The sequence below is a fragment of the Somniosus microcephalus genome, chromosome 22 (genome assembly GCF_052327205.1).
Source record: "Somniosus microcephalus isolate GS21.2 chromosome 22, FLI_Smic_1.0, whole genome shotgun sequence".
Lineage (NCBI taxonomy): Eukaryota > Metazoa > Chordata > Chondrichthyes > Squaliformes > Somniosidae > Somniosus > Somniosus microcephalus.
This window is the reverse complement of record NC_141008.1, coordinates 59819986-59887026: the sequence shown is the minus strand read 5'-3', so window position 1 is coordinate 59887026 and position 67041 is coordinate 59819986. Positions and strand designations below refer to the sequence as shown.

Sequence of the window (67041 nt, the reverse complement as noted above, 5' to 3'; positions counted from 1 at the left end):
TTAAAAGGGTTATTGGATTTTTGTTAATTTATTTGTGAACTTGTTTTGGTTGTACAAAAAGAGGAACCCGCAGTCATCCAGTGAATTATTGATGGACAGGTCGTAGTAACTATGATTGACAAATAGACCTTTGCACGTTAATTCAATTCAATTCAATTCAATTCAATTTGCCATATGTAACCAGTACAAGTACAATGGAATGCTTACTCCCCGTAGGGACACGTCAGCTATTTTTACAGCGCTGTGTTCAGAAAGTCAATTCTTTGGCATCCAGTGGCAGTGGGAGCACGATGTCCCTCACCCGCTCCGTCCTCCTCGTCACCGTGGCCTCCTCCTCACTGTTGCCGGCTCGACTCCACGTGTGGTGGCCTGCTTCTCCCGCTCACCCTCTGGCCACCATGCCCGGCCCCCCTCCTCCCAGTCGGACTGCGAGTCGTCGTGGCTGCTGCTGCATCCCGATGCGCTGCGCTGCCTCCACCCGACTCGCCGAACACATCCTCCGGTCGCCGCGGCCTCCACCTCACCATCGCCGGCTCCACGGTCCGACGGTAACGAGACCTCTTTTTGCACGTTACCTTTGGAATTTGGATTTTAAATCACGCTCGCTGATAGGACCAGGGCCAATGCAAGGTTTTTTTGACATCTATTGTCAAATTATCTAAATCATAATCACAAAGGCACTGGAGAGGGTACAAAAAAATGTTACACGGATGATACCAGAAATGCGAGGGTACACCTATCAGGAAAGGATGAACAGGCTGGCTCTCTTTTCTCTTGAAAAGAGAAGGCTGAGGGGTGATCTAATAGAGGTCTTTAAAATTATGAAAGGTTTTGATAGAGTGGATAGAGAGAGAATGTTTCCACTTGTGGGGAAGAGCAAAACTAGAGGCCATCAATATAAGATAGTTACCAAGAAATCAAATAGGGAATTCAGAAGAAACTTCTTTACCGAGAGAGTGGTGAGAATGTGGAACTCGCTTCCACAGGGTGTGGTTGAAGTGAATAGTATAGATGCATTTAAGGGGAGGCTAGATAAGCATATGAGGGAGAAGGGAATAGAGGGTTATGCTGATAGATTTAGATGAGGAAAGACAGGAGGAGGCTCGAGTGGAGCATAAACGCCGGCATGGACTGGTTGGGCTGAATGGCCTGTTTCTGTGCCGTATATCCGATGTAATAATCCTCTCATCTATCTGTTCCTCAACTGTGCAGGAGCAGGGCTTCCTTACGCTGAAGGTGACGAGTGACATGAGGAAACAGAGATAACAAATTTAGGAATGCAAGAACTGTGTCCACCCGTAAATCTTATGGGTAAGGCCTGAAAAATTCAGTAACAGATGCATTGCTAGCGGGCAGGGTAATACTGATCTGGTTGGAAAATACACTGCAGTGTAGGTAGTAGGGACAAGTTTTAGATACATTCAGTCCAGTATACGGTTTTGGAGAGTCCAACATGTAGATCTCGTAATCCACATAGTAGCACAAAGGGGCAGAATGTAACACGGGCATACCGCGCAAGAAACTGCACTTCAAAAACCGGATGCAAAAATTAAAGACCAAGCTTGTGTAAGGAATGTTGTCAAATAAATATTATTCTTTAATTCTCTAACATTCTTCATCCTTTACAATAACATGGAAGAGGAAAGCCCTCGGATCAGGATCCTGCTGTCTTGCTGATGATCTGCAGTCAGTTGTTACGAACACACAAGAATGATGGACAGGAAAAGACCTACAGATCCATCCAGTTGTGAGGAGAGATCAGAACCAAGACTTGCCTGGCTCGGCTATTCACTGTTAAACTTAAGCCCATCCGTGAAGCCTCCCTTCTTGGTTGACTTGTATTGGACTAGTGTTTCATAGTTGCCAGCTGCTTTCAGTAGCTCACGGAAGGTATTATTCTTCGCGTGCAAGCCTTCATAGTGAGTACTGAGAGATTAATCAACCATTGGGCTATTACAGCCAAGGCTGATCCTGTCCCCGTGTGTCTTCGCACACACGTACATTGTCCAGATAGAGTCACTGGCCAGGGATCAGGAGCAAGAACCTTGGCCAATCTTTTATTTCCTTAGGTGCCCCCCCCCCCCCTTCTCCCATCCCACAGAGCGCAAAGGCCAATTATAGTGTCCCCACTGGATCAGCCAACAGTCCTGTCATACTTCTAGACTTTAGTGCAAAAGTATATTTAGAGAAATTAGCCAATGGACTCGAACAGGACACCCACACCCCAGCAAGGTCAAGACAAGATAAAGAGCAGCAAATTGGGGGGGGGGGGGGGGGGGAGCGTGGAGAGAAAGAACACACAAGTGAGCAACAGGCAAAAAGACAACCATATTTTGCTGGCAAAAGTTACTTTGCTTACTTTACAAGTTGGTACTTTCCCCAAGAAACAAATGACTGTGATAAACAAACAGGTCAGTCACGACGAGTTATTCAGCATTTGACTGAATTAGACTTGCTGCCTGGGTAACTGACAGGTGGGACACTATTTGACAGTCTAGTACCAAAAACCATTTGGTTGCAATTAATCAGTTTTCTCCTAAAACTGCAAATGTAATGTTGAGTCACATTGCCAGAGTTGCAGATTCATGGAAATTACTTTTGAAATGAAATGTGCTGCCTAAAAGGGCAGTGGAAGCAGATTCAATAGTAAATTGGATATATACTTGAAAAGGTAAGTTTTGCAGGGCTGTGGGCAAAGAGTAGGGGAGTGGGCACAGGCACGATGAGCCAAAGGGCCTCCTTCTGTGCTGTATGATTCTACAAAATAGCACTGTCGCTCAGTTGAATTAATGTGAAGAGAGAATTAGGGTTTAGTTTCAAGTTAGTGCAGTATCACCTTGTGTGGAGGTTAATATTTAGTGTTTGATTTCAGAATTGCACATTTCCATCGCGTGGGGGGTGGGGGGGGCAGAGTTACAGGACTGCTAGAGATTACAGTGCAAGATTCAGTAGAATCAGAGGAAGGACTATCACAGCAAGTGTTTGTTAAAAGGCAATTAGAATATCCTTATGAAAGAAATTATTGACAGTAAAGCAGCATTAGTGAAAGTCATGACTGGGCCACACCAATGCCCTCTGCAAGAGATTGGAGTAAGGAAAAGCCTCATGTATGCAGCACATCACAGTCTCACACTTGGGCTCTGTCCCAGTGCAGAGTAGAACAAATGTCAATTAATTCATGAGGGAAGGCATGCAGTTGAAGAGCACCTATATTTAATTTTAATCAGCTCCCATTCTCCAGTATGGAGGCACAATCTTTAACTGGCAGCATTTGACTATTAAAACAGACTGCATGTCTGATTTGAAACCTGGCAACACCAGTTACACAACGTAAGAAAAAAGGCAACTGCTAGCTAGACCATTCGTGTCAGGAAGGGACAGAATGTATAATGGTAAAGTAGTAAAGGGGGTAAAAGCAGGAATAAATTGTCAGAAAACATATTTGAAAGTTCTTTATCTCAATGCACGCAGCATTCGTAACAAAATAGGCAAGTTGACGGTACAAATAACTACACATGGGTATGATCTGGTGGCCATTACGGAAACATGGCTGCAAGGTGACCATGACTGGGAACTAAACATCCAGGGGTATTTGACAATTAGGAAGGACAGACAGGAAGGAAAGGGAGGTGGGGTTGCTATGTTAATCAAGGATGGAATCACTGCAATAGTCAGAAATGATATTGGGTCAAAGGATCAGGATAGTGAAACAGTTTGGGTGGAGATAAGGAATAATAAGGGGAAAAAGTCACTAGTGGGCGTAGTCTATAGGCCTCCTAACAGTTGCAACTCTGTTGGTCGGTATATAAATCAGGAAATAGTTGGGGCTTGTAATAAGGGAACAGCTATAATCATGGGGGATTTTAACTTTCACATTGACTGGACTAATCAAATTGGGCATGGCAGCCTGGAGGATGAGTTCATAGAGTGTATTAGGGATGGGTTCCTTGAGCAGTATGTAACTGAACCAACCAGGGGGCAGGCAATCTTAGATCTGGTCCTGTGTAATGAGACAGGATTAATAAAAAATGTCCTAGTAAAGGATCCCCTTGGAATGAGTGACCATAATAATGGTTGAATTCCAAATTCAGTTTGAGGGTGAGAGAGTTGGATCTCAAACCAGCGTACTGAGCTTAAATAAAGGAGACTATGAAGGTATGAGAGGAGAATTGACTAAAGTGGACTGGGAAAACAGATTAAAGTGTAAGACGGTACAAGAGCAGTGGTCTACATTCAAGGAGATATTTCCCATCTTTCAAGATAAATATATTCCACTGAGGAAAAAGGGGAGTAAAAGAAAAGACAGCCATCCGTGGCTTAGTAAAGTAATAAAGGATAGTATCCGACTGAAAACAAGGGCATATAAAGTAGCCAAATCTAGTGGGAGAATAGAAGATTGGGAAGCATTTAAAAGCCAGCAAACAATAACTAAAAGATTAATTAAGGGAAGATGGATTATGAAAGTAAACTAGCAAAAAATATAAAAACAGATAGCAAGAGTTTCTACAGCTATATAAAAAGTAAAAGGGTGGCTAAAGTGAACGTTGGTCCCTTAGAGGATGGGACCGGGAAACTAGTGGTGGGGAACATGGAGATGGCAAAGACGCTGAACAAATATTTTGTATCAGTCTTTACAGAAGAGGACACTAAAAATATCCCGACACTGGACAAACAGGGGGGGGGGGGGGGGGGGGGAGAAAGGAGGAGGAGCTAAACATGATTAAAATCACTAAGGAGATGGTACTCGGTAAAATAATGGGAATTAAGGCGGATAAATCCCCCGGACCTGATGGCCTACATCCTAGGGTCTTGAGAGAAGTGGCGGTAGGGATTGTGGATGCATTGGTGATTATATTCCAAAACTCCCTGGACTCAGGAAAGGTCCCGGCCAATTGGAAAACTGCTAATGTAACAACCTTATTTAAGAAGGGAAGTAGACAAAAAGCCAGAAACTACAGACCAGTTAGCCTAACATCTGTGGTTGGCAAAATGTTGGAGTCCATTATTAAGGAAACAGTAACAGAGCATTTGGATAAACATAATTTAATAGGACAGAGTCAGCATGGTTTCATGAAGGGGAAGTCATGTTTGACAAATTTGCTCGAATTCTTTGAGGACGTAACATGCAGGGTGGATAAAGGGGAACCAGTGGATGTAGTGTATTTGGACTTCCAAAAGGCATTTGACAAGGTTTCACACAAGATTACTGATCAAGATTTTTTTTTTAAATCACAGGATTGGGGGTAATATACTGGCATGGGTGGAAGATTGGCTATCTAACAGAAAACAAAGTTGGGATAAATGGTTCGTTCTCGAGCTGGCAATCAGTAACCACTGGTGTTCCGCAGGGGTCAGTGCTGGGACCCCAACTCTTTACAATCTAGATTAACGATTTGGAGGAAGGGACTGAGTGCAACATATCCAAGTTTGCTGACAATACAAAGATGGGAGGGAAAGCAGTGAGTGAGGAGGACATAAAAAACCTGCAAAAGGGCATAGACAGGCTAAGTGAGTGGGCAGATGCAATATAATGTTGGAAAGCGTGAGGTTATGCACTTTGGCAGAAAAAAAATCAAAGAGCAAGTTATTATCTAAATGGAGAGAAACTGCAAAGTGCTACAGTACAAAGGGATCTGGGGGTCCTGGTGCATGAAACACAAAGTTAGTATGCAGGTGATCAGGAAGGCCAATAGAATCTTGGCTTTTATTGCAAGGGGGAATGGAGTATAAAAACAGGGAAGTCTTGCTTGAGTTATACAGGGTATTGGTGAGGCCACACTTGGAATACTGCGTGCAGTTTTGGTTTCCATATTTAAGATATACTTGCTCTCGAGGTGGTTCAGAGAAGGTTCACTGTTGATTCTGGAGATGAGGGGCTTGACGTATGAGGAAATGTCGAGTAGGTTGGGACGCTACTCATTGGAGTTCAGAAGAATGAGAGGCGATCTTATCGAAACATAAGAGATTGTGAGGGGGTTTGATCAGATGGATGCGGTGAGGATGTTTCCACTGATGGGGGAGACTAGAACTAGGGGGGCATAATCTTAGTATAAGGGGCTGCCCTTTCAAAACTGAGATGAGGAGAAACTTCTACAGAGAGTAGTAAATCTATGGAATTTGCTACCGAGAGCTGTGGAAGCTGCAACATTTAATAAATTTAAAATGGAGATAGTTTCCTAGCAGATAAGGGAATAAGAGGTTACGGGGAGAGGGCAGGGAAGTGGACGCGAGTCTAGATTCAGATCAGCCATGATCCTATTGAATGGCGGAGCAGGCCTGAGGGGCCGTATGGCCTACTCCGGCTTCTTATATATCTACAGCATTTCATGGATTTCTTTAATTTGATTTAATGCCTAGTGCTAAAATTCTCACCCTCACTTCTGCCTGCCCCCAAAAGCAGACCTAGCCATCAGCTCATGGGCACTAGTCACCAATGCTCCACTTCATACAAAGTTAGCAAATACCAGAAGTGCTGAGAGATATCCTGTAAAATTCCCCCACCCCCACTGCATCTTGTGCTCCAGATTGTGAGAATGCCATTTAGTCTGACTGGAGACAGCCCAGTCTCAGAGGGAAGACATCATTCCAGAGTAGCAGCACCAATATAAAAGCCCAATTGTTCAACAGAGGTTCTGTTGAGCAGGTGCACAAGGTGGATAATAAGTGCATTTTAAAAACTTGATCCTGTACACAAAATATCACAAGTTTCTAAAATGGGCATCAATCCAACTATACCTTCCCCATCCCCTTGAAACAACAACACTACTTCAGATCATTTGCTCAAGTGTGTAAAAACCAACAATTGGGAGTGAAATTGTTCCAGCAATTTAAGTACCAACAAGAAATCCAGTTTTATATTCCTATCAACTGATGGGAAAATTGCACCCTCTAGTGTTTTAAAGCTTTACTGTTGCCACTAGGAAGGAAGAGTAAAAATTTACACTAATGTACAGTGCCACAAGATTCAAGAACAACCTTTGTCTAGCTGAAAAGCCATTTTGTACAAAATTCTGGTGTGAACAAATTATGCAAGACACTTAAATTGCTTCGTCTGCTAGTTTAACCATCATGTTAGTTTTGATGCCCCTCCAGCAATGTGCCACCTTCTAAAAAGGTGTAAAGGAACCAAATTCAGAGATTAAGTTCCACATTTTAAAAGTCAAGTTAATTACTGTTGGCAAGTTATGACCGAGCAGTTGTTTCAATGGTTGGCTTGTAACCAAATGGTTGCTTTCAAAGAAGGTTTTGGGGGGGGGGGGGGGGGTGGATTTAAAATTCCTTCCCATGTAATACTGCACAAAAAGTCAGAGAAAAGATTCACTTCACTTAGTTTAATAGAATTCTTCTGGTCTGCATAAATACAACAACATTTTATTACAAGTTTAGATTTATAAACCATTTCTGCAAGTATACTGGATTTTGGAACAAACAGGTTTTTCAATAAACATGACAAGTTAACATTTACATTGGAAGTCCCACCCTGGAGCCAAAGGTTAAAGTAGCCATCACACCAAGTCCCCAATTTGCAGGGACTAGCATTGGCAATTTAGGAGAGACAGTTTGATTTTTTATTTTTTTATTTTTTTTTTATAACTGCTATCTCCTAAAAGAATTGGCTTTGCCAAGATATGTCCAATCACATTTGGAGACAGCACAAGTGTTCCCAAGCTCAAGGGCTCTCAACTGTCAGTGACTTTGGAATAATGATTGAACAAGTTGAGAAAGCACTTGGCAATCAAGGGGGGGGGGGGGGGGGGGGGGGGGGGGGGCGGGGGGTGTGGATTGAAGGGAAAGGGTCCAGAGTGTTGAAACTTGATTTAAAGTACAGGTCCATGTTGTATGAAGAATGTATACAAACAAGTAGTCAGTTTTACCTTGAAACACTGTTGGGGTCCATTATAGATGCAGTCCACACTGAAAGGTGCACCAAGCAGCAATTATAAACTATGATATAGCTAGGGGCTTAATGACAATTACATTTTTTGCACACATTAGAATACAATGTATAATGAGACTTCAGAATTCACCATGTTGAACAGAACTCAAGACATGTGCATTTTTTGCCAGTTCCAGCATAGAACTAGTCCACAGATCAAGGCCAATGCAAGGGCGATCACAGCTGCTGTAAGTAGGATGCCATCAGCTACATTTCCTGTAAACAGAGGTTTAAAGTTTAGTGAGACTGACACTTCATACCAATGGTTACATGAACTATCCTCCCCATTCTACTGCTACAGTTCCAGGTGGCTTATACCAATAACCTTAATCTCACCCCATTAATACACCAGTGCCCAATGAATGTTTTGAAACAGGTTCTCCACTACACCCCAACCCACGATAGCCTCAAAATCCCATTTGATATCAATGCCTCCTTCAGAATTGGAGAATTCCCAATATGGTTAATACATCTTTCCAAGGTTCTGATTAACAGTTCACCACACACTTCTCAATCAGGTTAGGTGCACCAGATTTAGACCAGCAACTCTAGAAAGCACAACTGCTAGTTCCTTGTAACCCATGCTCTTCAATCTGAAGCCAGATATCATGACAAGGAATGGTCATGTTGACTTGCATCAAGTTATTATCCTATAGCAAAGGCATTAAGCCAACACTGGAATACCATAATCTAGCATGATCCATTTGGTCTACCAAACTTACTATAGCCATGAGGCAAATCCAGTTAGGAGCACAGCAGAATACCAAGTGTTACCTTCATTCTGGGCTCTTGCCAAGTGAAGCTCTTTTGGTACCCATTTGCCTATTGTCCAAAGGGATGTAATTTAACCTGGCTAACAAAAGTAAATGAAATACAAGTAACATTTCCCTAGTGCCAAAGATTGGTTTGTACCTTTTGATAAAGTCCCGCATAGGAGACTGGTCAGGAAGGCAAGAGCCCATGGGATCCAGGGTGCCTTGGCACATTGGATCCAAAACTGGCTTAGTGGCAGAAGGTGATGGTGGAAGGTTGTTTGTGACTGAAAGCCTGTGTCCAGTGGGGTACCGCAGGGATCAGTGCTGGGTCCCTTGCTGTTTGTGGTCTACATTAATGATTTAGATGTGAATGTAAAAGGTATGATCAGTAAGTTCGCAGATGACACAAAAATTGGTGGGGTGGTAAATAGCGAGGCGGGAAGCCTCAGGCTACAGGACGATATAGATGGGTTGGTCAGATGGGTGGAAGAGTAGCAAATGGGATTTAACTCTGAAAAGTGTGAGGTGATGCATTTTGGATGGACTAACAAGGCAAGGGAATACACAATGAATGTTAAGACCCTAGGAAAGAGAGGATTAGAGGGACCTTGGTGTGCATGTACATAGATCCCTGAAGGCAGCAGGACAGGTGGATAAGGTGGTTAAAAAGGCATATGGGATACTTGCCTTCATTAGCCAAGGCATAGATCATAAGAGCAGGGAGGTTATGATGGAGCTGTACAAAATGCTGGTAAGGCCACAGCTGGAATACTGTGTGCAGTTCTGGTCACCACAGTATAGGAAGGATGTGATTGCTTTGGAGAGGGTGCAGAGGAGATTTACCAGGATGTTACCTGGGCTGGAGCGCTTCAGCTATGAAGACTGGACAGGCTGGGGTTGTTTTCCTTGGAGCAGAGAAGGCTGAGGGGGGACCTGATTGAGGTATACAAAATTATGAGGGGCATAGATAGGAACTTCTCCCCTTAGTAGAGGGGTCAATAACAAGGGGGCATAGATTCAAGGCAAGGGGCAGGAGGTTTAGAGGGGATTTGAGGAAAAACTTTTTCACCCAGAGGGTGGTTGGAATCTGGAACTCACTGCCTGAAAAGGGTGGTCGAGGCAGGAACCCTCAACATTCAAGAAGCATTTGGATGAGCACTTGAAACACCATAGCATACAAGGCTATGGAGCAAATGCTGGAAAATGGGATTAGATTAGACAGGGCTTGATGGCCAGCGCAAACACGATGGGCTGAAGGGCCTCTTTCTGTGCTGTATAACTGATTTAGAGCAGGAGTTAACTTACTTAATGTTCAATTTATTCCACGTGTTAGTGAACTGGAAGCAGTTTGGGGGGGGGGGGGGGCACTGCAGTGACTACACCCATTGTCACACTAGAAGGCATTTTGCAAGGACTGGCATTTCCACTATAAAAGAAATAGAAGGGAGCGGTAGTGGAGTACTTACAAGGAGCAGGAAACAATGCTGGGGTAGAAATGAGACCACAAGGGCCTGAATGGCAATATCCCAGATTAGCCAATAGTTAGGGCAGATTTTGCAAAATCTGCAAGACTAGACACGATTATTCAATTTGCAACATCAATAAGAGGTCTGCAGGGCCTGTTCATCCAATTTTGCAAATTTACAAGTGAGCCCTTCAAAAAGCAGTTATCTATCTGCCAGTTCAGTCTTCACAATTATTACTCAGGATTATATTGCTGACATGTGTTTAGGAATAGGCATGCAATACACTTCATACCATTTGCCTGGGAAGACTCAGCAACACTATCTTCAAGAGAGAACATTATTGGCTTCTTCAGTGTTACCAGTCCTTGGTGTTGGGCTTCAATTGGAGAGAGAAAGCCTGAATTTCTGGAGATTCCTGGCAAAAGGAGAAAGTGTTAGTGATATTATACATTAGTCAGTCATCTACAACCCACTTGAAGCCTGAAATTTGCAATCATTTAAGCCTTTCCTGGTCACAAACAGTTGGTTTTCTAGTGTGAGCAAACAATGAGACTCATTGGCAGCCTGCTATTGTATTTCAGCTTCACAGGTGTGGAACACTGCTGAAAGATTCCTGCAGACTGCACAGTGCAGGTTCATGCAACTTTCCCAAAATTTGAGCTGCATGAGAGAATCAAGGCAGCAAATATGAGATGGAGAATCAGATTTAATACACAATTATTGGCCTTCCTACAATAGCTGTAGAAAAATCATCATGGCTGAAAGATGGGCAGCATGAAATATTTGAAGTCTCAGGTGCTTCTTACTTTTTCCAGCATCACAAGTTGTGCTACACTTTTCCATTTCAGACAGAAGGCACACAGCTGCACTACAATGAAAGTAGACCTACAAGAGAGAAAAGTTAGTCTTGAGCAAGTCAGTAAGAACATAAGAAATAAGAGCAGGAGTAGATCACACAGCCACTCAAGCCTGCTCTGCTATTCAGTAAGATCATGCCTGATCTTAAGGTTTTAATACAAGTGTGAAAAAGGTCTAACCTCTCCAGTCAAGAGGACTTCAACTTTTCGGCCCCAAAACCGAAAGGTCTTCACTTCAAACCGTTTGTGATGTGTTGGAAACTGCAAGCTGGAAGTGGCATCAACTGCATGCAACTGGGTTAAGTAGTTGTCCTTATAATATGGGCACCTAGGACAAAAAAACCACAAAGGCTTCGTTGTGAAGGTGTTCATCCTGGAGGGTTCAGAATGCTTACTTGCCTTCCAGTTTAGCACCTGTGAAAATCATTCTTACTACTGGAGGGGCAAGTACAAAAGGAGAGGAGAAATAAAAAAGTTCCTTTCACATCAAGTCAGTACTTTTGAAATTTAGTCATAGTTAACATGGGGAAACAGCCAATTTGCACACAGCAAAGGTCTCCCAAAAAAGCAATGAGGCAAGATAAGAGACCAAACCATCTACAAGATGCACTGCAGCAACTTCCCAAGGCTTCTTCGGCAGCACCTCCCAAACCCACGACCTCTTCCACCTAGAAGGACAAGGGCAGCAGGCGCATGGGAACACCACCACCTCCAAGTTTCACACCATCCTGATTTGGAAATATATCGCTGATCCTTCATAGTCACTGGGTCAAAATCCTGGAACTCCCTGCCCAACAGCACTGTGGGAGTACCTTCACCACATGGACTGCAGCGGTTCACCAGCACTGAGGGCAACTAGGGATGGGCAATAAATGCTGGCCTTGCCAGTGATGCCCACATCCCATAAGTGAATAAAGATTCGTGTTGCTGCTCGAGGGATAAATGTTGGCCAAGACAAAGAACTCCCTGCTCTCGGAATGGTGCCAAGAAATCTTCCCACACCCAAGAGGGTAGATGGGTCTCAGTACATCTATCTGAAAGATTAGCGTGCACTTAGTTCTGCACTGATGTCAGCTTAAATCACACGCTTAGGTCTTGGTATCTTGCCTCTGGGCAAGTCCCAAGTCTGACAGTAGGGAATACTATAAACTGGGGGAAGAAAGAAAACCTTGAAGCTAAAAAAAGTGAACTAGATCTTGGTCTTAAATACGCAATAGCTTCAAGTTTTAGTTACATGATTCAGACATTCTAAACAATTATAGCAACCCTCGTAATGAAAGGGGAAATTAAGGCCAAGAAAAACAAAGCAAGTTTCAATGCTATAGTCACATTCGAGCCATGAACCTGGCTACAAAAGCAAATATTGAAATATCGATTGGGAAATAAATTCTGCCTTTGCCACAAGCCTCAGCTGAAGGAGTTTTAATACAAGTATAAGAAAAGGGAAGTGTGGAAGTATACTTGCCCTTTCACAAGAATGCTCCACTGTATGCCATGATGAGGGTCTGGTGTTTGGGTTGCCCAGCAGTCACTCAGCACTAGTGCAATGTTGGCATCCACTCGGTGGAGAAGGCGTACTTCTGCATACACTGGCTCCCTAAGAAATTTTACTATTGGGTAGTCTTCATCAGCATACCAAGTACTGTATGACTCCTCTGTGGAAATAAACTAGATCAGCAAAATGTACAGGCCTAGTATTCTTCCAACTCACATTCAAAGTTTGTATTACCTTTTGCAATCCTCATTTCCATTTGGAGGACACCATCCTGCACGACAAAAGGCAGAGGCGAAGGAGTGTTCACCACCAGCGTCAAAGGGATCTTCCTACTGCCAGTTAAATGGCATGTCACGTGCAACCTATAAGCAATAGCATTAAAGGCTGCTCATGTAGAAAGCATCAGCAAAACTACCAGAAATGAATGAGCCAAAAAATAGTGCCAATCATAGGTGTAATACAGACCTCCCAAGCTTAACATGAAAAGTGATATGAATCAAGCTTTGCATCAGGGTGGAGGTTAGTTTGGGGGGGGGGGGGTGTAAGGAGAACTGGTGCAAGAAAAAAAGCCATTACTAATGGGGCCAGGTTTAATCTCACCCCCTGCCTATTTCACTCTCTCCATTACCACAGAAGAAACAGATTTAAACTAGAGCTCAATTAAGGAAGGGCTGGACAACTTTACCAATGTGACATGAGAATGATGTTAAGTTAGAATGTTGATAAACATGTGGAATACCCAAGGCGGCAGTGGTGGTCAGTCTCAGTGCAACTACACATTTACATACAGACAAGTCCATTGAGGGGAGCAACAGATAAAGCAAGGGAAGAACTCCAGTGACCTTTGGCACCAGCCTGATGGATGAAAGACTGTTTCCATTATTGCATTGCAGTCCCATGTTCTCAAGTAATTGGGACACAAGGTTTTTTTTGGGGGGGGGGGGGGGGGGGAAGAATGGTAGTGCACGTATGGCTTTGGATTCCATATATGGGCAGTTTTTTGGGGCTTGAGGTTGGCCATAGGCTCTTTCTCCTCTTGGATAGTGAGCACATTGATGGGTCTGGTCTTGCCAACCTTTTCAGTTTTAACCTCCCATGATCTAATTAGCTGCCACAAGTGCAATTTTTTTAATTGGAAAGCTTGGCTTTGGTCCATTGCAATAGTTGCCACCATGACCCAGTGCAGGATTCAGAAGCTTACTTGAAAGTACTGTCTCTGGTTATAGAGCCACGAGGTCCTTTGCGGATGTTCCTTTTTGCCATTACATCCACTCCATAAGTGATGTTTACTCCATCAATCTATATTAAAAAATAACACAACTTGAGAGTTTGAGGAGTTTGTGAGCTCCCACTCACTGCAAAAACACCAAACAAAAAACCTTACCGTTAGAGTGGTCCCACATGAACTTAAAGGAAATCTGAAGACTACAATTTCAGCCGTCCTGGCTACAGGGACACATTCGGAACTCTCATTATTCACCAAGGAGACAGAGTCAAGATTGAGTGGGGGGATTGTTGCCACCCTGGGGACTACAATGGTAAATAGCCCATTGCTTGTGCAGTCAATATAAGCTGGGGGAAGAAAAAGGGTCATATGCAATTAGCAAACTTCGTTTGCCACAAAAAAGGTTTACTACAGCACTTATCTGAAGGGACCAGTTGTCTAGCATTGGATTTAAATTAGAACTTGCAAATTATATTAAATTGGAGAAGCAAGAAACATCAAATTTAGACTACTTTACAACAGGCCTCAAAAGCTTTCTGCATGCACGTCAGCCAATTACAAAGCTGCCACAGACCTGTGCCAACAGCACTTGAAAGTTGCCACTTGGTAGTAAAGAACAAGGCTGACATATGTACAAGCACCAACATATTACTGAAGTCAGATATGGGACAAATTGTATGTTAGTAAGGCTCTCCCATTCATAGCCTTTTCCATAACATGAATTTAAATAAAACCAACCAGTTTTTCCATAAAAGCAAGGGGTCTGCACATTGACTGGATCATAGCAGCATCCTTTGGCACCACATGCCAGCTCACCAAGTGTGGCATTTCCACATCTTACACGGTCCTTGGCACCAACATCACAAATTTTGGCTTTGTCTGTAACAGGTAGAGGTTACAATGAATACCAAGTGGTGAACTGCAATTTAAAGAATCAAAGAAGTCAGCACAAGACACCTAGGGTTGCATTCCAATCAGGTGCACATCCAGAAATTACTGCCCATTAAAGATTTGATATTAATCCAAAGTCAACATCTATTCAATTTTGCAAGATCATCATGTTACAGGCTCTAGATCAAGTTTGCAATGTCCTATCTTGTCCATAAACTTGAAAATATAAACATAGGTAATTTACTAGTACTTTAAGCAATAAACTTCAGATGCAAATTAGGATTACCCACACTACATATTTATTGATTAGGTTTTACATTAAAGCAAATCACTTTTGTTCTACCATTTAAAAAAAAAAAAAATTCCACTAACTTGATTGAGTTGTTTGATAAGGTAAGAGGGTGGATGAGGGCAGAGCAGTTGATGTATATGGACTTCAACAAGGTGTTTGATAAAGTACCACATACTAGGCTAGTTAGCAAAATGGAAGCCCATGGGATATAAAATTGGCTAAGGGGTAGAAGACAGTTGTGGTGAATGGCCGTTTCCCCAGACTGGAGGTATACTGTGGTATTCTAAAGTTCAGTACTAGGACCACTGCTGCTTTTGATGGTCTTGTGGGTAAAGGGCACAATTTTGATACTTGCAGATTACACAACTTGGAAGTTTAATAAACAGCGAGGAAGATAGCAAGACTTCAAGACAGACTTGTGGAATGGGCAGACACATGCAAATGAAATTTAATGCAGAGAAGAGACCACACACTAAAAACCATGGGAAATCTTTGAAGGCAGCAGGACAAGTTAACAAAGCAGTTTATAAAGTATATTGGACCCTGGGCTTTATAAAGAGGCATAGAGCACAAAAGCCAGGAAGTTATGCTAAACCTATATAAAACACTAGTTCAGCCCCAGCTAGAGTATTGTCCATTTCTAGGCACCACACTACAGGAAATGTGAAGGCTTGAGGGTACAGAAAAGAGCAACTAGAATCGTTCCAGGGATGAGGGATTACAGTTATAAGGACAGACTGGAGAAGCTGAGGGTTGCTCTCTTTGGAGCAGAGATGGCAACGAAGATTTGGCAGGTGTTTAAAATCATGAAGGGTTTAGATAGTACTGTTTCCAATGGCTGAAGAGTTGATAACAAGAGCGCAGCACAGAAGGTGATTGGCAAGAGAACTAGAGGTGACATGAGGAACAGTTCTCTTAAAAAATGGTTAGGATTTGGAATGCACTGCCCAATAGGAGTGGTAGATATAGATTCAATAGTAGCTTCAAAAAGGGAATGGGCTAGATATGAAGCAGGGGAGTGGGAACTAACTGGATTGCTAAGAGCCAACAGACTCAATGGGCTGAATGGCCTCTTGCGCTGTACTATGAACACTAGACACTACGCAAACTAACATCTTTAAAACTAGTTGGCCTTTCTGGAGAATGATTCTCCACCTGCATTTCTACAAGCAGTCAGACTGGGACCTGCATGGGAGAAATAGCACTCTTACTGCACTAGGAAATTCCAGGGTGCTTTCCAGCCTTACTTTTAAAGCACTTGGGTGCATAAACATGCAAGAATTAGATGCTGGCAAATATTTCTTCCCAGGTGGAGAGATTTAAAGAATTATACTACCTGGAACATTAAATTGCATTTCAAAGCCAACCTTCACCTGTCACCAATACAATTTCCACCACTATTAGTGGTGCAAGAGGAAACATCAAGTGGCTTTCACACTTCAAGCCTTCTGGTCCAGCCCTACTAGCAAACTGGCACCAGCTTAGTTGTTGACATGCATATCATACCTCCATTAAGACTATGATCCACTGGAATGATTACTGGTGTTGCATTAACTGGCTTCAGTCCTGCTGGGATGGTTCCAAGTGTTGCATTAACTGGCTTCAGTCCAGCTGGTGTTGCATTAACTGGCTTCAATCCTGCTGGGATGGTTACTGGTGTTGCATTAACTGGCTTCAATCCTGCTGGGATGGTTCCAAGTGTTGCATTAACTGGCTTCAATCCTGCTGGTGTTGCATTAACTGGCTTCAATCCTGCTGGGATGGTTACTGGTGTTGCATTAACTGGCTTCAATCCTGCTGGGATGGTTCCAAGTGTTGCATTAACTGGCTTCAGTCTGGCTGGGATGGTTCCAAGTGTTGCATTAACTGGCTTCAATCCTGCTGGTGTTGCATTAACTGGCTTCAATCCTGCTGGGAGGGTTACTGGTGTTGCATTAACTGGCTTCAACCCTGCTGGGATGGTGCCTCGTGTTGCATTAACTGGCTTCAATCCTGCTGGGATGGTTCCAAGTGTTGCATTAACTGGCTTCAATCCTGCTGGTGTTGCATTAACTGGCTTCAATCCTGCTGGGATGGTTACTGGTGTTGCATTAACTGGCTTCAACCCTGCTGGGATGGTGCCTCGTGTTGCATTAACTGGCTTCAATCCTGCTGGGATGGTTCCAAGTGTTGCATTAACTGGCTTCAATCCTGCTGGGATGGTTCCAAGTGTTGCATTAACTGGCTTCAATCCTGCTGGTGTTGCATTAACTGGCTTCAATCCTGCTGGGATGGTTACTGGTGTTGCATTAACTGGCTTCAACCCTGCTGGGATGGTGCCTCGTGTTGCATTAACTGGCTTCAATCCTGCTGGGATGGTTCCAAGTGTTGCATTAACTGGCTTCAATCCTGCTGGTGTTGCATTAACTGGCTTCAACCCTGCTGGGATGGTTACTGGTGTTGCATTAACTGGCTTCAATCCTGCTGGGATGGTGCCTCGTGTTGCATTAACTGGCTTCAATCCTGCTGGGATGGTTCCAAGTGTTGCATTAACTGGCTTCAATCCTGCTGGTGTTGCATTAACTGGCTTCAATCCTGCTGGGAGGGTTACTGGTGTTGCATTAACTGGCTTCAATCCTGCTGGGATGGTTCCAAGTGTTGCATTAACTGGCTTCAATCCTGCTGGTGTTGCATTAACTGGCTTCAATCCTGCTGGGAGGGTTACTGGTGTTGCATTAACTGGCTTCAATCCTGCTGGGATGGTTCCAAGTGTTGCATTAACTGGCTTCAATCCTGCTGGTGTTGCATTAACTGGCTTCAATCCTGCTGGGATGGTTACTGGTGTTGCATTAACTGGCTTCAACCCTGCTGGGATGGTGCCTCGTGTTGCATTAACTGGCTTCAATCCTGCTGGGATGGTTCCAAGTGTTGCATTAACTGGCTTCAATCCTGCTGGTGTTGCATTAACTGGCTTCAATCCTGCTGGGATGGTTACTGGTGTTGCATTAACTGGCTTCAACCCTGCTGGGATGGTGCCTCGTGTTGCATTAACTGGCTTCAATCCTGCTGGGATGGTTCCAAGTGTTGCATTAACTGGCTTCAATCCTGCTGGTGTTGCATTAACTGGCTTCAATCCTGCTGGGATGGTTACTGGTGTTGCATTAACTGGCTTCAACCCTGCTGGGATGGTGCCTCGTGTTGCATTAACTGGCTTCAATCCTGCTGGGATGGTTCCAAGTGTTGCATTAACTGGCTTCAATCCTGCTGGTGTTGCATTAACTGGCTTAAATCCTGCTGGGATGGTTACTGGTGTTGCATTAACTGGCTTCAATCCTGCTGGGATAGTGCCTGGTGTTGCATTAACTGGCTTCAATCCTGCTGGTGTTGCATTAACTGGCTTCAATCCTGCTGGGAGGGTTACTGGTGTTGCATTAACTGGCTTCAATCCTGCTGGGATGGTTCCAAGTGTTGCATTAACTGGCTTCAATCCTGCTGGTGTTGCATTAACTGGCTTCAATCCTGCTGGGAGGGTTACTGGTGTTGCATTAACTGGCTTCAATCCTGCTGGGATGGTTCCAAGTGTTGCATTAACTGGCTTCAATCCTGCTGGTGTTGCATTAACTGGCTTCAATCCTGCTGGGATGGTTACTGGTGTTGCATCAACTGGCTTCAATCCTGCTGGGATGGTGCCTCGTGTTGCATTAACTGGCTTCAATCCTGCTGGGATGGTTCCAAGTGTTGCATTAACTGGCTTCAGTCTGGCTGGGATGGTTACTGGTGTTGCATTAACTGGCTTCAATCCTGCTGGGATGGTGCCTGGTGTTGCATTAACTGGCTTCAGTCTGGCTGGGATGGTTACTGGTGTTGCATTAACTGGCTTCAATCTGGCTGGGATGGTGCCTGGTGTTGCATTAACTGGCTTCTGATCCAAGTGAATGTATCCTATTGTGTGGCTCAACATTGTTGAAGAGTCATCTGTTGAAATTAAACAGACTGTTACAAAAAGGAGCAAGAGTAGATTTAGAAAACAGCAATATAGCAGAAACATGGGTGGGGAAAAAGACATGTGGGTGCAAGGCTTTCAAATGCACATGGAATTTAACAGTGCAGTTGCAAAGGTCAGAGTTCGAGGAGGGCATTTCTGAACTAGAGATTTATTGGCAGAGGAAAGGAGTACCAGCACTTACATGCAACAAGGACTTTCCAAAGCACCCTACAATTAGTGGGTTTATTTTGTAGTCACTTGTGCACATCTTGACAGCCAAGTTATGCACAGTAAGGTCAAACAGTAACTGAATAACTAAATATTTATGGTCTTACTGGATTGCAGAATGCTGGCCAGAAGATCTGGAGAACTGAAATGCCTTTTAAGTAGGGCCACAGGGTCTCGTACAGTCAAGACTGCTTCATTTAATATCACATTGGACTATCAGCACCTCCAACAGTGCAGATTGCATACTGGAGTCCATATTGGGGAAATGACAAATCAGATCCATTAAAAAACCATGCATTACCAACTGGGTAAGCAGCAACTGATCCAGGACACTGAAATTTCAAATCAATAGGATTTGACCACTGCAGGGCAGCAGATTGGTCAACTTACTGTCCTGGAGGAAAGTGGCTTTTGTTGCAAATTAAATAAAAGCCCAAGTGTTTAAGACATACCAGTCACTTGAGCCGATGGCAGTGTACAGTTTACAGGAATGCGCTCTATAACAATGATCCTTTTAGATGCATCAATTCCATCAATTCTCAATTCCATGCTTACTGTTGTATTCTAGAGGGGAGGAACAGCAATAGCATCCAATAAATTGATAGCAAGCAAGCTTAATACAGTAGAACATTCCACCAAGATACAGCAGCAAAAAAAATTACACCAATCCAGCAGAGGAATATTTCTACCCATCGCCAACCCATGCAAGGACAGTTAAGTGACAATTAGCAATATTATTTGACAGAAACAAAGTCTACACTTACCATTAAATGAACATAGCATCCATTGTATGGAGTACTGAAAAGCAGTGACCCATCCAACTGTGGAAGAGTTGTAAATTTACAGCTGCTGGGCAATGAACGCAAATCTCTTGGTATACCATAGTTATCTGTTCAACAAAAAGCAGTTTATTGTATGGTCACTTACAGCCACTGCAACAGTTAAAAAAAGGGGGGGGGAAACCCAAGTGTTATCAAAACACTCAATTTAGATATTAACAGCACATAATTAACCACCCAGTAGAAATAGCTACAAGAGCAAGACACGTCAGCCCATCTCCCAACTCTGATCTTGTGGCAAGTAGTTTCTACACCAAGCACACATGGCCTATGAACCAATTATACATGGAAGAAGTGAGGTGGCTGGGATAGTGTACCCCACCATTATCCACCCATCCTTGTACCATTGATCTATAGTTAATAGTACAGGCTGCCCACCAACTTCAAAAATAGACTATTTTAGGCTAAAGCTAAAAAGTTATCCATTGCAGAACACATTTGTACAGAAGCCAAAGTAATACCACCCTTAACTTCCACATATCTTTAAAGTGGTCATCAAAACAACAATTCTCAAATCAACTAGTGTATGCCTTTAATTGATCCATAAAGATGGCAGAGTTGACCCAGTGTCATCAACAGAGAAACAAATTTGCTCAGGCCCTAAAGGATGCACATTCAATTAAAGAACTGAAACAAAGTTAGATTCAAACAGAATCAAAAAAAAAGGAAACTTGTAAAGCTAGTAAGTGTGTGTCTCAGACTCTATTCCCATGACTTTGGTCATGTGATGTGCTTCAGGCCTTCCATGTTCCCTCTTCAGGAGGGACCCAAGCAAGGACAAGACTGTGGGCAAGGCAGGCAGGCAGGCAGGCAGCCCGAGCAACCCTCCCAGTTGATGACCTACAACACCAGCATAGCTGAGGGAATTAGAGACATGGTGTAATGTCACACTTGCATATTCCAACCTTGCACAAGTTGGCCACATTTGTCTGTACGCCACCACTTCAAAAGCAATCCAGTCACAAGTGCTTTGGCACATTCAGGCAACACAATAAAGGCACTATATAAAAAGTGTTGATCCTTTAAATAAGCTCTAGGTATAGAATGTTTGATTTTTTAATATAAAAAAAGGGGCAAGGAGATGCTCACATCCACATTGATCAGATAAAGGCAACACCTGCATTACTCAACTGGTATCAGTGGTAGAGCTAATGACATGCCCAATGGCTTATATTCTTCAATACCCATCAGACAGACACAGATCTGTCCTTCAGGAGAATCCAATTTGGTCAGGTATACAAGAACTAAATGGATATTGAATCTCCTAGCCAGAGAACCTTTATATAAACCTGCAATTTTATTGCTTCAGACAGAAATTCTATATTTATAGAAAAACCATTCCACCACCCCCCCCAAATAAAGATAACATTTCAAATTGCCATACTTAGCCTAGCTAAGACTTGAGAATAGAAATCACAATAGGACATCAGGTTAGCAAGTTCCATTTTATATAGTGCCTCTGGGAGAATTCTCCCAATGCCCTGGCCAATATTTATCCCTCAACCGTCACAAAAAAAAACTAGTCTTTTACCTCATCATTTGAGAGACTTCATTGTGCTTAAATTGGCTGCCACATTCCCTTACATTAAGTGACCACTCAAAATTACGTTGTGAAAGGCACTACATAAAAAAGATATTTTTCTTTCTATAGGCCAACGTTTGAAGTCACTTCATAGACAAAAACCCCATCAGAGGAAGGTGATCAAAAGTATGCTCAACAAAGTAGATTGAGGCTTTCGAACATTGGGCAAGTACACCAAATTTATGGCAAGAATGAGGGGCCAAAACAGTTGACGGTCAAGCCAGCAGAGGAACTGGAGAGAGATAGAAAGCTTTGCTTCAGCGAGGAATATCACTGACTGATAGCTTGACTATAGCAAGCAGCATGGGCAGCTATTTGGAAGATATTCTAGAGTAGGGATCACACCAATAGAATTGGACCACCATCTGTGATGAGGTTTTACAAGAGATTCCGTGTTAAGTTACCATCCTGGAAAGGAGTGACTTTTCCCCCTCACTGAGATAAAACCTCTCCCGATGTAGATACAACATCCTTGTTCAAAGGGGACGGAAACAGGTATAGTTGGAGGGAAATACAACTGAAGTTTGGTTTGGTTTGGTTACAAGTAACTTAGACTACTTGGAGCAAGAGGAATAGAGATTGTGCCAAACCGCCCTTATTATTTGAACCTTTCACGGCTCATGACTTACCCACGATTGAAAGCCGAATGAACATCCCCTGAAACGAATCATTGCGAATTCGCACCACGACCCCCAGCGGCGAGCAAGTAATCTCCTCGGGATAGTCAACGTATTGCACCGATACAGGGCTTCGAAATCGGGGGGGATGAGCCCAGAGCCCGCACCCTTAAGCAGCTACCCCAGAGAAACAAAAATATCATCAATAGCCCCATCTCGAACTGCTAGTGTACCCTCAGCCAGCACCAGAGTGCTTTTCAAGGGAGCTTGTCTGCCCTGTTAACCAGGTCTCAACTGCAAGTTAAGCCTCCCTGCATTCGATTGGGTGCGGTTAACCAGCAAGTCAAATAAAATACACTTCGTGGTAACTTGTGTGCTATGCTTAATTGATGCTACCCAGTTTTCCTACTAAACTGATTACCAATATCTTGTAATTATTTATCTATCGGCAACCCGCAGTCATCACTGGAGTGCATAATTAATTTAGACAACCAAATTTTAATTTGATTGGTGGAGGGTTATTTAAAAGGGTTATTGGTTTTTTGTTAGTTTATTTGTGAACTTGTTTTGGTTGGAAAAAAAGAGGAACCCGCAGTCATCCAGTGAATTATTGATGGACAGGTCGTCGTAACTATGATTGACAAATAGACCTTTGCACGTTAATTCAATTCAATTCAATTCAATTTTATTTGCCATATGTAACCAGTACAAGTACAATGGAATGCTTACTCCCCGTAGGGACACGTCAGCTATTTTTACAGCGCTGTGTTCAGAAAGTCAATTCTTTGGCATCCAGTGGCAGTGGGAGCACGATGTCCCTCACCCGCTCCGTCCTCCTCGTCACCGTGGCCTCCTCCTCACTGTTGCCGGCTCGGCTCCACGTGTGGTGGCCTGCTTCTCCCGTTCACCCTCTGGCCACCATGCCCGGCCCCCCTCCTCCCAGTCGGACTGCGAGTCGTCGTGGCTGCTGCTGCATCCCGATGCGCTGCGCTGCCTCCACCCGACTCGCCGAACACATCCTCCGGTCGCCGCGGCCTCCACCTCACCATCGCCGGCTCCACGGTCCGACAGTAACGAGACCTCTTTTTGCACGTTACCTTTGGAATTTGGATTTAAAATCATGCTCGCTGATAGGACCAGGGCCAATGCAAGGTTTTTTTGACATCTATTGTCAAATTACCTAAATCATAATCACAAAGGCACTGGAGAGGGTACAAAGAAATGTTACAAGGATGATACCAGAACTGCGAGGGTACACCTATCAGGAAAGGATGAACAGGCTGGCTCTCTTTTCTCTTGAAAAGAGAAGGCTGAGGGGTGACCTAATAGAGGTCTTTAAAATATGAAAGGCTTTGATAGAGTGGATACAGAGAGAGTGTTTCCACTTGTGGGGAAGAGCATAACTAGAGGCCATCAATATAAGATAGTCACCAAGAAATCCAATAGGGAATTCAGAAGAAACTTCTTTACCGAGAGAGTGGTGAGAATGTGGAACTCGCTACCACAGGGAGTGGCTGAAGCGAATAGTATAGATGCATTTAAGGGGAGGCTAGATAAGCATATGAGGGAGAAGGGAATAGAGGGTTATGCTGATAGATTTAGATGAGGAAAGACGGGAGGAGGCTCGAGTGGAGCATAAACGCTGGCATGGACTGGTTGGGCCGAATGGCCTGTTTCTGTGCCGTAAATCCTATGTAATAATCCTCTCATCTATCTGTTCCTCAACTGTGCAGGAGCAGGGCTTCCTTATGCTAAGGGTGACGAGTGACACGAGGAAACAGAGATAACAAATTTAGGAATGCAAGAACTGTGTCGACCCTTAAATCTTATGGGTAAGGCATGAAAAATTCAGTAACAGATGCATTGCTAGCGGGCAGGGTAATACTGATCTGGTTGGAAAATACACTGCAGTGTAGGTAGTAGGGACAAGTTTTAGATACATTCAGTCCATTATACGGTTTTGGAGAGTCCAACATGTAGATCTTGCAATCCACATAGCAACACAAAGGGGCAGAATGTAACCAGATCAAAAATTAGAGAAAGACCAAGCTTGTGTAAACATAAAAACATAGAACATCGAAGATAGGAGCAGGAGTAGGCCATTCGGCCCCTCGAGCCTGCTCCACCATTCAATGAGATCATGGCTGATCATCCAAATTCAGTACCCTGTCCCTGCCTTCTCCCCATATCCCTTGATCCCTTTAGCCTCAAGAAATATATCCAACTCTTTCTTGAATATATTTAATGAACTGGCCTCCACCGCCCTCTGTGGCAGAGAATTCCACAGGTTCACCACTCTCTGGGTGAAGAAATTCCTCCTCATTTCAGTCCTAAATGGCTTACCCCTTATCCTTAGACTATGACCCCTGGTTCTGGACTCCCCGGCCATCAGAAACATCCTTTCTGCATCTAGTCTGTCCAGACCTGACAGAATTTTATAGGTTTCGATGAGATCCCCTCTCAATCTTCTAAACTCCAGTGAGTATAAGCCCAATTGACACAATCTCTCCTCGTACGTCATTCCTGCCATCCCACGTATCAGCCTGGTGAATCTTCGCTGCACTCCCTCCATGGCAAGAACGTCCTTCCTCAGGTAAGCTGACCAAAACTGCACACAATACTCAAGGTGCGGTCTCACCAAGGCCCTGTACAACTTCAGCAAGACATCCTTGTTCTTGTACTCGAACCCTCTTGCTACGAAGGCCAACATACCATTTGCCTTCTTAACCGCCTGCTGCACCTGCATGCTCACCTTCAGCGACTGGTGCACAAGAACACCCAGGTCTCTTTGCACTTCCCCTTCTCCCAATCTATTGCCATTCAAATAATAATCTGCCTTCCTGTTTTTGCCACCAAAGTGGATAACCTCACATTTATCCACATTATAGTGCATTTGCCATGTTTCTGCCCAATCACCCAACCTGTCCAAATCGTACTGGAGTTTCATGACATCCTCCACACAGCATACCCTCCTACCCAGCTTTGTGTCAACTGCAAATTTGGAGATATTACATCCAATTCCCTCGTCCAGATCATTAATATATATATTGTGAACAGCTGGGGTCCTAGGACCGATCCTTGCGGTACCCCACTAGTCACGGCCTGCCACTTGGAAAATGACCCGTTTATTCCAACTCTTTGCTTTCTGTCCACCAACCAGTTCTCTATCCAAGTCAATACCTTGCCCCCAATCCCATGTGCCTTAATTTTACACGCTAACCTCTTATGCGGGACCTTATCGAAAGCCTTCTGAAAGTCCAAATACACCACATCCACTGGTTCTCCCTTATCTATTTTACCAGTTACATCCTCAAAAAATTCCAGTAGATTAGTCAAGCACGATTTACCTTTTGTAAATCCATGTTGACTTTGTCCGATCCTGTCACTGCTTTCCAAGTGCTCTGCTATTACATCTTTTATAATGGACTCTAGCATTTTCCCCACTACCGATGTCAGGCTTACCGGTCTATAATTCCCCGCTTTTTCTCTGCCACCTTTTTTGAATAGTGGGGTAACATTAGCTACCCTCCAATCCATGGGTACTGTTCCAGAGTCTATCGAGTTCTGGAAGATGACCAGCAATGCATCTACTATTTCTAGGGCCACTTCCTTAAGTACCCTGGGATGTAGATTATCAGGCCCTGGGGATTTATCGGCCTTCAGTCCCATCAATTTTCCTAACACCATTTCCCTACAAATACTGTTTTCTTTCAGTTCCACCCAATCATCAAACCCTATGTTCCGCAGTATTTCTGAGAGGTTATTTATGTCCTCCTTTGTGAAGACAGAACCAAAATATGTATTTAGTTGGTCTGCCATTTCTTTGCTCCCCATTATAAATTCCCCTGATTCTGACTGCAAGGAATGTTGTCAAATAAATATTATTCTTTAATTCTCTAACATTCTTCATCCTTTACAATAACATGGAAGAGGAAAGCCCTCGGGTCAGGATCCTACTGTCTTGCTGATGATCTGCAGTCAGTTTTTATGAACACACAAGAATGATGGACAGGAAAAGACCTACAGATCCATCCAGTTATGAGATCAGAACCAAGACTTGCCTGGCTCGGCTATTCACTGTTAAACTTAAGCCCATCCGTGGAGCCTCCCTTCTTGGTTGACTTGTATTGGACTAGTGTTTCATAGTTGCCAGCTGCTTTCAGTAGCTCACAGAAGGTATTATTCTTCGCGTGCAAGCCTTCATAGTGAGTACTGAGAGATTAATCAACCATTGGGCTATTACATCCAAGGCTGATCCTGTCCCCGTGTGTCTTCACACACACGTACATTGTCCAGATAGAGTCACTGGCCAGGGATCAGGAGCAAGAACCTTGGCCAATCTTTTATTTCCTTAGGTGCCCCCCCTTCTCCCATCCCAGAGAGCGCAATGGCCAATTATAGTGTCCCCACTGGATCAGCCAACAGTCCTATCATATTTCTAGACTTTAGTGCAAAAGTATATTTAGAGAAATTAGCCAATGGACTCGTACAGGACACCCACTCCCCAGCAGGGTCAAGACAAGATAAAGAGCAGCAAATTGGGGGGGGGGGGGGGGGGGGAAGGGGCGTGGAGAGAAAGAACACAAGTGAGCAACAGGCAAAAAGACAACCATATTTTGCTGGCAAAAGGTTACTTTGCTTACTTTACAAGTTGGTATTTTCCCCAAGAAACAAATGACTAGTTGTGATAAACAAACAGGTCAGTCACAATGAGTTATTCAGCATTTGACAATTAGACTTGCTGCCTGGGTAACTAACAGGAGGGACACTATTTGACAGTCTAGTACTAAAAACAATTTTGTTTTCTCCTAAAACTGCAAATGTAATGTTGTCACATTGCCAGAGTTGCAGATTCATGGAAATTAGTTTGAAAATGAAATGTGCTGCCTAAAAAGGGCAGTGGAAGCAGATTCAATAGTAAATTGGACATATACTTGAAAAGGTAAATTTTGCAGGGCTGTGGGCAGAGAGTAGGCACAGGCACGATGAGCCAAAGGACCTCCTTCTGTGCTGTATGATTCTACAAAATAGGACTCTTGCTCAGTTGAATTAATGTGAAATGAGAATTAGGGTTTAGTTTCAAGTTAGTGCAGTATCACCTTGTGTGGAGGTTAATATTTAGTGTTTGATTTCAGAATTGCACATTTCCAGTGTATGGGGGCAGAGTTACAGGACTGCTAGAGATTAGTGCAAGATTCAGTAGAATCAGAGGAAGGATTGTCACAGCAAGTGTTTGTTAAAAGGCAATTAATAATTTCTTTCATAAAGAATGAAAGTACTGACAGTAAAGCAGCATTAGTGAAAGTCATGACTGGGCCACACCAATGCCCTCTGCAACAGAGGGGAGTAAGGAAAGCTTCATGTATGCAGCACATCACAGTCTCACACTTGGGCTCTGTCCCAGTGCAGAGTAGAACAAATGTCAATTAATTCATCAGGGAAGGCATACAGTTGAAGAGCACCTATATTCAATTTTAATCAGCTCCCATTCTTCCGTATGGAGGCACAATCTTTAACTGGCAGCATTTGACTATTAAAACAGACTGCATGTATTTGAAACCTAGCAACACCAGTTACACAATGTAAAAAGAAAAAAGGCAACTGCTAGCTAGACCATTCTATGTATCAACAGCATTTGATGGATTTCTTGAATTTAATGCCTAGTGCTAAATTTCTCACCCTCACTTCTGCCTGCCCCCTAAAAGCAGATCCAGCCATCAGCTCATGGGCACTAGTCACCAATGCTCCACTTTATACAAAGTTGGCAAATACCAGAAGTGCTGAGATATCTTGTAAAAGTTCCCCCACCCCCACTGCATCTTGTGCTCCTGATTGAGAGACTGCCATTTCGTCTGGCTGGAGACAGCCCAGTCTCAGAGGGGAGATATCATTCCAGAGTAGCAGCACCAATATAAAAACCCAATTGTTCAACAGAGGTTCTGTTGAGCAGGTGCACAAGGTGGATAATAAGTGCATTTTTAAAACTGGATCCTGTACACAAAATATCACAAGTTTCTAAAATGGGCATCAATCCAACTATACCTTCCCCATCCCCTTGAAACAAGACTACTTCAGATCATTTGCTCAGGTGTGTAAAAAACAACAATTGGGAGTGAAATTGTTCCAGCAATTTAAGTACCAACAGGAAATCCAGCTTTATATTCCCATCAACTGATGGAAAATTGCACCCTCTAGTGTTTTAAAGCTTTACTGATGCCACTGGGAATGAAGAGTAAAAATTTACACTAATGTACAGTGCCACAAGATTCAAGAACAACCTTTGTCTAGCTGAAAAGCCATTTGGTACAAAATTCTGACGTGAACAAATTATGCAAGACACTTAAATTGCTTCGTCTGCTAGTTTAACCATGATGTTTGTTTTGATGCCCCTCCAGCAATGTGGCACCTTCTAAAAAGGTCTGAGGAACCAAATTCAGAGATTAAGTTCCACATTTTAAAAAGTCAAGTTAATTACTGTTGGCAAGTTATGACCGAGCAGTTGTTTCAATGGTTGAAAGCAACCATTTGGTTACAAGCCAAAGAGGGGGGTAGATTTAAAATTCCTTCCCATGTAATATTGCACAAAGAGTCAGAGAAAAGATTCACTTCACTCAGTTTAATAGAATTCTTCTGGTCTGCATAAATTCAACATTTTATTACAAGTTTAGATTTATAAACCATTTCTGCAAGTATACTGGATTTTGGAACAAACAGGTTAAACAATAAACATGACAAGTTAACATTTACATTGGAAGTCCCACCCTGGAGCCAAAGGTTAAAGTAGCCATCACACCAAGTCCCCAATTTGCAGGGACTAGCATTGGCAATTTAGGAGAGACAGTTTGATTTTTTTTTTTACTGCTATCTCCTAAAAGAATTGGCTTTGCCAAGATATGTCCAATCACATGGAGACAACACAAGTGTTCCCAACTCAAGGGCTCTCAACTGTCAGTGACTTTGGAATAATGATTGAACAAGTTGAGAAAGCACTTGGCAATTTGGGGGTGGGGGGTGGATGGAAGGGAAAGGGTCCAGAGTGTTGAAACTTGATTTAAAGTACAGGTCCATGTTGTATGAAGAATGTATACAAACAAGTAGTCAGTGTTATCTTGAAACCCTGTTGGGGTCCATTTTAGATGCAGTCCACACAAAAGGTGCACCAAGCAGCAATTATAAAATGTATTATATAGCTAGGGGCTTATGAAAAGTACATTTTTTGCACACATTAGGCTACAATGTATAAGACGACTTCAGAATTCACTATGTTGAACAGAACTCAAGACATGTGCATTTGTTGACAGTTCCAGCATAGAACTAGTCCACAGATCAAGGCCAATGCAAGGGCGATCACAGCTGCTGCAAGTAGGATGCCATCAGCTACATTTCCTGTAAACAGAGGTTTAAAGTTTAGTGAGACTGACACTTCATACCAATGGTTACATGAACTATCCTCCCCATTCTACTGCTACAGTTCCAGGTGGCTTATACCAATAACCTTAATCTCACCCCATTAATACACCAGTGCCCAATGAATGTTTTGAAACAGGTTCTCCACTACACCCCAACCCACAATAGCCTCAAAATCCCATTGGATATCAATGCCTCCTTCAGAATTGGAGAATTCCCAATATGGTTAATACATCTTTCCAAGGTTCTGATTAACAGTTCACCACACACTTCTCAATCAGGTTAGGTGCACCAGATTTAGACCAGCAACTCTAGAAAGCACAACTGCTAGTTCCTTGTAACCCATGCTCTTCAATCTGAAGCCAGATATCATGACAAGGAATGTCATGTTGACTTGCATCAAATTATCCTGTAGCAAAGGCATTAAGCCAACACTGCAATACCATAATCTAGCATGATCCATTTGGTCTACCAAATTTACTATAGTCATGAGGCAAATCCAGTTAGGAGCACAGCAGAATACCAAGTGTTACCTTCATTCTGGGCTTTGCCAAGTGAAGCACTTGGTACCCATTTGCCTATTGTCCAAAGGGGTGTCATTTAACCTGGCTAACAAAAGTAAATGAAATACAAGTAACATTTCCCTAGTGCCAAAGATTGGTTTGTACCTTTTGATAAAGTCCCACATAGGAGACTGGTCAGGAAGGTAAGAGCCCATGGGATCCAGGGTGCCTTGGCACATTGGATCCAAAACTGGCTTAGTGGCAGGTGGTGATGGTGGAAGGTTGTTTGTGACTGAAAGCTTGTGTCCAGTGGGGTACCGCAGGGATCGGTGCTGGGTCCATTGCTGTTTGTGGTCTACATTAATGATTTGGATGTGAATGTAAAAAGGTATGATTAGTAAGTTCGCAGACGACATGAAAATTGGTGGGGTGGTAAATAGCGAGGCGGGAAGCCTCAGGCTACAGGACGATATAGATGGGTTGGTCAGATGGGTGGAACATTAGCAAATGGAATTTAACCCTGGAAAGTGTGAGGTGATGCATTTTGGGCAGACTAACAAGGCAAGGGAATACACAATAAATGGTAAGACCCTAGGAAAGAAAGACAGAGGATCAGAGGGACCTTGGTGTGCATGTACATAGATCCCTGAAGGCAGCAGGACAGGTGGATAAGGTGGTTAAAAAGGCATATGGGATACTTGCCTTCATTAGCAGAGGCAGAGATCATAAGAGCAGGGAGGTTATGATGGAGCTGTACAAAACACTGGTAAGGCCACAGCTTGAGTAGTGTGTGCAGTTCTGGTCGCCACACTATAGGAAGGATGTGATTGCTTTGGAGAGGGTGCAGAGGAGATTTACCAGGATGTTACTTGGGCTGGAGCGCTTCAGCTATGAAGAAAGACTGGGGTTGTGTTCCTTGGAGCGGAGAAGGCTGAGGGGGGGTACCTGATTGAGGTATACAAAATTATGAGGGGCATAGAAAAGAACTTTTCCCCTTAGTAGAGGGGTCAATAGCAAGGGGGCATAGATTCAAGGCAAGGGGCAGGAGGTTTAGAGGGGATTTGAGGAAAAACTTTTTCACCCAGAGGGTGGTTGGAATCTGGAACTCTCTGCCTGAAAAGGGTGGTCGAGGCAGGAACCCTCAACATTCAAGAAGCATTTGGATAAGCACTTGAGACGCCATAGCATACAAGGCTACGGACCAAATGCTGGAAAATGGGATTAGATTAGACAGGGCTTGATGGCCCGTGTGGACACGATGGGCTGAAGGGCCTCTTTCTGTGCTGTATAACTATGATTTAGAGCAGGAGTTAACTTAATGTTCAATTTATTCCACATTTGTTAGAGAACCGGAAGCAGTTTGGGGGGCACTGCAGTGACTACACCCATTGTCACACTGGAAGGCATTTTGCAAGGACTGGCATTTCCACTATAAAAGAAATGGAAGGGAGCTGTAGTGGAGTACTTACAAGGAGCAGGAAACAATGCTGTGGTAGAATGAGAGCACAAGGGCCTGAATGGCAATATCCCAGATTAGCTAATAAAATAGTTAGGGCAGATTTTGCAAAACTAGACATGATTATTCAATTTGCAACAAAAGGTCTGCAGGGCCTGTTCACCCAATTTTACAAGTGAGAGCTTCAAAAAGCAGTTATCTGCCAGTTCAGTCTTCACATTACAAAGGATTATATTGCAGACATGTGTTTAGGAATAGGCATGCAATACACTTCATACCATTTGCCTGGGAAGACTCAGCAACACTATCTTCAAGAGAGAAAATTATTGGCTTCTTCAGTGTTACCAGTCCTTGGTGTTGGGCTTCAATTGAAGAGAGAAAGCCTGAATTTCTGGAGATTCCTGGCAAAAGGAGAAAGTGTTAGTGATATTATACATTAGTCAGTCAGTCATCTACAACCCACTTGAAGCCTGAAATTTGCAATCATTTAAGCCTTCTAGTCAGTTGGTTTTCTAGTGTGAGCAAACAATGAGACTCATTGGCAGCCTGCTATTGTATTTCAGCTTCACAGGTGTGGAACACTGCTGAAAGATTCCTGCAGACTGCAGTGCAGGTTCATGCAGCTCAAATTTTGGGAAAGTTGCATGAGAGAATCAAGGCAGCAAATGAGATGGAGAATCAGATTTAATACACAATTATTGGCCTTCCTACAATAGCTGTAGAAAAATCATCATGGCTGAAAGATGGGCAGCATGAAATATTTGAAGTCTCAGGTGCTTCTTACTTTTTCCAGCATCACAAGTTGTGCTACACTTTTCCATTTCAGACAGAAGGCACACAGCTGCACTACAATGAAAGTAGACCTACAAGAGAGAGAAAAGTTAGTCTTGAGCAAGTCAGTAAGAACATAAGAAATAAGAGCAGGAGTAGATCACACAGCCACTCAAGCCTGCTCTGCTATTCAATAAGACCATGCCTGATCTTAAGGTTTTAATACAAGTGTATAAAAAGGTCTAACCTCTCCAGTCAAGAGGACTTCAACTTTTCGGCCCCAAAACCGAAAGGTCTTCACTTCAAACCGTTTGTGATGTGTTGGAAACTGCAAGCTGGAAGTGGCATCAACTGCATGCAACTGGGTTAAGTAGTTGTCCTTATAATATGGGCACCTAGGACAAAAAACCACAAAGGCTTTGTTGTGAAGGTGTTCATCCTGGAGGGTTCAGAATGCTTACTTGCCTTCCAGTTTAGCACCTGTGAAAATCATTCTTACTACTGGAGGGGCAAGTACAAAAGGAGATGAGAAATAAAAAAGTTCCTTTCACATCAAGTCAGTACTTTTGAAATTTAGTCATACTTAACATGGGGAAACAGCCAATTTGCACACAGCAAAGGTCTCCCAAAAAAAAATCAATGAGGCAAGATAAGAGACCAAACCATCTACAAGATGCACTGCAGCAACTTCCCAAGGCTTCTTCGGCAGCACCTCCCAAACCCACAACCTCTACCACCTAGAAGGACAAGGGCAGCAGGCGCATGGGAACACCACCACCTCCAAGTTTCACACCATCCTGATTTGGAAATATATCGCTGATCCTGCATAGTCACTGGGTCAAAATCCTAGAACTCCCTACCTAACAGCACTGTGGGAGTACCTTCACCACACGGACTGCAGCGGTTCACCAGCACCGAGGGCAACTAGGGATGGGCAATAAATGCTGGCCTTGCCAGTGATGCCCACATCCCATAAGTGAATAAAAAGATTAGTGTTGCTGCTCGAGAGATAAATGTTGGCCAAGACAAAGAACTCCCTGCTCTCGGAATGGTGCCAAGAAATCTTCCCACACCCAAGAGGGTAGATGGGTCTCAGTACATCTATCTGAAACATTAGCGTGCAACACTTAGTTCTGCACTGATGTCAGCTTAAATCACACGCTTAGGTCTTGGTATCTTGCCTCTGGGCAAGTCCCAAGTCTGACAGTAGGGAATACTATAAACTCCCAGGAGGGGGGGGGGTGGAGGGGGGAGGGGGGAGGGGGAAGGGAAGAAGGGGATCTTAAAGCTAAAAAAGTGAACTGGATCTTGGTCTTAAATACTCAATAGCTTCAAGTTTTAGTTGCAAGATTCAGACATTCTAAATAATTAGTATTGCACAACTATAGCAACCCTTGTAATGAAGGGGAAATTAAGAAAAAACAAAGCAAGTTTCAATGCTATAGTCACATTCGAGCCATGAACCTGGCTACAAAAGCAAATATTGAATTATCTATTGGGAAATAAATTCTGCCTTGGCCACAAGCCTCAGCTGAAGGGGTTTTAATACAAGTATAAGAAAAGGGAAGTGTGGAAGTATACTTGCCCTTTCACAAGAATGCTCCACTGTATGCCATGATGAGGGTCTGGTGTTTGGGTTGCCCAGCAGTCATTCAGCACTAGTGCAATGTTGGCATCCACACGGTGGAGAAGGCGTACTTCTGCATACACTGGCTCCCTAAGAAATTTTACTATTGGGTAGTCTTCATCAGCATACCAAGTACTGTATGATTCCTCTGTGGAAATAAACTAGATCAGCAAAATGTACAGGCCTAGTATTCTTCCAACTCACATTCAAAGTTTGTATTACCTTTTGCAATCCTCATTTCCATTTGGAGGACACCATCCTGCACGACAAAAGGCAGAGGCGAAGGAGTGTTCACCACCAGCGTCAAAGGGATCTTCCTACTGCCAGTTAAATGGCATGTCACGTGCAACCTATAAGCAATAGCATTAAAGGCTTTTCTCCTGTAGAAAGCATCAGCAAAACTACCAGAAATGGGTGAGCCAAAAAATAGTGCCAATCATAGGTGTAATACAGACCTCCCAAGCTTAACATGAAAAGTGATATGAATCAAGCTTTGCATCAGGGTGGAGGTTAGTTGGGGGGGGGGGGGGGGGGGTAGGAGAACTGGTGCAAGAAAAAAAAGCCAGGGGTAGCTTACTAATGGGCCAGGTTTAATCTCACCCCCTGCCTATTTCACTCTCTCCATTACCACAGAAGAAACTGATTTAAACTAGAGCCCAATTAAGGAAGGGCTGGACAACTTTACCAATGTGACAAAGTATATTACATGAGAATGATGTTTTAAGTTAGAATGCTGATAAACATGTGGAATACCCAAGGCGGCAGTGGTGGTCAGTCTCAGTGCAATTATACATTTACATAAAACAGACAAGTCCATTGAGGGGAGCATCAGATAAAGCAAGGGAAGAACTCCAGTGACCTTTGGCACCAGCCTGATGGATGAAAGACTGTTTCCATTATTGCATTGCAGTCCCATGTTCTCAAGTAATTGGGACACAAGGTTTTGGTGAGGAAGGTAGTGCAGGTATGGCTTGGGATTCCATATGGGCAGTCTCCTGAAGCTTTGTAGAGAAAAAAAAAAGGGGGGGGAAGGACAACGTGTCCAAGGTATTTTGGGGCTTGAGGTTGGCCATAGGCTCTTTCTCCTCTTGGATACTGAGCACATTGATGGGTCTGGTCTTGCCAACCTTTTCAGTTTTAACCTCCCATGATCTCAGTAGCTGCCACAAGTGCAATTTGTTAATTGGAAAGTTAGTTAGAAAGCTTGGCTTGGTCCATTGCAATAGTTGCCACCATGACCCAGTGCAGGATTCAGAAGCTTACTTGAAAGTACTGTCTCTGGTTATAGAGCCACGAGGTCCTTTGCGGATGTTCCTTTTTGCCATTACATCCACTCCATAAGTGATGTTTACTCCATCAATCTATATTAAAAAATAACACAACTTGAGAGTTTGAGGAGTTTGTGAGCTCCCACTCACTGCAAAAACACCAAACAAAAATAACTTACCGTTAGAGTAGTCCCACATGAACTTAAAGGAAATCTGAAGACAACAATTTCAGCCGTCCTGGCTACAGGGACACATTCGGAACTCTCATTATTCACCAAGGAGACAGAGTCAAGATTGAGTGGGGGGATTGTTGCCACCCTGGGGACTACAATGGTAAATAGCCCATTGCTTGTGCAGTCAATATAAGCTGGGGGAAGAAAAAGGGTCATATGCAATTAGCAAACTTTGTTTGCCACAAAAAAGGTTTACTACAGCACTTATCTGAAGGGACCAGTTGTCTAGCATTGGATTTAAATTAGAACTTGCAAATTATATTAAATTGGAGAAGCAAGAAACATCAAATTTAGACTACTTTACAACAGGCCTCAAAAGCTTTCTGCATGCACGTCAGCCAATTACAAAGCTGCCACAGACTTGTGCCAACAGCACTTGAAAGTTGCCACTTGGTAGTAAAGAACAAGGCTGACATATGTACAAGCACCAACATATTACTGAAGTCAGATATGGGACAAATTGTATGTTAGTAAGGCTCTCCCATTCATAGCCTTTTCCATAACATGAATTTAAATAAAACCAACCAGTTTTTCCATAAAAGCAAGGGGTCTGCACATTGACTGGATCATAGCAGCATCCTTTGGCACCACATGCCAGCTCACCAAGTGTGGCATTTCCACATGTGACATGGTCCTTGCCACCAACATCACAAACTTTGGCTTTGTCTGTAACAGGTAGAGGTTACAATGATTCTTTAAATTGCAGTTCACCACTTGGTATTCAAAGAAGTCAACACAAGACACCTAGGGTTGCATTCCAATCAGGTGCACATCCAGAAATTACTGCCCATTAAAGATTTATTAATCCAAAGTCAACATCTATTCAATTTTGCAAGATCATAATCATGTTTGCAATGTCCTATCTTGTACATAAACATAGGTAATTTACTAGTACTTTAAGCAACAAACTTCAGATGCAAAACACAGGATTACCCACACTACATATTTATTGATCAGGTTTTACATTAAAGCAAATCACTTTTGTTCTACCATTTAAAAAATAATTATTTCCACTAACTTGATTGAGTTGTTTGATAAGGTAAGAGGGTGGATGAGGGCAGAGCAGTTGATGTATATGGACTTCAACAAGGTGTTTGATAAAGTACCACATACTAGGCTAGTTAGCAAAATGGAAGCCCATGGGATATAAAATTGGTTAAGGGGTAGAAACTAGTTGTGGTGAATGGCAGTTTCCCCAGACTGGAGGTATACCGTGGCATTCTAAAGTTCCGTACTTGGACCACTGCTGCTTTTGATGGTCTTGTGGGTAAAGGGCACAATTTTGATACTTGCAGATTACACAACTTGGAAGTGTAATAAACAGCGAGGAAGATAGCAAGACTTCAAGACAGACTTGTGGAATGGGCAGACACATGCAAATGAAATTTAATGCAAAGAGACCACACACTAAAAACCATGGGAAATCTTTGAAGGCAGCAGGACAAGTTAACAAAGCAGTTTATAAAGTATATTGGACCCTGGGCTTTATAAAGAGGCATAGAGCACAAAAGCCAGGAAGTTATGCTAAACCTATATAAAACACTAGTTCAGCCCCAGCTAGAGTATTGTCCATTTCTAGGCACACTATAGGAAATGTGAAGGCTTGAGGGTACAGAAAAGAGTTACTACAATGGTTCCAGGGATGAGGGACTACAGTTATAAGGACAGAATGGAGAAGCTGAGGGTTGCTCTCTTTGGAGCAGAGATGGCAAAGGAGATTTGGCAGGTGTTTAAAATCATGAAGGGTTTAGATAGTACTGTTTCCAATGGCTGAAGAGTTGATAACAAGGGGGCAGCACAGAAGGTGATTGGCAAGAGAACTAGAGGTGACATGAGGAAACGTTCTCTTTAAAAAATGGTTAGGATTTGGAATGCACTGCCCAATAGGACTGGTCGATATAGATTCAATACTAGCCTTCAAAAAGGGAATGGGCTAGATACTTGAAGCAGGGGAGTGGGAACTAACTGGATTGCTAAGAGCCAACAGACTCAATGGGCTGAATGGCCTCCTGTGCTGTACTATGAACACTAGACACTAAGACACAACACAAACTAACATCTTTAAAACTAGTTGGCCTTTCTGGAGAATGATTCTCCACCTGCATTTCTACAAGCAGTCAGACTGGGACCTGCATGGGAAAAATAGCACTCTTACTGCACTAGGAAATTCCAGGGTATTTTCCAGCCTTACTTTAAAAGCACTTGGGTGCATAAGCATGCAAGAATTAGATGCTGGCAAATATTTCTTCCCAGGTGGAGAGATTTGAAGGATTATACTACCTGGAGCATTAAATTGCATTTCAAAGCCAACCTTCACCGGTCACCAATACAAGTTCCACCACTATTAGTGGTGCAAGAGGAAACATCAAGTAGCTTTTACACTTCAAGCCTTCTGGCCTAGCCCTACTAGCAAACTGGCACCAGCTTAGTTGTTGACATGCATATATCATACCTCCATTAAGACTATGATCCACTGGAATGATTACTGGTGTTGCATTAACTGGCCTCAGTCCTGCTGGGATAGAGGCTGGTGTTGCATTAACTGGCTTCAATCCTGCTGGTGTTGCATTAACTGGCTTCAGTCCTGCTGGGATGGTTACTGGTGTTGCATTAACTGGCTTCAATCTGGCTGGGATGGTTACTGGTGTTGCATTAACTGGCTTCAGTCCTGCTGGTGTTGCATTAACTGGCTTCAGTCCTGCTGGGATGGTTACTGGCGTTGCATTAACTGGCTTCAATCCTGCTGGGATGGTTACTGGTGTTGCATTAACTGGCTTCAGTCCTGCTGGGATGGTTACTGGTGTTGCATTAACTGGCTTCAATCTGGCTGGGATGGTTACTGGTGTTGCATTAACTGGCTTCAATCCTGCTGGTGTTGCATTAACTGGCTTCAATCCTGCTGGGATGGTTACTGGTGTTGCATTAACTGGCTTCAGTCCTGCTGGTGTTGCATTAACTGGCTTCAGTCCTGCTGGGATGGTTACTGGTGTTGCATTAACTGGCTTCAATCCTGCTGGGATGGTTACTGGTGTTGCATTAACTGGCTTCAGTCCTGCTGGGATGGTTACTGGTGTTGCATTAACTGGCTTCAATCTGGCTGGGATGGTTACTGGTGTTGCATTAACTGGCTTCAATCCTGCTGGTGTTGCATTAACTGGCTTCAATCCTGCTGGGATGGTTACTGGTGTTGCATTAACTGGCTTCAGTCCAGCTGGGATGGTTACTGGTGTTGCATTAACTGGCTTCAATCCTGCTGGGATGGTTACTGGTGTTGCATTAACTGGCTTCAATCCTGCTGGTGTTGCATTAACTGGCTTCAATCCTGCTGGGATGGTTACTGGTGTTGCATTAACTGGCTTCAGTCCTGCTGGGATGGTTACTGGTGTTGCATTAACTGGCTTCAATCCTGCTGGGATGGTTACTGGTGTTGCATTAACTGGCTTCAGTCCTGCTGGGATGGTTACTGGTGTTGCATTAACTGGCTTCAATCTGGCTGGGATGGTTACTGGTGTTGCATTAACTGGCTTCAATCCTGCTGGTGTTGCATTAACTGGCTTCAATCCTGCTGGGATGGTTACTGGTGTTGCATTAACTGGCTTCAGTCCAGCTGGGATGGTTACTGGTGTTGCATTAACTGGCTTCAATCCTGCTGGGATGGTTACTGGTGTTGCATTAACTGGCTTCAATCTGGCTGGGATGGTTACTGGTGTTGCATTAACTGGCTTCAATCCTGCTGGTGTTGCATTAACTGGCTTCAATCCTGCTGGGATGGTTACTGGTGTTGCATTAACTGGCTTCAATCTGGCTGGGATGGTTACTGGTGTTGCATTAACTGGCTTCAGTCCTGCTGGTGTTGCATTCATTGGCTTCAATCCAGCTGGGATGGTTACCGGTGTTGCATTCACTGGCTTTTGGTCCAAGGGAGTGTATCCTACTGTGGGGCCCACCATTGTTGAAGAGTCATCTGTTGAAATTAAACAGACTGTTACAAAAAGGAGCAAGAGTAGATTTAGAAAACAGCAATATAGCAGAAACATGGGTGGGGAAAGAGAAGACATGTGGGTGCAAGGCTTTCAAATGCACATGGAATTTAAAGGGCAGAGCTCGAGGAGGGCATTTCTGAACTAGAGATTTATTGGCAGAGGAAAGGAGTACCAGCACTTACATGCAACAAGGACTTTCCAAAGCACCCTACAATTAGTGGGTTTATTTTGTAGTCACTTGTGCACATCTTGACAGCCAAGTTGCACACAGTAAGGTCAAACAGTAACTGAATAACTAAATATTTATGGTCTTACTGAATTGCAGAATGCTGGCCAGAAGATCTGGAGAACTGAATGCCTTTTAAGTAGGGCCACAGGGTCTTGTACAGTCAAGACCGCCTCATTTAATATCACATTAGACTATCAGCACCTCCAACAGTGCAGTACAGATTGCATACTGGAGTCCATATTGGGGAAATGACAAATCAGATCCATTAAAAAACCACGCATTACCAACTGGGTAAGCAGCAACTGATCCAGGACACAAATCTTCAAAATCAATAGGATTTGACCACTGCAGGGCAGCAGATTGCTCAACTTACTGTACTGAGGAAAGTGGCTTTTGTTGCAAATTAAATAAAACACCAAGTGTTTAAGACATACCAGTCACTTGAGCCGACGGCAGTGTACAGTTTACAGGAATGCGCTCTATAACAATGATCCTTTTAGATGCATCAATTCCATCAATTCTCAACTCCATGCTTACTGTTGTATTCTAGAGGGGAGGAACAGCAATAGCATTCAATAAATTGATAGCAAGCAAGCTTAATACAATAGAACATTCCACCAAGATACAGCAGCAAAAAAAATTACACCAATCCAGCAGAGGAATATTTCTACCCATCGCCAACCCATGCAAGGAGAGTTAAGTGACAATTAGCAATATTATTGACAGAAACAAAGTCTACACTTACCATTAAATGAACATAGCATCCATTGTATGGAGTACTGAAAAGCAGTGACCCATCCAACTGTGGAATAGTTGTAAATTTACAGCTGCTGGGCAATGAACGCAAATCTCTTGGTATACCATAGTTATCTGTTAAACAAAAAGCAGTTTAGTGTATGGTCACTTACAGCCACTGCAACAGCAAGGGTGGGGGCAGGGAGAGAAGAAACCCAAGTGTTATCAAAACACTCAATTTAGATATTAACAGCACATAATTAACCACCCAGTAGAAATAGCTACAAGAGCAAGACACGTCAGCCCATCTCCCAACTCTGATCTTGTGGCAAGTAGTTTCTACACCAAGCACACATGGCCTATGAACCAATTATACAGGGAACTGGTGAGGTGGCTGGGATAGTGTACCCCACCATTATCCACCCATCCTTGTACCATTGATCTATACTGCATAATAGTACAGGCTGCCCACCAACTGCAAAAATAGACAATATTTTAGGCTAAAGCTAAAAAGTTATCCATTGCAGAAGCCAAAGTAATACCACCCTTAACTTCCACGTATCTTTAAAGTGGTCATCAAAACAACAATTCTCAAATCAACTAGTGTATGCCTTTAATTGATCCATAAAGATGGCAGAGTTGACCCAGTGTCATCAACAGAGAAACAAATTTGCTCAGACCCTAAAGGATGCACATCCAATTAAAGAACTGAAACAAAGTTAGATTCAAACAAACAAAAAAAGGAAACTGAAAGCTAGTCAGTGGGTGTCTCAGACACTATTCCCATGACTTGGTCATGGAAGGCCTCAAACACATCACATGTTCCCTCTTCAGGAGGGACCCAAGCAAGGACAAGACTGTGGGCAAGGCAGGCAGGCAGAGCAACCCTCCTAGCTGAATACCTACAACACCAGCACAGCTGAGGGAATTAGAGACATGGTGTAATGTCACACTTGCATATTCCAACCTAGCACAAGTTGGCCACATTTGTCTGTACACCACCACTTCAAAAGCAATCCAGTCACAAGTGCTTTGGCACATTCAGGCAACACAATAAAGGCACTATATAAAGTGTTTGTCCTTTAAATAAGCTCTAGGTATAGAATGTTTGATTTTTTAATATAAAAAAAAGGGGCGAGGAGATGCTCACATCCACATTGATCAGATAAAGCCAACACCTGCATTACTCAACTGGTTTCAGTGGTAGAGCGAATGACATTTCCAATGGCTTATATTCTTCAATACCCATCAGACAGACAGATCTGTCCTTCAGGAGAATCCAATTTGGTCAGGTATACATCAAGAACTAAAGGGATATTGAATCTCCTAGCCAGAGAACCTTTATATAAACCTGCAATTTTATTGCTTCAGACAAAAATGCTATATTTATAGAAAAACCCATTCCCCCCCATAAAGGTAACATTTAAAATTGCCATATTTAGCCTAGCTAAGACTTGAGAGAGAGAGAGAGAGAGAGAGAGAGAGAGAATAGAAATCACAATAGGACATCAGGTTAGCAAGTTCCATTTTATATCGTGCCTCTGGTATAATTCTCAGTGTCCCGGCCAATATTTATCCCTCAACTGTCACAAAAAAACATCTGGTCTTTTATCCCATGATTTGAGAGGCTTCACTGTGCTTAAATTGGCTGCCACATTCCCTTACGTTAAGTGACCACTCAAAATTACGTTGTGAAAGGCACTACATAAAAAAGTTATTTTTCTTTCTATAGGCCAACGTTTGAAGTCACTTCATAGGCAAAAACCCCATCAAAGGAAGGTGACCAAAAGTATGCTCAAAGTAGATTGAGGCTTTCGAACATTGGGCAAGTACACCAAATTTATGGCAAGAATGAGGGGCCAAAACAGTTGACGGTCAAGCCAGCAGAGGAACTGGAGAGAGATAGAAAGCTTTGCTCCAACGAGGAATATCACTGACTGATAGCTTGACTATAGCAAGCAGCATGGGCAGCTATTTGGAAGATATTCTATTGGTGTGATCCCTACTCTAGAATTGGACCACCATCTGTGAAGAGGTTTTACAAGAGATTCCGTGTTAAGTTACCATCCTGGAAAGGAGTGACTTTTCCCCCTCACTGAGATAAAACCTCTCCCGATGTAGATTCAACATCCTTGTTCAAAGGGAACGGAAACAGGTATAGTTGGAGGGAAATACAACTGAAGTTTGGTTAGGTTTGGTTGCAAGTAACTTAGACTACTTGGAGCAAGAGGAATAGAGATTGCGCCAACCCGCCCTTATTATTTGAACCTTTCACGGCTCATGACTTACCCACGATTGAAAGCCGAATGAACATCCCCTGAAACGAATCATTGCGAATTCGCACCACGACCCCCAGCGGCGAGCAAGTAATCTCCTCGGGATAGTCAAAGTATTGCACCGATACAGGGCTTCGAAATCGGGGTGATGAGCCCAAAGCCCGCACCCTTAAGCAGCTACCCCAGAGAAACAAAAATATCATCAAGAACCCCATCTCGAACTACTAGTGTACCCTCAGCCAGCACCAGAGTGCTTTTCAAGGGAGCTTGTCTGCCCTGTTAACCAGGTCTCAACTGCAAGTTAAGCCTCCCTGCATTCGATTGGGTGCGGTTAACCAGCAAGCCAAATAAAATACACTTCGTGGTAACTTGTGTGCTATGCTTAATTGATGCTACCCAGTTTTCCTACTAAACTGATTACCAATATCTTGTAATTATTTATCTATCGGAAACCCGCAGTCATCTTTTAATTTGATTGGTGAAGGGTTATTTAAAAGGGTTATTGGTTTTTTGTTAGTTTATTTGTGAACTTGTTTTGGTTGTACAAAAAGAGGAACCCGCAGTCTGGCCCTAGAGATGGAGCACGCGGTGTCTGCCGGCGCGCTCGAGCTTTTTCGTGACCGGTGGGCGCCGCGGGGACTGGAGTGCATAATTAATTTAGACAACCAAATTTTAATTTGATTGGTGAAGGGTTATTTAAAAGGGTTATTGTTTTTTTTGTTAGTTTATTTGTGAACTTGTTTTGGTTGGAAAAAAAGAGGAACCCGCAGTCTGGCCCTAGAGATGGAGCACGCGGTGTCCGCCGGCGCGCTCGAGCTTTTTCGTGATCGGTGGGCGCCGCGGGGACTGGAGTGCATAATTAGTTTAAACAACCAAATTTTAATTTGATTGGTTAAGGTTTATTTAAAGGGTTATTGGATTTTAGTTACAGTTTATTTGTTAACTTGTTTTGGTTGCACGCAAAGAGGAACCCGCAGTCATCCAGTGAATTATTGATGGACAGGTCGTCATAACTATGATTGACAAATAGACCTTTGCACGTTAATTCAATTCAATTCAATTTTATTTGCCATATGTAACCAGTACAAGTACAATGGAATGCTTACTCCCCGTGGGGACACGTCAGCTATTTTTACAGCGCCGTGTTCAGAAAGTCAATTCTTTGGCATCCAGTGGCAGTGGGAGCACGATGTCCCTCAGCCGCTCCGTCCTCCTCATCACCGCGGCCTCCTCCTCACTGTTGCCGGCTCGACTCCACGTGTGGTGGCCTGCTTCTCCCGCTCACCCTCTGGCCACCAGGCCCGGCCCCCCTCCTCCCAGTCGGACTGCGAGTCGTCGTGGCTGCTGCTGCATCCCGATGCGCTGCGCTGCCTCCGCCCGACTTGCTGAACACATCCTCCGGTCGCCGCGGCCTCCACCTCACCATCGCCGGCTCCACGGTCCGACGGTAACGAGACCTCTTTTTGCACGTTACCTTTGGAATTTGGATTTTAAATCACGCTCGCTGATAGGACCAGGGCCAATGCAAGGTTTTTTTGACATCTATTGTCAAATTATCTAAATCATAATCACAAAGGCACTGGAGAGGGTACAAAGAAATGTTACAAGGATGATACCAGAACTGCGAGGGTATACCTATCAGGAAAGGATGAACAGGCTGAAAAGAGAAGGCTGAGGGGTGACCTAATAGAGGTCTTTAAAATATGAAAGGGTTTGATAGAGTGGATACAGAGAGAGTGTTTCCACTTGTGGGGAAGAGCAAAACAATATAAGATAGTCACCAAGAAATCCAATAGGGAATTCAGAAGAAACTTCTTTACCGAGAAAGTGGTGAGAATGTGGAACTCGCTACCACAGGGCGTGGTTGAAGTGAATAGTATAGATGCATTTAAGGGGAGGCTAGATAAGCATATGAGGGAGAAGGGAATAGAGGGTTATGCTGATAGATTTAGATGAGGAAAGACGGGAGGAGGCTCAAGTGGAGCATAAACGCCGGCATGGACTGGTTGGGCTGAATGGCCTGTTTCTGTGCCGTATATCCGATGTAATAATCCTCTCATCTATCTGTTCCTCAACTGTGCAGGAGCAGGGCTTCCTTACGCTGAGGGTGACGAGCGACACGAGGAAACAGAGATAACAAATTTTGGAGTGCAAGAACTGTGTCGACCGTTAAATCTTATGGGTAAGGCCTGAAAAATTCAGTAACAGATGCATTGCTAGCGGGCAGGGTAATACTGATCTGGTTGGAAAATACACTGCAGTGTAGGTAGCAGGGACAAGTTTTAGATACATTCAGTCCAGTATACGGTTTTGGAGAGTCCAACATGCAGATCTCGCAATCCACATAGCAACACAAAGCGGCAGAATGTAACCGGATCAAAAATTAGAGAAAGACCAAGCTTGTGTAAACATAAAAACATAGAACATAGAAGATAGGAGCAGGAGTAGGCCATTCGGCCCCTCGAGCCTGCTCCGCCATTCAATGAGATCATGGCTGATCATCCAAATTCAGTACCCTGTCCCTGCCTTCTCCCCATATCCCTTGATCCCTTTAGCCTCAAGAAATATATCCAACTCTTTCTTGAATATATTTAATGAAGTGGCCTCCACCGCTCTCTGTGGCAGAGAATTCCACAGGTTCACCACTCTCTGGGTGAAGAAATTCCTCCTCATTTCAGTCCTAAATGGCTTACCCCTTATCCTTAGACTATGACCCCTGGTTCTGGACTCCCCGGCCATCAGAAACATCCTTTCTGCATCTAGTCTGTCCAGACCTGACAGAATTTTATAGGTTTCGATGAGATCCCCTCTCAATCTTCTAAACTCCAGTGAGTATAAGCCCAATTGACACAATCTCTCCTCGTACGTCATTCTTGCCATCCCAGGTATCAGCCTGGTGAATCTTCGCTGCACTCCCTCCATGGCAAGAATGTCCTTCCTCAGGTAAGGTGACCAAAACTGCACACAATACTCAAGGTGCGGTCTCGCCAAGGCCCTGTACAACTTCAGCAAGACATCCTTGTTCTTGTACTCGAACCCTCTTGCTACGAAGGCCAACATACCATTTGCCTTCTTAACCGCCTGCTGCACCTGCATGCTTACCTTCAGCGACTGGTGCACAAGAACACCCAGGACTCTTTGCACTTCCTTCTCCCAATCTATTGCCATTCAAATAATAATCTGCCTTCCTGTTTTTGCCACCAAAGTGGATAACCTCACATTTATCCGCATTATAGTGCATTTGCCATGTTTCTGCCCAATCACCCAACCTGTCCAAATCGTACTGGAGTTTCATGACATCCTCCTCACAGCATACCCTCCTACCCAGCTTTGTGTCAACTGCAAATTTGGAGATATTACATCCAATTCCCTCGTCCAGATCATTAATATATATATTGTGAACAGCTGGGGTCCTAGGACCGATCCTTGCGGTACCCCACGAGTCACTGCCTGCCACTCGGAAAACGACCCGTTTATTCCAACTCTTTGCTTTCTGTCCGCCAACCAGTTCTCTATCCAAGTCAATACCTTGCCCCCAATCCCATGTGCCTTAATTTTACACGCTAACCTCTTATGCGGGACCTTATCGAAAGCCTTCTGAAAGTCCAAATACACCACATCCACTGGTACTCCCTTATCTATTTTACAGTTACATCCTCAAAAAATTCCAGTAGATTAGTCAAGCATGATTTACCTTTTGTAAATCCATGTTGACTTTGTCCGATCCTGTCACTGCTTTCCAAGTGCTCTGCTATTACATCTTTTATAATGGACTCTAGCATTTTCCCCACTACCGATGTCAGGCTTACCGGTCTATAATTCCCCACTTTTTCTCTGCCACCTTTTTTGAATAGTGGGGTAACATTAGCTACCCTACAATCCATGGGTACTGTTCCAGAGTCTATCAAGTTCTGGAAGATGACCAGCAATGCATCTACTATTTCTAGGGCCACTTCCTTAAGTACCCTGGGATGTAGATTATCAGGCCCTGGGGATTTATCGGCCTTCAGTCCCATCAATTTTCCTAACACCATTTCCCTACAAATACTGATTTCTTTCAGTTCCACCCTTTCATCAGACCCTATGTTCCGCAGTATTTCTGGGAGGTTATTTATGTCCTCTGTGAAGACAGAACCAAAATATGTATTTAGTTGGTCAGCCATTTCTTTGCTCCCCATTATAAATCCCCCCGATTCTGACTGCAAGGAATGTTGTCAAATAAATATTATTCTTTAATTCTCTAACGTTCTTCATCCTTTACAATAACATGGAAGAGGAAAGCCCTCAGGTCAGGATCCTACTGTCTTGCTGATGATCTGCAGTCAGTTGTTATGAACACACAAGAATGATGGACAGGAAAAGACCTACAGATCCATCCAGTTGTGAGGAGAGATCAGAACCAAGACTTGCCTGGCTCGGCTATTCACTGTTAAACTTAAGCCCATCCGTGGAGCTTCCCTTCTTGGTTGACTCGTATTGAACTAGTGTTTCATAGTTGCCAGCTGCTTTCAGTAGCTCATGGAAGGTATTATTCTTCGCATGCAAGCCTTCTTAGTGAGTACTGAGAGATTAATCAACCATTGGGCCATTACAGCCAAGGCTGATCCTGTCCCCATGTGTCTTCACACACACACATTGTCCAGATAGAGTCACTGGCCAGGGATCAGGAGCAAGAACCTTGGCCAATCTTTTATTTCCTTAGGTGCCCCCCCCCTTCTCCCATCCCACAGAGCACAAAGGCCAATTAGAGTATCCCCACTGGATCAGCCAACAGTCCTGTCATACTTCTAGACTTTAGTGCAAAAGTATATTGAGAAATTAGCCAATGGACTCGTACAGGACACCCACTCCCCAGCAGGGTCAAGACAAGATAAAGAGCAGCAAATTGGTGGTGGGTGTGGAGAGAAAGAACACACAAGTGAGCAACAGGCAAAAAGACAACCATATTTTGCTGGCAAAAGGTTACTTTGCTTACTTTACAAGTTGGTATTTTCCCCAAGAAACAAATGACTAGTTGTGATAAACAAACAGGTCAGTCACGACGAGTTATTCAGCATTGGACTGAATTAGACTTGCTGCCTGGGTAACTGACGGGAGGGACACTATTTGACAGTCTAGTACCAAAAACCATTTGGTTGCAATTAATTTGGTTTTCTCCTAAAACTGCAAATGTAATGTTGAGTCACATTGCCAGAGTTGCAGATTCATGGAAATTAATTTGAAAATGAAATGTGCTACCTAAAAACGGCAGTGGAAGCAGATTCAATAGTAAATTGGACATATACTTGAAAAGGTAAATTTTGCAGGGCTGTGGGCAGAGTAGGGGAGTGGGCACAGGCACGATGAGCGAAAGGGCCTCCTTCTGTGCTGTATGATTCTACAAAATAGCACTGTCGCTCAGTTGAATTAATGCAAAATGAGAATTAGGGTTTAGTTTCAAGTTAGTGCAGTATCACCTTGTGTGGAGGTTAATATTTAGTGTTTGATTTCAGAATTGCACATTTCCAGTGTATGGGGGCAGAGTTACAGGACTGCTAGAGATTAGTGCAAGATTCAATAGAATCAGGAAGGACTGTCGCAGCAAGTGTTTGTTAAAAGGCAATTAATTTCTTTCATAAAGGATATTCTGACAGTAAAGCAGCATTAGTGAAAGTCATGACTGGGCCACACCAATGCCCTCTGCAAGAGAGGGGAAGTAAGGAAAAGCCTCATGTATGCAGCACATCACAGTCTCACACTTGGGCTCTGTCCCAGTGCAGAGTAGAACAAATGTCAATTAATTCATCAGGGAAGGCATACAGTTGAAGAGCACCTATATTCAATTTTAATCAGCTCCCATTCTTCCATATGGAGGCACAATCTTTAACTGGCAGCATTTGACTATTAAAACAGACTGCATGTATCTGAAACCTAGCAACACCAGTTACACAATGTAAAAAGAAAAAAAGGCAACTGCTAGCTAGACCATTCTATGTATCTACAGCATTTCATGGATTTCTTTAATTTGATTTAATGCCTAGTGCTAAAATTTCTCACCCTCACTTCTGCCTGCCCCCAAAAGCAGATCCAGCCCTCAGCTCATGGGCACCAGTCACCAATGCTCCACTTTATACAAAGTTAGCAAATACCAGAAGTGCTGAGAGATATCCTGTAAAAGTTAAGAATATCCCCCCACCCCCACTGCATCTTGTGCTCCTGATTGGGAGAATGCCATTTAGTCTGACTGGAGACAGCCCAGTCTCAGGAGAGATATCATTCCAGAGTAGCAGCACCAATATAAAAACCCAGTGTTCAACAGAAGTTCTGTTGAGCAGGTGCACAAGGTGGATAATAAGTGCATTTTTAAAACTTGATCCTGTACACAAAATATCACAAGTTTCTAAAATGGGCATCAATCCAACTATACCTTCCCCATCCCCTTGAAACAACAGAGGCTACTTCAGATCATTTGCTCAAAAAAGTGTATAAAAAAATTGGGAGTGAAATTGTTCCAGCAATTTCACTCCCAACAGGAAATCCAGTTTTATATTCCTATCAACTGATGGGAAAATTGCACCCTCTAGTGTTTTAAAGCTTTACTGATGCCACTGGGAATGAAGGGTAAAAATTTACACTAATGTACAGTGCCACAAGATTCAAGAACAACCTTTGCCTAGCTGAAAAGCCATTTGGTACAAAATTCTGGTGTGAACAAATTATGCAAGACACTTAAATTGCTTAGTCTGCTAGTTTAACCATGATGTTAGTTTTGATGCCCCTCCAGCAATGTGCCACCTTCTAAAAAAAAAGGTGTGAGAAACCAAATTCAGAGATTAAGTTCCACATTTTAAAAAGTCAAGTTAATTACTGTTGGCAAGTTATGACCGAGCAGTTGTTTCAATGGTTGAAAGCAACCATTTGGTTACAAGCCAAAGAGGGGGGTAGATTTAAAATTCCTTCCCATGTAATATTGCACAAAGAGTCAGAGAAAAGATTCACTTCACTCAGTTTAATAGAATTCTTCTGGTCTGCATAAATTCAACATTTTATTGCAAAAATGGTTTATAAATCTAAACTTGTAAGTATACTGGATTTTGGAACAAACACTAGTTAAACTGAAACAAGGTTTTTCAATAAACAAATGACAAGTTAACATTTACATTGGAAGTCCCACCCTGGAGCCAAAGGTTAAAGTAGCCATCACACCAAGTCCCCAATTTGCAGGGACTAGCATTGGCAATTTAGGAGAGACAGTTTGATTTTTATTTTTACTGCTATCTCCTAAAAGAATTGGCTTTGCCAAGATATGTCCAATCACATTTGGAGACAGCACAAGTGTTCCCAGCTCAAGAGCTCTAAACTGTCAGTGACTTTGGAATAATGATTGAACAAGTTGAGAAAGCACTTGGCAATCAAGGGGGGGGGGGTGGGGTGGTGGTGTGGTGGTGGATGGATGGGAAAGGGTCCAGTGTTGAAACTTGATTTAAAGTACAGGTCCATGTTGTATGAAGAATGTAATGTATAGAAACAAGTAGAGTCAGTGTTACCTTGAAACCCTGTTGGGTCCATTTTAGATGCAGGCCACACTGAAAGGTGCACCAAGCAGCAATTATAAAATGTATTATATAGCTAGGGGCTTATGACAAGTACATTTTTTTTTACACACATTAGAATACAATGTATAAGGAGACTTCAGAATTCACTATGTTGAACAGAACTCAAGACATGTGCATTTGTTGAAAGTTCCAGCATAGAACTAGTCCACAGATCAAGGCCAATGCAAGGGCAATCACAGCTGCTGCAAGTAGGATGCCATCAGCTACATTTCCTGTAAACAGAGGTTTAAAGTTTAGTGAGACTGACACTTCATACCAATGGTTACATGCACCATCCTCCCCATTCTACTGCTACAGTTCCAGGTGGCTTATACCAATATCCTTAATTTCACCCCATTAATACACCAGTGCCCAATGAATGTTTTGAAACAGGTTCTCCACTACACCAGCCCACAATAGCCTCAAAATCCCATTTGATATCAATGCCTCCTTCAGAATTGGAGAACTCCCAATACATCTTTCCAAGGTTCTGATCACCAGTTCAGCACACACTTCTCAATCAGGTCAGGCGCACCAGATTTAGACCAGCAACTCTAGAAAGCACAACTGCTAGTTCCTTGTAACCCATGCTCTTCAATCTGAAGCCAGATATCATGACAAGGAATGGTCATGTTGACTTGCATCATAAGAACATAATAGGAGTAGGCCAATTGGCCCCTCGAGCCTGCTCCGCCATTCAATAAGATCATGGCTGATCTGATCCTAACCGCCAATCCACTATGACAGGACTATCTCCTGAATCTAACAGAATTAGACACACAAAACAGGAGCAGGATCAGGCTACACGGCCCTTGGGCCTGCTCCGCTACCCACAGGGCCATGACCAATCCAAACCTAGACTCATGTCCAAATTCCTGCCCGCTCCCCGTAACCCTTAATTCCCTTTACTTCTAGGAAACTATTTCTGTTTTAAATTTATGTAATGTAGCTTCAACAGTTTTTGGGGCAGCATATTCCATGGACCTACCACCCTCTGAGTGAAGTAGTTCCTCCTCATCTCAGTTTGGAAAGAGCAGCCCCTTATTCCAAGACTATGCCCCCTAGTTCTAGTTTCACCCATCATCGGGAACATCCTCCTCGTATCCACCCGATCCAACCCCTTCACAATCTTATATGTTTCAATAAGATCGCCTCTCATTCTTCTGAACTCCAATGAGTAGAGTCCCAATCTACTCAACCTCTCATATGTCCATCCCCTCATCTTTGTACTGACTCGAGTGTATGGACACCAAAACTGTATGCAGTATTCCAGGTGCGGTCTCACCAATACCTTGTACAACTGAAACAATACCTCCCTATTTTTATATTCTATCCCCCTAGCAATGAAAGCCAACATTCCATTGGCCTTCTTAATCAATTGCTGCACCTGCATACTAACCTTTTGAGTTTCGTGCACCAGGACCCCCAGATCCATTTGTACTACAGTACTTTCCAGTTTCTTGCCATTAAGATAATAACTTGCTCTACGATTTTTCCTGCCAAAGTGCATAACCTCACTTTCCAGTATTGTATTCCATCTGCCAAATCTCTGCCCACTTACTTAGCCTGTCTATGTCCCCTTGCAGGTTTTTTAATGTCCTTCTCACTCACTACTTTCCCTCCCATCTTAGTATCATCTGCAAACTTTGATATCCCTCCTCCAAATCGTTAATATAGATTGTAAAGAGTTGGGGACCCAGCACCGACCCCTAGTTACTGATTGCCAGTCTGAGAATGAACCATTTATCCCAACTCTCTGCCTTGTTAGATAGCCAATCCTCTATCCATGCCAAAATATTACCCCCATCCCATGATTTTTTATCTTCAGAAATAATCTTGTGTGGCACCTTGTCAAATGCCTTTTGGAAGTCTAAATACACTACGTCCACTGGTTCCCCTTTATCCACCCTATATGTTACTTCCTCAAAGAACTCCAGCAAATTTGTCAAACATGACTTCCCCTTCATAAAACCATGCTGACTTTGTCCTATTAAATTATGATTATCCAAATGTCCTGTTACTGTCTCCTTAATAATGGACTCCAAAATTTTACCTACCACAGATATTAGGCTATAGTTTCCAGCCTTCTGTCTACTGCCCTTTTTAAATAAGGGTGTTACATTAGCAGTTTTCCAGTCTGCCGGGACCTTTGCCGAGTCCAGGGAGTTTTGGAAGATTACCAATGCAGCCACAATCCCTACCGCCACTTCCCTCAAGATCCTAGGATGTAAGCCATCAGGTCCAGGTGATTTATCCGCCTTGAGTCCCATTATTTTACCGAGTACCACTTCCTTAGTGATTTTGATCGTGTTTAGCTCCTCCCCCGTTTGTCCAGTGTTGGGATATTCTTGGTGTCCTCTACTGTAAAGGCTGATACAAAATATTCAGTGTTTTTGCCATCTCCATATTTCCCACCATTAATTTCCTGGTCTCATCCTCTAAGGGACCAACATTTACTTTAGCCACCCTTTTTCTTTTTATATAACTATAAAAACTCTTACTATCTGTTTTTATATTTTTTGCTAATTTACTTTCATAATCTATCTTCCCTTTCTTAATCAATCTTTTTGCTGTCTTTTAAAGTTTTCCCAATCCTCTATCCTCCCACTAGATTTGGCTACCTTATATGCCCTTGTTTAGTTGAATACTATCCTTCATTTCTTTACTTAGCCACGGATGGCTGTCTTTTCTACCCTTTTCCCCCCTCCCTCAGTGGAATATACTTATTTTGGAAGTTGTAAAATAACTCCTTAAATGTACACCACTGATCATGTATCGTCTTACCCTTTAATCTGTTTTCCCAATCCACTCTACTCAATTCCGCTCTCATACCTTCATAGCCTCCTTTATTCAAGCTTAGCATGCTGCTTTGAGATCCAACCTTCTCACCCTCTAATTGAATATGGAATTCAACCATGTTATGGTCACTCATTCCAAGGGGATCCTTTACTAGGACATTTTGAATTAATCCTGTCTCGTTACACAGGACCAGATCCAAGGTTGCTTGCCCCCTGGTCGGTTCAGTTACATACTGCTCAAGAAATCCATCCCTAATACACTCAATGAACTCATCCTCAAGGCAGCCCTGCCCAATTTGATTTGTCCAATTAATATGTGTGTTAAAATCCCCCATAATTATAGATGTTCCCTTATTACAAGCCACAACTATTTCCTGATTGATACTCCGTCCAACCGAGTTGCGACTGTTCGGAAGCCTATAGACTACGCCCACTAGTTTTTTTCCCCCCATTATTCCTTGTCTCTACCCAAACTGTTTCATTATCCTGATCTTTTGACCCAATATCATTTCTCCATTAGTGATTCCTTCCTTTATTAACATAGCCACCCCACCTCCCCTTCCTTCCTGATTGTTAAATAACCTGGTATGTTTAATTCCCAGGCATGGTCACCCTGCAGCCATGTTTCTGTAATGGCCACAAGATCATACCCATATGTAGCTATTTGTGCCATTAACTCATCTATTTTGTTACAAATGCTATGTGCATTCAAGTTATTATCCTGTAGCAAAGGCATTAAGCCAACACTGCAATACCATAATCTAGCATGATCCATTTGGTCTACCAAATTTACTATAGCCATGAGGCAAATCCAGTTAGGAGCACAGCAGAATACCAAGTGTTACCTTCATTCTGGGCTCTTGCCAAGTGACGCTCTTTTGGTACCCATTTGCCTATTTTCCAAAGGGGTGTCATTTAACCTGGCTAACAAAAGTAAATGAAATACAAGTAACATTTCCCTAGTGCCAAAGATTGGTTTGTACCTTTTGATAAAGTCCCACATAGGAGACTGGTCAGGAAGGTAAGAGCCCATGGGATCCAGGGTGCCTTGGCACATTGGATCCAAAACTAGCTTAGTGGCAGAAGGTGATGGTGGAAGGTTGTTTGTGACTGAAAGCTTGTGTCCAGTGGGGTACCACAGGGATCAGTGCTGGGTCCCTTGCTGTTTGTGGTCTACATTAATGATTTAGATGTGAATGTAAAAGGTATGATCAGTAAGTTCGCAGATGACATGAAAATTGGTGGGGTGGTAAATAGCAAGGCAGGAAACCTCAGGTTACAGGATGATAGATGGGTTGGTCAGATGGGCGGAACAGTAGCAAATGGAATTTAACCCTGAAAAAAAAAAAAAGTGTGAGGTGATGCATTTGGGAGGGACTAACAAGGCATGGGAATACACAATGAATGTTAAGACCGTAGGAAAGACAGAGGAACCTTGGTGTGCATGTACATAGATCCCTGAAGGCAGCAGAACAGGTGGATAAAAAGGCATATGGGATACTTTCCTTCATTAGCCGAGGCATGGAATAGGAGCAGGGAGGTTATGATGGAGCTGTACAAAACGCTGGTAAGGCCACAGCTGGAGTACTGTGTGCAGTTCTGGTTGCCACACTATAGGAAGGATGTGATTGCTTTGGAGAGGGTGCAGAGGAGATTTACCAGGATGTTACCTGGGCTGGAGCACTTCAGCTAATGAAGACTAGACAGGCTGGGGTTGTGTTCCTTGGAGCAGAGAAGGCTGAGGGGGGACCTGATTGAGGTATACAAAATTATGAGGGGCAGAGATAGGGTGGATAGAAAGGAACTTTTCCCCTTAGTAGAGGGGTCAATAACAAAGGGGGCATAGTTTCAAGGTAAGGGGCAGGAGGTTTAGAGGGGGATGTGAGGAAAATCTTTTTCACCCAGAGGGTGGTTGGAATCTGGAACTCACTGCCTGAAAGGGTGGTAGAGGCAGGAACCCTCAACATTCAAGCAGCATTTGGAGGAGCACTTGAAATGCCATAGCATACAAGGCTATGGACCAAATGCTGGAAAATGGGATTAGATTAGACAGGGCTTGATGGCCGGCGCAGACACGATGGGCCAAAGGGCCTCTTTCTGTGCTGTATAACTATGACTGATTTAGAGCAGGAGTTAACTTATGTTCGATTTATTCCAAATTTTTAGTGAACCGGAAGCAGTTTGGGGGGCACTGCAGTGACTACACCCATTGTCACACTGGAAGGCATTTTGCAAGGACTGGCATTTCCAATATCAAAGAAATGGAAGGGAGCTGTAGTGGAGTATTTACAAGGAGCAGGAAACAATGCTGGGGTAGAATGAGAGCACAAGGGCCTGAATGGCAATATCCCAGATTAGCTAATAAAATAGTTAGGGCAGATTTTGCAAAATCTGCAAGACTAGCCAGGATTATTCAATTTGCAACATCAATAAGAGGTCTGCAGGGCCTGTTCATCCAATTTTGCAAATTCACAAGCAAGCCCTTCAAAAAGCAGTTAGATAACTGCCAGCTCAGTCTTCACATTACAATTATTACTCAGGATTATATTGCTGACATATGGTTAGGAATAGGCATGCAATACACTTCATACCATTTGCCTGGGAAGACTCAGCAACACTATCTTCAAGAGAGAACATTATTGGCTTCTTCAGTGTTACCAGTCCTTGGTGTTGGGCTTCAATTGGAGAGAGAAAGCCTGAATTTCTGGAGATTCCTGGCAAAAGGAGAAAGTGTTAGTGATATTATACATTAGTCAGTCATCTACAACCCACTTGAAGCCTGAAATTTGCAATCATTTAAGCCTTTCCTGGTCACAAACAGTTGGTTTTCTAGTGTGAGCAAACAATGAGACTCATTGGCAGCCTGCTATTGTATTTCAGCTTCACAGGTGTGGAACACTGCTGAAAGATTCCTGCAGACTGCAGTGCAGGTTCATGCAGCTCAAATTTTGGGAAAGTTGCATGAGAGAATCAAGGCAGCAAATGAGATGGAGAATCAGATTTAATACACAATTATTGGCCTTCCTACAATAGCTGTAGAAAAATCATCATGGCTGAAAGATGGGCAGCATGAAATATTTGAAGTCTCAGGTGCTTCTTACTTTTTCCAGCATCACAAGTTGTGCTACACTTTTCCATTTCAGACAGAAGGCACACAGCTGCACTACAATGAAAGTAGACCTACAAGAGAGAAAAGTTAGTCTTGAGCAAGTCAGTAAGAACATAAGAAATAAGAGCAGGAGTAGACCGTACAGCCCCTCAAGCCTGCTCTGCTATTCAGTAAGATCATGCCCGATCTTAAGGTTTTAATACAAGTGTGAAAAAGGTCTAACCTCTCCAGTCAAGCGGACTTCAACTTTTCGGCCCCAAAACCTAAAGGTCTTCACTTCAAACCGTTTGTGATGTGTTGGAAACTGCAAGCTGGAAGTGGCATCAACTGCATGCAACTGGGTTAAGTAGTTGTCCTTATAATATGGGCACCTAGGACAAAAAAAACCACAGGCTTCGTTGTGAAGGTGTTCATCCTGGAGGGTTCAGAATGCTTACTTGCCTTCCAGTTTAGCACCTGCGAAAATCATTCTTACTACTGGAGGGGCAAGTACAAAAGGAGAGGAGAAATAAAAAAGTTCCTTTCACATCAAGTCAGTACTTTTGAAATTTAGTCATAGTTAACATGGGGAAACAGCCAATTTGCACACAGCAAAGGTCTCCCAAAAAAGCAATGAGGCAAGATAAGAGACCAAACCATCTACAAGATGCACTGCAGCAACTTCCCAAGGCTTCTTTGGCAGCACCTCCCAAACCCACAACCTCTTCCACCTAGAAGGACAAGGGCAGCAGGTGCATGGGAACACCACCACCTCCAAGTTTCACACCATCCTGATTTGGAAATATATCGCTGATCCTTCATAGTCACTGGGTCAAAATCCTGGAACTCCCTACCTAACAGCATTGTGGGAGTACCTTCACCATGCAGACTGCAGCAGTTCACCAGCACCGAGGGCAACTAGGGACGGGCAATAAATGCTGGCCTTGCCAGTGATGCCCACATCCCATAAGTGAATAAAGATTAGTGTTGCTGCTCGACAGATAAATGTTGGCCAAGACAAAGAACTCCCTGCTCTCGGAATGGTGCCAAGAAATCTTCCCACACCCAAGAGGGTAGATGGGCCTCAGTACATCTATCTGAAAAAGAGTAGCATGCAACACTTAGTTCTGCACTGATGTCAGCTTAAATTACATGCTTAGGTCTTGGTATCTTGCCTCTGGGTAAGTCCCAAGTCTGACAGTAGGGAACACCATAAACTGGTAAGGGGGTGGAGGAAATAGAAGGAGGAGCTCTAAGGGGAAAAAAAAAAAAAAACCACAACAACACTACATCTTGGTCTTACTTAAATACTCAATAGCTTCAAGCTTTAGTTGCAAGATTCAGACATTCTAAACAATTAGTATTGCACAATTATAGCAACCCTCGTAATGAAGGGGAAATTAAGGCCAAGAAAAACAAAGCAAGTTTCAATGCTATAGTCACATTCGAGCCATGAACCTGGCTACAAAAGCAAATATTGAATTATCTATTGGGAAATAAATTCTGCCTTGGCCACAAGCCTCAGCTGAAGGAGTTTTAATACAAGTATAAGAAAAGGGAAGTGTGGAAGTATACTTGCCCTTTCACAAGAATGCTCCACTGTATGCCATGATGAGGGTCCGGTGTTTGGGTTGCCCAGCAGTCACTCAGCACTAGTGCAATGTTGGCATCCACTCGGTGGAGAAGGCGTACTTCTGCATACACTGGCTCCCTAAGAAATTTTACTATTGGGTAGTCTTCATCAGCATACCAAGTACTGTATGACTCCTCTGTGGAAATAAACTAGATCAGCAAAATGTACAGGCCTAGTATTCTTCCAACTCACATTCAAAGTTTGTATTACCTTTTGCAATCCTCATTTCCATTTGGAGGACACCATCCTGCACGACAAAAGGCAGAGGCGAAGGAGTGTTCACCACCAGCGTCAAAGGGATGTTCCTACTGCCAGTTAAATGGCATGTCACGTGCAACCTGTAAGCAATAGCATTAAAGGCTTTTCTCATGTAGAAAGAATCAGCAAAACTACCAGAAATGAACGAACCAAAAAATAGTGCCATAGGTGTAATACAGACCTCCCAAGCTTAACATGAAAAGTGATATGAATCAAGCTTTGCATCAGGGTGGAGGGGGTAGGAGAACTGGTGCAAGAAAAAAAAAGGGGTAGCTTACTAATGGGGCCAGGTTTAATCTCACCCCCTGCCTATTTCACTCTCCATTACCGAAGAAACTGATTTAAATTGGAGCTCAATTAAGGAAGGGCTTGACAACTTTACCAGTGTGACAAAGTATATTACATGAGAATGATGTTTTAAGTTAGAATGTTGATAAACATGTGGAATACCCAAGGCGGCAGTGGTGGTCAGTCTCAGTGCAACTACACATTTACATAAACAGACAAGTCCATTGAGGGGAGCATCAGAAAGCAAGGGAAGAACTCCAGTGACCTTTGGCACCAGCCTGATGGATGAAAGACTGTTTCCATTATTGCATTGCAGTCCCATGTTCTCAAGTAATTGGGACACAAGGTTTTGGTGAGGAAGGTAGTGCAGGTATGGCTTGGGATTCCATATGGGCAGTCTCCTAAAGCTTTGTAGGGGGGAAAAAAAAAAAGGGGGGGGGGGAAAAAGGACAAAGTGTCCAAGGTATTTTGGGGCTTGAGGTTGGCCATAGGCTCTTTCTCCTCTTGGATACTGAGCACATTGATGGGTCTGGTCTTGCCAACCTTTTCAGTTTTAACCTCCCATGATCTCAGTAGCTGCCACAAGTGCAATTTTTTTAATTGGAAAGTTAGTTAGAAAGCTTGGCTTGGTCCATTGCAATAGTTGCCACCATGACCCAGTGCAGGATTCAGAAGCTTACTTGAAAGTACTGTCTCTGGTTATAGAGCCATGAGGTCCTTTGCGGATGTTCCTTTTTGCCATTACATCCACTCCATAAGTGATGTTTACTCCATCAATCTATTTATTAAAAAAAAAACATGAGAGTTTGAGAAGTTTGTGAACTCCCACTCACTGCAAAAAAAAAAAAAAAACCTTACCGTTAGAGTAGTCCCGCATGAACTTAAAGGAAATCTGAAGACAACAATTTCAGCCGTCCTGGCTACAGGGACACATTCGGAACTCTCGTTATTCACCAAGGAGACAGAGTCAAGATTGAGTGGGGGGATTGTTGCCACCCTGGGGACTACAATGGTAAATAGCCCATTGCTTGTGCAGTCAATATAAGCTGGGGGAAGAAAAAGGGTCATATGCAATTAGCAAACTTTGTTTGCCACAAAAAAGGTTTACTACAGCACTTAATCTGAAGGGACCAGTTGTCTAGCATTGGATTTAAATTAGAACTTGCAAATTATATTAAATTGGAGAAGCAAGAAACACATCAAATTTAGACTACTTTACAACAGGCCTCAAAAGCTTCCTGCATGCACGTCAGCCAATTACAAAGCTGCCACAGACTTGTGCCAACAGCACTTGAAAGTTGCCACTTGGTAGTAAAGAACAAGGCTGACATATGTACAAGCACCAACATATTACTGAAGTCAGATATGGGACAAATTGTATGTTAGTAAGGCTCTCCCATTCATAGCCTTTTCCATAACATGAATTTAAATAAAACCAACCAGTTTTTCCATAAAAGCAAGGGGTCTGCACATTGACTGGATCATAGCAGCATCCTTTGGCACCACATGCCAGCTCACCAAGTGTGGCATTTCCACATCTTACACGGTCCTTGGCACCAACATCACAAATTTTGGCTTTGTCTGTAACAGGTAGAGGTTACAATGAATACCAAGTGGTGAACTGCAATTTAAAGAATCAAAGAAGTCAGCACAAGACACCTAGGGTTGCATTCCAATCAGGTGCACATCCAGAAATTACTGCCCATTAAAGATTTGATATTAATCCAAAGTCAACATCTATTCAATTTTGCAAGATCATCATCATGTTACAGGCTCTAGATCAAGTTTGCAATGTCCTATCTTGTACATAAACTTGAAAATATAGACATATGTAATTTACTACTACTTTAAGCAACAAACTTCAGATGCAAAACACATCAGGATTACCCACACTACATATTTATTGATTAGGTTTTATATTAAGGCAAATCACTTTTGTTCTAGCATTTAAAAAATAATTTCCACTTGATTGAGTTGTTTGATAAGGTAAGAGGGTGGATGAGGGCAGAGCAGTTGATGTATATGGACTTCAACAAGGTGTTTGATAAAGTACCACATACTAGGCTAGTTAGCAAAATGGAAGCCCATGGGATATAAAATTGGCTATGAGGTAGAAACCAGTTGTGGTGAATGGCCGTTTCCCCAGACTGGAGGTATACCGTGGCATTCTAAAGTTCAGTACTAGGACCACTGCTGCTTTTGATGGTCTTGTGGGTAAAGGGCACAATTTTGATACTTGCAGATTACACAACTTGGAAGTTTAATAAACAGCAAGGAAGATAGCAAGACTTCAAGACAGACTTGTGGAATGGGCAGACACATGCAAATGAAATTTAATGCAGAGAAGAGACCACACACTAAAAACCATGGGAAATCTTTGAAGGCAGCAGGACAAGTTAACAAAGCAGTTTATAAAGTATATTGGACCCTGGGCTTTATAAAGAGGCATAGAGCACAAAAGCCAGGAAGTTATGCTAAACCTATATAAAACACTAGTTCAGCCCCAGCTAGAGTATTGTCCATTTCTAGGCACCACACTACAGGAATTGTGAAGGCTTGAGGGTACAGAAAAGAGTTACTACAATGGTTCCAGGGATGAGGGATTACAGTTATAAAGGACAGACTGGAGAAGCTGAGGGTTGCTCTCTTCGGAGCAGAGATGGCAATGGAGATTTGGCAGGTGTTTAAAATCATGAAGGGTTTAGATAGTACTGTTTCCAATGGCTGAAGAGTTGATAACAAGAGGGCAGCACAGAAGGTGATTGGCAAGAGAACTAGAGGCGACATGAGGAAACGTTCTCTTAAAAAATGGTTAGGATTTGGAATGCACTGCCCAATAGGAGTGGTAGATATAGATTCAATACTAGCCTTCAAAAAGGGAATGGGCTAGATACTTGAAGCAGGGGAGTGGGAACTAACTGGATTGCTAAGAGCCAACAGACTCAATGGGCTGAATGGCCTCCTGTGCTGTACTATGAACACTAGACACCAAGACAATGCAAACCAACATCTTTAAAACTAGTTGGCCTTTCTGGAGAAAGATTCTCCACCTGCATTTCTACAAGCAGTCAGACTGGGACCTGCATGGGAGAAATAGCACTCTTACTGCACCAGGAAATTCCAGGGTACTTTCCAGCCTTACTTTTAAAAGCACTTGGGTGCATCAACATGCAAGAATTAGATGGTGGCAAATATTTCTTCCTAGCTGGAGAGATTTGAAGAATTATACTACCTGGAACATTCAATTGCATTTCAAAGCCAACCTTCACCTGTCACCAATACAAGTTCCACCACTATTAGTGGTGCAAGAGGAAACATCAAGTAGCTTTTACACTTCAAGCCTTCTGGCCTAGCCCTACTAGCAAACTGGCACCAGCTTAGTTGTTGACATGCATATCATACCTCCATTAAGACTATGATCCACTGGGATGATTACTGGTGTTGCATTAACTGGCTTCAATCCTGCTGGTGTTGCATTAACTGGCTTCAATCCTGCTGGGATGGTGCCTGGTGTTGCATTAACTGGCTTCAATCCTGCTGGGATAGAGGCTGGTGTTGCATTAACTGGCTTCAATCCTGCTGGTGTTGCATTAACTGGCTTCAATCCTGCTGGGATGGTGCCTGGTGTTGCATTAACTGGCTTCAATCCTGCTGGGATGGTTACTGGTGTTGCATTAACTGGCTTCAATCGTGCTGGGATGGTGCCTGGTGTTGCATTAACTGGCTTCAATCCTGCTGGGATGGTGCCTGGTGTTGCATTAACTGGCTTCAATCCTGCTGGGATGGTACCTGGTGTTGCATTAACTGGCTTCAATCCTGCTGGGATGGTGCCATGTGTTGCATTAACTGGCTTCAGCCCTGCTGGTGTTGCATTAACTGGCTTCAATCCTGCTGGGATGGTGCCTGGTGTTGCATTAACTGGCTTCAATCCTGCTGGGATGGTTACTGGTGTTGCATTAACTGGCTTCAATCCTGCTGGGATGGTGCCTGGTGTTGCATTAACTGGCTTCAATCCTGCTGGTATGGTGCCTGGTGTTGCATTAACTGGCTTCAATCCTGCTGGGATGGTTACTGGTGTTGCATTAACTGGCTTCAATCCTGCTGGGATGGTGCCTGGTGTTGCATTAACTGGCTTCAATCCTGCTGGGATGGTACCTGGTGTTGCATTAACTGGCTTCAATCCTGCTGGGATGGTGCCTGGTGTTGCATTAACTGGCTTCAATCCTGCTGGGATGGTGCCTGGTGTTGCATTAACTGGCTTCAATCCTGCTGGGATGGTTACTGGTGTTGCATTAACTGGCTTCAATCCTGCTGGGATGGTGCCATGTGTTGCATTAACTGGCTTCAGCCCTGCTGGTGTTGCATTAACTGGCTTCAATCCTGCTGGGATGGTGCCTGGTGTTGCATTAACTGGCTTCAATCCTGCTGGGATGGTGCCTGGTGTTGCATTAACTGGCTTCAATCCTGCTGGGATGGTTACTGGTGTTGCATTAACTGGCTTCAATCCTGCTGGGATGGTGCCTGGTGTTGCATTAACTGGCTTCAATCCTGCTGGGATGGTGCCTGGTGTTGCATTAACTGGCTTCAATCCTGCTGGGATGGTGCCATGTGTTGCATTAACTGGCTTCAGCCCTGCTGGTGTTGCATTAACTGGCTTCTGATCCAAGGGAATGTATCCTACTGTGGGGCCCACCAGTGTTGAAGAGTCATCTGTTGAAATTAAACAGACTGTTACAAAAAGGAGCAAGAGTAGATTTAGAAAACAGCAATATAGCAGAAACACAGGTGGGGGAAGAGAGGACATGTGGGTGCAAGGCTTTCAAATGCACATGGAATTTAAAGGGCAGTTACAAAAGTCAGAGCTCGAGGGCGGCATTTCTGAACTAGAGATTTATTGGCAGAGGAAAGGAGTACCAGCACTTACATGCAACAAGGACTTTCCAAAGCACCCTACAATTAGTGGGTTTATTTTGTAGTCACTTGTGCACATCTTGACAGCCAAGTTATGCACAGTAAGGTCAAACAGTAACTGAATAACTAAATATTTATGGTCTTACTGGATTGCAGAATGCTGGCCAGAAGGTCTGGAGAACTGAATGCCTTTTAAGTAGGGCCACAGGGTCTCGTACAGTCAAGACTGCCTCATTTAATATCACATTGGACTATCAGCACCTCCAACAGTGGAGTCCATATTGGGGAAATGACAAATCAGATCCATTAAAAAACCATGCATTACCAACTGGGTAAGCAGCAACTGAAATTTCAAATCAATAGGATTTGACCACTGCAGGGCAGCAGATTGGTCAACTTACTGTACTGAGGAAAGTGGCTTTTGTTGCAAATTAAATAAAACACCAAGTGTTTAAGACATACCAGTCACTTGAGCCGACAGCAGTGTACAGTTTACAGGAATGCGCTCTATAACAATGATCCTTTTAGATGCATCAATTCCATCAATTCTCAACTCCATGCTTACTGTTGTATTCTAGAGGGGAGGAACAGCAATAGCATTCAATAAATTGATAGCAAGCAAGCTTAATACAATAGAACATTCCACCAAGATACAGCAGCAAAAAAATTACTCTGATCCAGCAGAGGCATATTTCTACCCATCGCCAACCCATGCAAGGACAGTTAAGTGACAATTAGCAGTATTATTGACAGAAACAAAGTCTACACTTACCAATAAATGAACATAGCATCCATTGTATGGAGTACTGAAAAGCAGTGACCCATCCAACTGTGGAATAGTTGTAAATTTACAGCTGCTGGGCAATGAACGCAAATCTCTTGGTATACCATAGTTATCTGTTCAACAAAAAGCAGTTTAGTGTATGGTCACTTACAGCCACTGCAACAGGGGGGGGGGGGGGGGGGGAAAGAAACCCAAGTGTTATCAACACTCAATTTAGATATTAACAGCACAGAATTAACCACCCAGTAGAAATGGCTACAAGAGCAAGACAAGTCAGCCCATCTCCCAACTCTGATCTTCTGGCAAGTAGTTGCTACACCAAGCACACATGGCCTATGAACCAATTATACATGGAAGTAGGGGGAGGTGGCTGGGATAGCATACCCCACCATTATCCACCCATCCTTGTACCATTGATTTATACTCAGTACAGGCTGCCCACCAACTTCAAAAAGAGAATATTTTAGGCTAAAGCTAAAAAGTTATCCTTGCAGAACACATTTATACAGAAGCCAAAGTAATACCACCCTTAACTTTCACTTATCTTTAAAGTGGTCATCAAAACAACAATTCTCAAAAATCAACTAGTGTATGCCTTTAATTGATCCATAAAGATGGCAGAGTTCACCCAGTGTCATCAACAGAGAAACAAATTTGCTCAGGCCCTAAAAGATGCACATCCAATTAAAGAACTGAAACAAAGTTAGATTCAAACAGAATCAAAAAAAGGAAACTTGTAAAGCTAGTAAGTGTGTGTCTCAGACTCTATTCCCATGACTTGGTCATGGAAGGCCTCAAGCACATCACATGCTCCCTCTTCAGGAGGGACCCAAGCAAGGACAAGACTGTGGGCAAGGCAGGCAGGCAGCCAGAGCAACCCTCCCACTTGATGACCTACAACACCAGCAGAGCAGAGGGAATTAGAGACATGGTGTAATGTCACACTTGCACATTCCAACCTTGCTCAAGTTGGCCACATTTGTCTGTACACCACTTCAAAAGCAATCTAGTCACAAGTGCTTTGGCACATTCAGGCAACACAATAAAGGCACTATAAAGTGTTTGTCCTTTAAATAAGCTCTAGGTATAGAATGTTTGATTTTTTTAATATAAAAAAAGGGACAAGGAGATACTCACATCCACATTGATCAGATAAAGCCAACAGCTGCATTACTCAACTGGTTTCAGTGGTAGAGCTAATGACATTCCCAATGGCTTATACTCTTCAATACCCATCAGACAGAGATCTGTCCTTCAGGAGAATCCAATTTGTTCAGGTATACATCAAGAACTAAATAGATATTGAATCTCCTAGCCAGAAGATTATATAAACCTGCAATTTTATTGCTTCAGATAGAAATTCTATATTTATGGAATAACCATCCCCCCCATAAAAAGGTAACATTTAAAATTGCCACACTTAGCCTAGCTAAGACTGGAGAGAGAAAATAGAAATCACAATAGGACGACATCAGGTTAGCAAGTTCCATTTTATATCGTGCCTCTGGTATAATTCTCCTAGTGTCCCAGCCAATATTTATCCCTCAACTGTCACAAAAAAATCTGGTCTTTTATCCCATGATTTCAGAGACTTCATGGTGCTTAAATTGGCTGCCACATTCCCTTACATTAAGTGACCACTCAAAATTACAAAAGGCACTACATAAGTTATTTTTCTTTCTATAGGCCAACGTTTGAAGTCACTTCATTTAGGTGAAAAACCCCATCAGAGGAAGGTGATCAAAAGTATGCTCAACAAAGTAGACTGAGGCTTTCGAACATTGGGCAAGTACACCAAATTTATGGCAAGAATGAGGGGCCAAAACAGTTGACGGTCAAGCCAGCAGAGGAACTGGAGAGAGATAGAAAGCTTTGCTCCAGCGAGGAATATCACTGACTGATAGCTTGACTATAACAAGCAGCATGGGCAGCTATTTGGAAGATATTCTAGAGTAGGGATCACACCAATACAATTGGACCACCATCTCTGATGAGGTTTTACAAGAGATTCCGTGTTAAGTTACTATCCTGAGAAAGGAGTGACTTTTTTCCCCTCAATGAGATAAAACCTCTCCCGATGTAGATTCAACATCCTTGTTCAAAGGGGACGGAAACAGGTATAGTTGGAGGGAAATACAACTGAAGTTTGGTTAGGTTGGGTTTGGTTACAAGTAACTTAGACTACTTGGAGCAAGAGGAATAGAGATTGCGCCAAACCGCCCTTATTATTTGAACCTTTCACGGCTCATGACTTACCCACGATTGAAAGTCGAATGAACATCCCCTGAAACGAATCATTGCGAATTCGCACCACGACCCCCAGCGGCGAGCAAGTAATCTCCTCGGGATAGTCAACGTATTGCACCGATACAGGGTTTCGAAATCGGGGGGATGAGCCCAGAGCCCGCACCCTTAAGCAGCTACCCCAGAGAAACAAAAATATCATCAATAGCCCCATCTCGAACTGCTAGTGTACCCTCAGCCAGCAACAGAGTGCTTTTCAAGGGAGCTTGTCTGCCCTGTTAACCGGGTCTCAACTGCAGATTAAGCCTCCCTGCATTCGATTGGGTGCGGTTAACCAGCAAGCCAAATAAAATACACTTCGTGGTAACTTGTGTGCTATGCTTAATTGATGCTACCCAGTTTTCCTACTAAACTGATTACCAATATCTTGTAATTATTTATCTATAGGCAACCCGCAGTCATAGGCCTGGCCAAGAAAGCCATTAATTGGTCCAGGCAGCGGGCGGTCGAGGGGGTCGTCCGACCGGATTGCCTCCCGCGCTTCCGCGGCCATGTTCGCGCCCGGGTGGCCCTGGAGATGGAGCACGCGGTCTCCGCCGGCACGCTCGAGCAATTTCGTGACCGGTGGGCGCCGCGGGGACTGGAGTGCATAATCGGTCCAAATGACCAAATTTTAATTTGATTTCTGAATTGGTTTATTTAAAAAGTTACTAGATTTTTAGTTGCACTTGTTTGTTTTTGATTTAACACAAGAGGAACCCGCAGTCTGGCCCTGGAGATGGAGCACGCGGTCTCCGCCGGCACGCTCGAGCAATTTCGTGACCGGTG

General features: G+C 43.3%; 3 protein-coding genes across 4 annotated transcripts; all 3 read right to left on the bottom strand.

Moving 5' to 3' along the window:
* Positions 1-7776: 7776 nt before the first annotated feature.
* Positions 7777-22377, bottom strand: LOC147102433 (uncharacterized). Its single transcript, XM_085964870.1, is given in 14 exon segments — positions 7777-8152; positions 10450-10572; positions 10964-11042; positions 11195-11342; positions 12480-12669; positions 12744-12871; positions 13711-13808; positions 13894-14081; positions 14473-14613; positions 16424-18871; positions 19562-19673; positions 19874-19998; positions 22160-22296; positions 22298-22377. Coding segments are annotated over 14 exon segments (4092 nt in total). The 5' UTR covers positions 22363-22377; the 3' UTR covers positions 7777-8042.
* A 6611-nt stretch (positions 22378-28988) lies between these two features.
* LOC147102432 (uncharacterized) lies at positions 28989-42884 on the bottom strand. 2 transcript variants are annotated; one of them, XM_085964868.1, is made up of 13 exons: positions 42649-42883; positions 40370-40494; positions 40059-40170; positions 37865-39376; positions 35938-36078; positions 35359-35546; positions 35175-35272; positions 34134-34261; positions 33870-34059; positions 32532-32679; positions 32298-32376; positions 31792-31914; positions 28989-29533 (listed from the first exon to the last, which is right to left on the bottom strand). In XM_085964868.1, the coding sequence occupies exons 1-13, from the start codon at positions 42848-42850 to the stop codon at positions 29424-29426; spliced, it is 3156 nt and encodes a 1051-aa protein (XP_085820994.1). In that variant the 5' UTR covers positions 42851-42883; the 3' UTR covers positions 28989-29423. The 2 variants fall into 2 exon arrangements, with proteins under 2 accessions (XP_085820994.1, XP_085820995.1); XM_085964869.1 differs by lacking the exon at positions 35938-36078 and having other exon boundaries at positions 42649-42884.
* Positions 42885-49608: 6724 nt separating this feature from the next.
* On the bottom strand, positions 49609-66464 carry LOC147102431 (uncharacterized). The gene is made up of 13 exons (XM_085964867.1): positions 66226-66464; positions 63958-64082; positions 63648-63759; positions 61677-62984; positions 59715-59855; positions 59133-59320; positions 58955-59052; positions 57939-58066; positions 57675-57864; positions 56340-56487; positions 56109-56187; positions 55599-55721; positions 49609-50442 (listed from the first exon to the last, which is right to left on the bottom strand). Exons 1-13 carry the CDS (start codon positions 66425-66427, stop codon positions 50333-50335), a joined length of 2952 nt encoding a protein of 983 aa, XP_085820993.1. The 5' UTR covers positions 66428-66464; the 3' UTR covers positions 49609-50332.
* Between the last annotated feature and the right edge of the window lie 577 nt (positions 66465-67041).

Excerpts from the sequence above, each read along its gene's own strand:
- LOC147102432 (XM_085964868.1), bottom strand. The coding sequence starts at position 42,850 with ATGGGGTTCTTGATGATATTTTTGTTTCTCTGGGGTAGCTGCTTAAGG. Across the intron at positions 40,495-42,648 it reads CATTCGGCTTTCAATCGTGG|ATAACTATGGTATACCAAGA; the intron begins GTAAGTCATGAG and ends TTTGTTTAACAG. Across the intron at positions 34,262-35,174 it reads ACCAGAGACAGTACTTTCAA|GTTGCACGTGACATGCCATT; the intron begins GTAAGCTTCTGA and ends TATTGCTTATAG.
- LOC147102431 (XM_085964867.1), bottom strand. The coding sequence starts at position 66,427 with ATGGGGCTATTGATGATATTTTTGTTTCTCTGGGGTAGCTGCTTAAGG. Across the intron at positions 59,321-59,714 it reads TTGCTTTTATGGAAAAACTG|CTTATATTGACTGCACAAGC; the intron begins GTTGGTTTTATT and ends TTCTTCCCCCAG. Across the intron at positions 59,053-59,132 it reads CATGCGGGACTACTCTAACG|ATTGATGGAGTAAACATCAC; the intron begins GTAAGGTTTTTT and ends TTTAATAAATAG.